Source organism: Engystomops pustulosus, chromosome 1 (assembly GCF_040894005.1).
Source record: "Engystomops pustulosus chromosome 1, aEngPut4.maternal, whole genome shotgun sequence".
NCBI classification, from domain to species: Eukaryota; Metazoa; Chordata; class Amphibia; order Anura; family Leptodactylidae; genus Engystomops; species Engystomops pustulosus.
Genome location: NC_092411.1, coordinates 96,813,862 through 96,885,950, shown reverse-complemented (window position 1 = coordinate 96,885,950; position 72,089 = coordinate 96,813,862). Strand labels below are relative to the sequence as shown.

The 72,089-nt window shown below is 40.3% G+C and overlaps 1 protein-coding gene across 3 annotated transcripts; it reads left to right on the top strand.

Annotated features, from left to right (window-relative positions):
• Positions 1–24,590: 24,590 nt before the first annotated feature.
• Positions 24,591–71,043, top strand: NDRG2 (NDRG family member 2). Of its 3 annotated transcripts, none has more exons than XM_072149289.1 (17): positions 24,591–24,825; positions 57,363–57,433; positions 57,519–57,560; positions 58,773–58,878; positions 59,320–59,440; positions 59,851–59,913; positions 60,038–60,098; positions 61,102–61,188; positions 61,762–61,818; positions 61,905–62,008; positions 62,568–62,612; positions 62,698–62,749; positions 62,829–62,876; positions 63,743–63,778; positions 66,311–66,362; positions 67,889–67,922; positions 68,509–71,043. In XM_072149289.1, exons 2-17 carry the CDS (start codon positions 57,371–57,373, stop codon positions 68,678–68,680), a joined length of 1,143 nt encoding a protein of 380 aa, XP_072005390.1. In that variant the 5' UTR covers positions 24,591–24,825; positions 57,363–57,370; the 3' UTR covers positions 68,681–71,043. The 3 variants fall into 3 exon arrangements, with proteins under 3 accessions (XP_072005390.1, XP_072005382.1, XP_072005399.1); XM_072149281.1 differs by lacking the exon at positions 24,591–24,825 and adding an exon at positions 44,884–45,039; XM_072149298.1 differs by lacking the exons at positions 24,591–24,825; positions 67,889–67,922 and adding an exon at positions 44,885–45,039.
• Positions 71,044–72,089: the final 1,046 nt, after the last annotated feature.

Sequence of the window (72,089 nt, the reverse complement as noted above, 5' to 3'; positions counted from 1 at the left end):
AACAATGATATTGAAAATGTAAATGTCATATAGCTTTTGTCCTGCTTTGGTATTTACCAAATACCCTTAGAAAGTGATTATTTAAGTAATGATGTTTTTTAGTTAACGTGACTTGTTTTCCATCCATGTTAACATATATTTAAGAATTCTACCAAAAGTATGCAAAGCTGTGCTTTTGACTACATGCTGCTATTGTTCCTGTGTGAAGATAATTTCTCATAAATGTAGTCATATGGTCCCTTAGAAACGAGATGGCTTCCTCGGATACGGCCACCTCTGCTGGAGGGATTGCACAAAGAAACAAAAAGTTTTTGTATATAAAATGTCTGGGAGTTACTGCAGGTCCCGCAGCCGTCCTGTGGTAAAGATTGCTGAATCCTGGTGGTACGGCAGGACTCAATAGCGCAAGTCTGGCCGCTGCTGCCAGAGTGTGAGGTGGTCGTATCCGAAGAAGCGGATCTCATTTCTAAGGGACACGTGGCTGCATTTATGAGAGATTATCTTCACACAGGAACATTTTTTTTTAATAACAATTGAAGAAATGTTTACATAAGGCAAATGAATTTAATTAAATGTAAATGCCCAGATGGGAATACCTCTTTAAGGTGTTAATAAATCTGGCATATAGAGTCACAACAGAAATAAAAAGTCCTTTCTGCTGAAAAAGTTAGTTTTGGTGTCAGAATAGCAATCATTACCAACACTACCTCTCAGGTATGTCTGTAATCTGGAGTTGGAATCCACAAGAAATTCTATATTTTTTTCTCCCAATAAAAACTGAACTCCAGAAAACAGGACCTTGCTTCCTCAGGTATATCATGTGTGCACTTTGCTGCGGGTGCTCCTGGGAAAACCAAACTCACCAAGAACAGGCCACTGATCTGGTAGTTCGTTCTATAGGGATGTAGGATCACAAGTAAGTAACCTCTCAAGATTAGGTCCCCTGCACATAAATGTGCTGAGTATGTGAAAATAGACCCATGTGCTAGTCAGATCCCACGGACTGAGCACAGTGCAGAGGAGAGGAGTCCTTGCATCATAGTTTTCTATGATGCAAGAAGTCCCTGTCTGCCGGCCAAAAAACATTGATGAAAAGGTAACAACTGTTTAGCCAAGAGACAGGGACCCTTTGCATTATATTTCACTATCTGTGGGATCTGACCATTTCCATGGTACTGAGCATGTTTATGTTTAACAGGCCATACAGTGAAGAACAGAAAAACATTATCAAACTTTCCATTTTTAAAAGGTTCTGTTCACATAGCCCTAAACAAGCAGTTTTGTCAAAAGAATAGGGTTGCATGCTTTCAGATGGATGTGATGGAGCTGGAACTGTTGTGTTTTACAATGTATGTGGAAAGTAGAGTGAAAATGTGAAAATAACCTGGTGTTATAACTTGACTCACAAAATTGTCAACCAGATCTATCTTATTTATATAGCCCTATATACACTAGAAATCCATGTTTGTTTAGATTTGCCACATGACATTTAGATTTCCGACAAGTGGAAATCTGTGTTGCCATGTATTGTGTAGGCAGGGTGTAGTCAGTTGTGGCGCCAGCTTAGGGCATACCTGTGAAAATGCCAGGGTCTAGAGCTGCTAGGGGGCCCGCATAAGGCGGTACATAAGGAATCCATGGGGATGAGGGAGGCTGTATCTAATGAATCCATGTGTCAGAGAGAGTCTTATATAAAATAACCCCTGAGGGGGCTGTTTGGGATGATAAACTAGGGAATATTTTAGGGAAACAACATTTTAGTTTCTGAATTTTTAATGCTGCCACATGAGTTCACTGCAATGGGACCTACTGAAATCTGGAGCCGAAACTGGGTGTAGTCCAAGTCTTAACAGCAACAATGATATTGAAAATGTAAATGTCATATAGCTTTTGTCCTGCTTTGGTATTTACCAAATACCCTTTAAAAGTGATTATTTAAGTAATGATGTTTTTTAGTTAACGTGACTTGTTTTCCATCCATGTTAACATATACGGTATTTAAGAATTCTACCAAAAGTATGAATAGCTGTGCTTTTGACTACATGCTGCTATTGTTCTTTTTTTTCACCACTGCACTTTGCCCTGATAACTTATTTTGTTGAATGCACCTTTAAGGTGTAAACATCTTTTTTGGTATTGATATCCAGTGCCTGTAATGTCAGTTGTGTCTCGTGACAGTCACATGGCACCCAGTATGAGGAAACGTAATGCTTGAAAATATATAATAGTGTCTTGTGTAAATGCGAACAATGAGGTTTTTAAACAAACAGTGGAGCAATAGCATGCCAGCAAAGATTATAGACATTAGTACATTAAAGGGCTTTATCATAATTCTAGGTACACACAACGCAGTTATTTAATCCTTGGAGCTGTAAGACTAGATTTTGAAAGCTGGTTAATAGAAGTTCATGGAGGACAGTGACAGTCCTATGTGCAGAAACAGCATATGGGCCCCATGTTATCCTATAACTTATACTATAGCACCATATACAGTATATTTTTCTACAACAAACTATTAGTAATCATCAGCCATGAAATTCATTAGCAAAGGCAATAAAATATAAGGTAGGAAGGGGCTTTAGGGTAACTTTAGGCCCATGTGGAAGTCCACAAGCTTCATTTATGGTATTCCCGCCCTTGCATTGACTCTCAAAGAAGGGATTACGGTATCACTTTTTCATCTCCTTCTATTGACAGTTAGGCAGGGTTCACATAACATATATTGAAACCAATGGGAGGTTGGTGTGTCATTGGGAGGCAGACATGCTTTATATTCCATACAGAATCCGGGCAGACAACACTCAGAATATAGAGAGTATTGTTCATCAATCTGCATCATAAGGTCCAATACGATATCATTGTGTGAGAGTACCCCAAGGGTATGTACATACAATTCACTGAATGATAAAGTACTATTGAGTGAATGTGAACTGGTTGTGCTATTGAAGTGAATTAGATTATTTTGCACACAAACAGATTTTGGCTGATAAAATCTGAATTTTGTTGTACACTTTGCATCTTGATTGTAATGAATGGCAATGAAAAGTGCAACATACACATTAAAATCTTTGATTATAAAACAAAATCTGCATCTGTATAACAGAAAAAGGTTTTTTGATACATATGTGTTCACAGAATTGGGTGTGGAATACTTAGTATCATGTGTTGGTAACCTTCCAAAAACGACAGAAATGTGTATTCTTTGCGATAGGAATTGGTTTAGTTCGTATACTTTCTGTAGGTTCCTCATATTCAAACAAACCACAATTATATAGTGGAATAAGTGTGTGCTAATGTGTGTGTCTTTTACGCCAAAATATCTCAGCTTTTTCGAGCCAAGTGGGCAACAGCATCAAGAAATAGGGAATGTTATTACCAGTAATAAATATTAATTACCATATATACTCGAGTATAAGCCTAGTTTTTCAGTACAAAAAATGTGCTAAAAACCCAAACTCGGCTTATACTCGAGTAAAAAAATATCGGTTTTACCAGGTTTTTGTGGTTAAATTAGGGGCCTCGGCTTATACTCGGTTCGGCTTATACTCGAGTATATACGGTAAATAAGGCTACACTTGCATCAAAGGCTTTGTTTGGATCCTCTGTCTGCAACTCTTTCAGATTTGACCAGTAAAATAAGCACAACAAAACTTCAATAGACACAATTAAGAATTTAATAGGGCCATTATATTAGGAGGTGCATTGCTGTCTATTGTGTAAAAAATCCAGGAGTATGTTTTGACATCCCATCACCATAAAAAATCCTACATGCTTTGCCCATTCTTTTTTTTTAGGAAATTAACCAATATGACAGCATGTCAAGTGCAAATAGTACACGTGATCCAATTTAGCAGACTCCTAAATAAATGACCTTCTAAATAAATACCGACCCCTGTCATATCGCCTTTATACAGACTCCAGGAAAGACCCATTCTTCATAAAGATGCTCTATATAGAGTACCTATTCCAGACTGCACAAGTATATACAGACCCCCCTATATAAACAGACTATAGGCTTGTATTTCCCCTTTATTCAAGTCCTTATAAAACTCCCTAAATATGTCATATGTCCTAGGAATTATAACCCACCCTTCATTCCTGCCATGTCACGTTGAAAAGCACAGTTGTGCTGATCCACTACGCTCCAGAACCATAACACTCCTTTTTCTTCCAAGTTACTCCTACTAGCGGTAATTGGTGTTTGACCAACCTACATAGGTGGAAACTTTACACTTTGTAAGCCGCATGTAATAAAGCAGGTTGTTTGAAGCAAGATATCTTTGGAGTGCCAGGATTTATTTTCATATCTGTATTTGTGTGGTTATGTAGTCACCATCATCATGTATGATTGCTTTGCTCATAGTAAATTGACAATATGTAGAATACATTGGAAATGAATACATTAAGGTGAATACAGTTCATGCAGGACAATGTATTGATTATCAGTTCAGATTCTCCTTAGAACTTTAGGACACATTTTTCCAAACTCGTTAATGTAGTCAAACAAGTACAAAAACAGGTTTCAGAGCCAGTTGGACCGGGCAAAATCCCATTTCAGAGAAGAGTATAAGAGACCACCCCTTGTTCCCTCCACCCCTTCTCAGAGTTTTGGCATTTTATACAATGGACCAGTTGATGAGATGTTCCAGCTTCTCAATCCCTCAGGATGAGGTTAGCAATGGGGAAGACATAGCAATAAAGCTGTATTGTTCTCTGGTAAAATGTTGACTATGCAAAGAGAATATCATTAGTACAATAGATTCTGTGCTGAAGAGCTTGCAGTCAACATTTTACACTTTTCTTGCATTGTAGTTCTATGATCCTGTAATATACATCTCAAAAAATCTAAATATCAAATTTAAAATACGTCATGAAGACAAAGGACAGTAGCAAATTGCAATACAATAATTTTATTTTAAATAGCATGTAGATATTAAATTAGAATTGCTAAATTATTTCGGGCCCACGTTTAATGGAAAGCTATATGGGGAGTTCACATGATAATTCTTACTTAGCAGTACAGGAGGTCCCCTACTTAAGAACAGTCGACTTACAGATGACCCCTAGTTACAAACGGACCTCTGGATGTTGGTAATTTACTGTACTTTAGCCCCAAGCTACAATAATCAGCCATAACAGTTATCACAGGTGTCTGCAATTAAGATTTATTGTTAATCCTGGTTCTTATGACAAACCAAAAGTTTTAAAATCCAATTGTCACAGAGGCCAAGAAAATTATAAAATATACAGTTCCGACTTACATACAAATTCAACCTAAGAACAAACCTAAAGAACCTATCTTGTACGTAACCCTGGGACTGCCTGTACAAGTATTTACATTAGCTCTGCCTGTTAACAATATAAGACCACAACAGCTTTACATTACATTTAATTCATCTAATCCAGAAATTTATCAGCTTCCTAGGAAGAAGTAATCCTCTGTAAACAATTCTTAGATTTCTGTCATTGAATTACCTGTTTATTATCTTTAACTAATTCTTACAAAGTCACTTTAAAATGCCATCAGTTACAGAATCGCATAAAACAGTGAACAATATCCGAAAGACTACTTCTTTAAGACTGATCTATCCAAACCGGATTTCCAGGTCCTCCTTATGCTATTCATAGTATAATGTAAACCTGTGATAGTATAAACAGATTACGATATGGGTTTCTACTATTCTGGTAATTCTGGTAAATGCCATTGTCTACAGTGGGCTGCACTCCTATTCCTCTGTGACCACCAGTTTCAGTCCTTAAATCCCTATTTACATCATTTAGTTTGTCAGTGACACACTGCACACATGGCTGCCCTTTTGCAGATTAACAAAGTCATTACATTTTGGTCAAGGTCAATGTGGCTGAACCCCTTTTCCTGATTCTATCCCTGGCACATGCCCACATCCTTCATGTTGATGGGATCCCAGCTCCCTGTCCTTTTTGTTCATTGGGATATGTCAGATTTACAGCATACAGGTCAGGACTAAACTGTACTATAGAGGGCCTTGGTCAAAAAATATGTAGCTACTGCAGTATTTACTCTTTCCTATCTCTAAAGATTAGCAGGTTAAAGGACATCTACCACCAGGATGAAGGATTGTAAACCAAGCAAACTGATACACTGGTGTGTGGCCCTTGGGTAGGATCTGCTCGTATATTAGCTTCTTATACCCTGGTTTTTACAAAATAGGGTTATTAAAGGCCTAACTTGTTGATCAGTGGGGGTTTCAGTGATGAGACCCCCACAGATTACAAAAATGAGGGGTCCGATGGGGTCCCACCTACCTCAGTCGGACCCCTAGTTGATCCGGGAGAGTAATGAAGCACAAGGCCTCGCATGACCGTTCTGCTCCAATCATCTTTATGCAGCTGATGGAGATTGGCGAGCGTCACCCTCGGCGATCTCTGTCGACTCCATTGAAATGTGTGGAGCGGAATGGTTATGTGCAGCAAGCTAACTTGAATTCATGGGAAAAACCCTTTAAAGAAGAGCAGATCCTGCCAGAGGGGGCACACACCAGCATGTAAGTTTGCTTGGTTTACAATACTTCATCCTGGTGGTAGACGTCCCTTAAGAACCATCACATTGGATCTTCAAATCATAAGCATTGATTGTTCATGTGAAGACTCAAAGAGGGTTAACCCAAGATATGATGTTTATAACTGACAAAACTTTGACTAAACTTCTTTCCGCAGTTATGCTCAGATCACACACATGATACCTGGCCAGTTGCCCCATACTGGCAGGAAGATTACATTGTGTTTGGCTAGTGTTCCAGAGAAAGACAAACATAACTTCACATGTGCATACAATAGAAATGATTTCAGAGGAGAGGTGCAGTAGACTTTGCCTCTAGTCTGTATGAATTTCATTATGCCTCAGCTATTTGGCTATTAACTATTAGTATACTTTAATAACAGGATTAGTTCAATGAATGTAGATCCCCAGGCTTGCAAAGTAGTTGTCAGTTTACTTTTGCATGGCTATTGATAATAATGGAGATATTATTTAAATAATCTGCCCTCAAGATTTACAAAGTATTGACGATTGCAATACATAGTTCATCAGATGGATCCATATTGTATTTATTCGTTCCATTCTTATGTATTTTTGACAGTGTGAACAGAAACACTTCATTCTATTAGAACTGTCCAAGCTTCACACGTATGGTCTAGCTTAGTGGTCCCCAACCTTTTTGTATCCAAGGAACGGATGCAACCAATTATTTTTCCAGGGATTGGGTCGGTACCTCCTCACCATTGTTTCTGGGGAAAAAAATTGGCCGCCATGTAAATCTAACCACATCTCATATATTGTGCTATTTCTAGCAGTTCCTGGTCTAAAATTCCCCCATTCTTGCAGCTATCCCTTTTCTGTAGGCCTCCTGATTGTGTTCATTTTTCTGTTGTCTGTCTTTATAAGAAAGGGTCTACAGAAAAGGGGACACTATAATACAACTTTTTCTATAGCCCCCCTGCCCACACACACACCGATAATTTTCCCATGTCTTTGGCCTTTTCACTATGAGAAAAAAAATATACATACTGTACATACTCGAGTATTAGGTTCCAAGGGGATCAATTTTACCACAAAAAAATGGGTAAACTTCAACTTCAGTATTAGCCTAGGGTGGGAAATGCAGCCACTACTTTTTAATAAAATGTTCAGCAGCAGCCTTCCCTCATCAATGAAAATGTCCAGCAGAAGCCTCCCCTCACTAATAAAATTTCCAGCAGCAGCCTCCCGTCATCAATGAAATATCCAGCAGCCTTCCCTTATCAAGCCTGTCCAGCAGCGTCCCTCACTATAAAATGTCCAGAAGCAGTTTCCCCACACCACTAAAATGCCCAGCAGCCTCCCCTCACTAATAAAATGTCCAGCAACAGCCTACCCTCATTAATGAAATGTCCACAGCAGAGCCCCCCTCGCTAATGAAATATCCACAGCAGAGCCCCCTGCCTTGCTAATGAAATGTCCACAGCGAAGCCCTCCTTTAACGAAATGTCCACAGCAGAGACCCCTTTAATGAAATGTTGCAACAGTACCCCCCTTTAAAAAATGTCCACAGCAGAGTCCCCTTTAATGAAATTTCACAGCAAAGCCCTCCTCTCCCTAATGAAAAGCCCTCCTCTCCGTAATGAAATATCCACAGCAGAGCCCCCCTTGCTAATCAAACGCCCCCTTTTAATGAAATGTCCACAGTGTTTTTTTAAAGTCAGCAGGTGATTGCTGCAATATTCTGAAAATACAAGCAGGACTAGTGGTGCTGGAATGGTAAGAAGCTACCAGGAATCAATAACAAAGAAAAAGTTGGTAGGAACTTATGGCAAACAAAAGTAATGTAAATTTGCTGATCCCAGAATGAAGCTATTACATTCAAGTGTTTTTCTTGTCTCTTAAACATCACAGGGAAATAAGTCTTACTCTTTACTGTGTGATAAATACATTTGGAGGTCATGTTTGTATTTCCTGCTTGCAAGAAGAATATTCCAGGTTAATGTAATGTGCACTGAATGTGTTTACCAGAGTATCACAATGTTGCAAAAGGGAATAAAGTTTACATAACATATACAGGACTGTGTGTCTTGGCTCTTACAACATAGAGTGGAAATTACAAACCATGGAATAATAATTTCTGAAATAAACACCTCAATGTACAGACATGATGCTTAACATACAATTGGAGACTTGGGAATAATTGGTAGACTTGTATTGCCCCATTTTTTATACATTACTTATCTGAGATATAAAATCAGAAATAAGTTGTGGTGGCTGTGACAGAACAGCCATTCCCTGTCTGATTAGCTAGAGATATCAGAATTATGTCTTCCAGACTAAGAGCCTAAAGGAGTCTATTATGATGTATCTCATATTTATTTTATGCTACTAGCGTTGCATTAAAATGGACTCTCTCACCAGATGTTACTTCTAACCTCCTCAGGTCGGGTATGAAATGTCCTTTCTAGAATTCCCTTTTTTATTTGTAATCTCACTTGTTTACCTTTAGAAAATCTCCTCCAAATTTATGTGAAAAGAGAAGAATCATATCTTAAAGAGGACCACCTCATACATGTGGATATCAACATACAATTCTGTGGGGGCTGCTTTACAGATTCAGGGGCATTTTCTTTCTAGACCCTACGGTCGCAGAGATATTAGTCCCAGTATCTGACCATTTTTGTCAGGAGTAGCTGGGGCTGGAGGTGTGTGTTATGCTAATCTCTCATACTGTCATAGCAGCAGCAAAGAGTGTGTGATCTCTCTATGCTTGTCTGGATGATGTGTTCATACATTGGGGCTCATTTATTAAGGGTCCGCGGACCGCATTTTCGTCTGGTTCCCCGACGATTTCTGTTGCGCCGGATTTAACAGGGGATTGTGTCGCACACGATGAGATTTTGGCGCATCAGTGCCGGCTTTTACACGACACAAATCGGGGGACGGGTCATCAGACGATCCGCCGGATTCGGACAATGCAAGGGATTTAAGATTGCAAATTGTGTCGCAAGACATGCACTCAAACACTGGGAAGACGGCGAAACTCAGCGGGGAAGCGACACATGCAGGATCTCAGGCGCACGATGTTGGATGAATCGCGCCGGACTTCATCTTCGTCGGACCGTCCGGATTGGGGATTTCGACAGGACCGGGTAAGTAAATGTGCCCCATTATGTTAAAATTCTGCTAATATTCATTTAACATTGCGTTTTACAAAAACACGTTACAAATTTCAAAGCAAGCGGGATGTAAACACAAAGATGACGCAAACACAATGTAAATGTAAACATAGAAGTGATGCAAATGCAATATAAACGCAAACACAATGTAAGCCTCATGCACGATCACAGGATATCAAATTTATATAGGTTTTAATATGTTTTCTTACATTTACAAAAATTAAAACATCCTGTACAAAAAAATGTTTCATTTCTGGCGCTAATAACTTTTTCATACTTCAGTGTACAGAGCTGTGTGTTGTTTTTCAAAATGGCAAAAAGTGCCATTTTTGACTTTGGGCACTATTTTGCATTTTTGGATGCCTCAATACCTAACATGTTTATGATTTTTACTATTTATTTACATTTATATCAGTTCTAGGGAAAGGGTGGTGATTTGATTTTTTTTTAATTACATTTTTTAAAACTTTTTAAAAATATTTTACTACTTTTCAGACCCCCTACAGCACTTTAACCCTAGGTTGTCTGATTGATCCTACCATGTACTGCTATACTACATTATGGCAGCATATGGAGATTTTGCACATCATCTGTTACTTTGTGCAAATCCCACAATGTAATAGATGGTGTGAAACAAGACAGCCTCGGGTCTTTGTGTGACACCAAACATGTGGAAGAAGGCGCTCTAATTAAGATAAAACTAAACTTGAACTTCTTGGCTGCAAGGCCAAATTATATGTTTGGCGTAAAAAAAGCAACACAGCTCATCACCCTGAACACACCATCCCCACTGTTACACATGGTAGCGGCATCATCATGATTTTCTTCAGCAGGGGCAGAAAAGATGGTTAAAATTGATGGGAAGATGGATGGAGCCAAATACAAGACCATTCTGGAAGAAAACCTGTTGGGGTCTGCAAAAGACCTGAGACTGGGATGGAATTTTATCTTCCAAAATGACAATGACCCGAAACATAAAGCAAAATCTACAATGGAAGGTTCACAAATAAACATGCCCAGGTGCTAGAATGGCCAAGTCACAGTCCAGACCTGAATCCAATCGAGAATCTGTGGAAAGAGCTGAAAACTGCTGTTCACAAACGCTCTGCATCCAACCTCACTGAGCTGCAGCTGTTTTCCCAGAAAGAATAAAAATATAAATGGATATAGATTTTGATTGATCAACAGGGTGTGAGGAGCAAGTTGGTATATTTAGCTACCTTTTCTTGCCCTCCTGACACCGTGAGTAAGACTATGATTAGTCAAAATGCATTTGTTTAAGGGGAATAATCACTCAAACACTATGGATTTTAACAAGCTTTGAATAAAAGAAGATTTTCTTTATCCTTTGTACTGCTGGAATATTTTCTCTTAAACATATCCAGATATATTTTTAAGTTTAGGCTCAATAAATTAGACCTCAAATCTGGCGTAGTACTTTGCACCTTCAATTATTGGCTTTGTTTACACCATTTTGTTCTAAATAGTTGTTATCTACAAGCTATATATTTAGTTCCAAATCTTTTTGCTACCCTTCACACAACACTCATCTCCATTCAGCTCCAGGTCAAGAACTAAGTATCGCAAGTATCCCATGTGTAAGGAAGTGTGATGCCGATGCACATTCACTTTTATGTGACTGCTTACCCTGCCGATCAGGAAGTCTCATATAAGTGAATGAAGAAGGCCACGCATGCACACTACTGGTGAGATTTATGAAGGCTTTTAATGCCAGTTTTCAAACCGCTAGACTTTGTGATTATTTCCTCATTTATGCCACCTCCAAGCCATGTGGGCATTAATGGGACACACAGTCGGCAGTCGAGGGAGTCAGTGCAGGGCACTTCCTACAGCCAGTGACCGTTCACGCCTGAATGGTTGCTGGTTGTAGCCCAGGGCCTGACGTACAATTGGATGCCTGCGCAGCCAGATATATTAGAAGCTAGTGCACTAGGTGCGAGTGTATGAAAAATCTCTCCCTATGTACTTGGGATGCTCAAAGAAATTGTTCTTAGGGGCACATTACTTACCTGTCCACGTCGCGATCCCCGATCTGGAATGTCCAACGATCTTGCATTGTGCCGTGATTCACTACGATCGTGCGCCAATATCCTGCATGTGTTGGTTCCCCGCTCAGGTCCACCAGAGTTCACCTTCTTCCTGGTGCATGTAAGTGCTTGTCTTGCGACAGAATTTTAAAGTTAAATCCCACGCTCAGTCCGAATCAGTCGGATCGCTCGATGCCCTCCCCCCATTTCTGTTACATTAAAGCCATTTTAAAGTTAAATCCCACGCTCAATCCGAATCAGTCGGATCGCTCGATGCCCCCCCCCCATTTCTGTTACATTAAAGCCAGCGCCGTTGCTCCAAAATACGATCGCATGCGACACAATTACCTGCTAAATGCCACGCAAATTGGAAAACATCAGAATATCCCACAAAAGTGCAGACCCTTAGTAAATGAGCACCATAATGGTGGAATTTATCAAGACTGGATGCATTGTCCGCCAGTCTTGAAGTTCCTATGTCAAAAGCATCAGATATACTAATAGGTTTTGGCCCAAGTGCCCGGATGAATTCTACCTCATGTCCAGCAACCTTGAAACCCTGCCTGACCTTCTTTCTGTCCCTCCATGTCCATTTTTTAAAAAAAAATATCAGTGTGGAGGTGGCAAGAGGGGGATGTAATTGCAATTCCTGAGCTAGGAATTGTGACTTTTTCATGCATTTTATGAAATAAAACTGTCACCTAACACGTTTAATTTGTGGAACAACTGATTATTGTAGAGTGCTGGAAACGAAATTGCCACTGTTCTGATTCCTTTTTAAAGGATAGAGAAATAAATCTGCAGCATGCCCCAAGAACAATCTGACTTCCTATTGTCACCTGTCACGCCACTCAGAACAATAGCTAATAATTAAAAAAAAAACATTTCTATGTCACATGCTGTCAAGTCATAAGCGGCCCAACTGTGAAAACACTTCCAAGCAAAAATAATCTCCAGACAAGGAGGTGGATCTTTCTGACATAAAGATTAAAATATTTGGATTAGCCAGTTAACAACTGGGAAAAAAGTTGAATTGCATTACAGTATCTAATCTGCAACTACAAAGCCTAATGCTTAGAGAAGAGGTTTAAGACTATTTCTACGCCTTTACCTCTTATATACATAGGAGTAAATGGTTAATATATTTTACTTTCCAGTCCTGTGTTCAGTCTGTAATAGCCTGCAGGCACGCCTATAATACATGCATGCAAATGATTCTGTGACTGGCACCGTTGTGGCACCACAGTTGTGGTGCGAGGGGCATATATGATATATGTGGGGGCACATTGTGGTCAGTTGTGGTGTGAGGGTATATATATATATATATTATATATATATATATATAGAATAAGAAAAAATGGCAGCACTCCGAGATTCAATGAAGTCAAAAACGTACTATTTTTGACGTTTCAGCTCCCAAAGCCTGGAGCCTTTTTCAAGGATGTACAGTGTGGTGTGAGTGTTATATACAATATATTTAGGGGCAGTTTGGTCAGTTGTGGTGTGAGGGGTATAGATATATGTAGGGACACAGTGTGGACAGGACTGGTTAGCATTTGAGTTCCTACTGCACTCTACTTCCTCTCCACTTCAGTTTATGGATAGTGCCCAAGGAATGCAATTTACATTAAAATAATAAGGTTTTTTTTTTGCGACAATATAAAACACAATTATATGTATTATAAACATAGAAATGACAATCTTCATGTTTCTCCATCACTGTTCCATTAGATATTGGCCCAGATATTTGGAAACTGATGCAATTTGCCTTAGTACAGTTTGCCTCATTAATGTGCACTTTGCGCCAGATAATGCAATAGTGGCACACGCTTTTAGTAAATCTGGTTTGTTTTCAGTTCCCATTCAGTACCTTTTTGTTTTTGGTGAGTAATAAATGTGTAAGCACTACTATGTCCCTTTAGTTGCTCAGTTTTCTTAAGTGTCGGACAACATGCAACTGCAACACAAATTATATTTATTGTCTACATATTTTTAAATAAAAATATGAATCATGTTTAGCTTTTATAATATATTTCTTGTTCAATTGTTTTGTGCTATGCAAATTGAACTTTGTTGTGCATGGTTTTTCTGTGCTATGTTTAAAGGGGACTCAGCATAGGATTCTGCCAATGGAGCCAGGTAAGTTAAATACACAATTATATTGTAATAAAAATGTTTAGAGAAGGCACAAAGGAAGGCATCTTTGCAATGCAGGCATCATGGGCTTTTGCAATCTGTATTTAGTGAAAATGAGATTTCAGGTTTGATGTGATAGTTTGGTGAAATGGCAATGACAAATGCGATTCAGGGCTGCACCACTAATGGTATCTGGGTATGTTCTATCTGAATCCATTACTTTATCAGAGATTATTTTCTTGACAGAGCAAATTCACCTCTTCCCTTTTGATAATTCATTTTGAAATTTGAAATGTGAAAATACTCCTGTATCTGCTAATGGGTAAGAGGCACATAGATATGATGAACAATAAAAGATTATCAGTGCACTGCTACTTTATGATGATCCCTGGATTGTTACACACAGGGCACACAAGGGCTTCTAGGCAGATAACAAAGAACAGGGGAACAAGTGACAACCCTGTCCTGTGCCATTAAAAATCTAAAATGATGCATAGAGGTAACCATTCACTTTTACTTGGGCTGTAGGTTTATAATGAAGACCTCTTATTTAAAGGGAACCTGTCATCAAGAACAGGCACAATAAACCTTACTCACCAACACTGTGCCTTTGTTGAAAAGTACAGCACATGTTTTACAGCTTAAATCTGCCTTCTGGCACCAGTAAACTTGTTCCCCAAACTTTTTCTGCCTTTGTCTATGTTGGTCTTGTCCACTGTTGAGTGGCTCCTCCCACCACCATGGGGGGGGGGTGTATTTGTGATATTTATACTTTATTGGGTGTTTCTTTGTGAATGTGTTATTTTAGGGGATTATATTTTATTTATCTAAAACATTTTTTTTACGTTATATAACACTTGCACATGAACCAGCGATGCCCTGATGAATTTCCCCAATTATGTCACACCCTTTGAATTTTCCCATACTGTTTCCCATTTACACAATTTGTTTCTTCTGCGATAGTATATACTTTTATATCTTTTCATGGAGAGGGCTCATGCACTACATATAAATACTCAGTTTTTGCTTACAACCTATTGGTAAATGACTCTAAACCTCATACCCCTTTACCTTCCCTGCTCCTAGACTAACGTTTTAGTAAATGGTTTAACCCTTTCAGGACCTGGCCCTTTTTTGTTTTTTCATTTTCATTTTTTACTCCCCATGATCAAAAATCCATAACTTTTTTATTTTTCCATGTACAGAGCTGTGTGACGGCTTATTTTCTGCGTAACAAATTGCACTTCATAGAGATGGTATTGAATATTCCATGCCGTGTACTAGGAAGCGGGAAAAAAATTCCAAATGCAGTGAAATTGGTAAAAAAACGCATTTGTGCCGCCTTCTTGTGGGCTTGGATCTTACGGATTTCACTGTGCGCCCCAAATGACATGTCTACTTTATTCTTTGGGTCGGTACGATTACGGGGATACCAAATTTGTATAGGTTTTATAATGTTTTCATACATTTAAAAAAATTAAAACCTCCTGTACAAAAATTTTTTGGGGGATTTTGCCATCTTCTGGCGCTAATAACTTTTTTATACTTTGGTGTACTGAGCTTTGGGGGGGTGTCGTTTTTTGCGGATTTTGATGACGTTTACAATGTTATCAATTTTAGGACTGTTCGACCTTGTGATCACTTTTTATAGAATTTTTTAATTTTTTTAAATGACAAAAAAAGTGCCATTTTCGACTTTGGGCGCGATTTTCCGTTACGGGATTAAACGCAGTGAAAAACCGTTATCATATTTTGATAGATCGGGCATTTTCGGACGCGGCGATACCTAATGTGTTTATGATTTTTACTGTTTATTTATATTTATATCAGTTCTAGGGAAAGGGGGGTGATTTGAGTTTTTAGGGTTTTTTATTATAATTTTTTTTTTAACTTTTTTTTATTTTTATTTTTAGTACTTTTCAGACTCCCTAGGGTACTTTAACCCTAGGGGGTCTGCACGATCCTATCATATACTGCCATATATATGTATATAGAGAATATGTATAGAGAATGTATAGAGTATGGCAGTATATGGGGATTTTACTACTCATACATTACAATGTGCTGATAGCACATTGTAATGCATGGGTTAACCCGAAGTAGCCTCGGGTCTTCACGAGACCCGAGGTTACCATGGCGACGGATCGCCGCTCCCCGATGACGTCAGCATTGCCGGCGGCGATCGAGGTGAAAACACCCGCGATCGGTGCTAGCACCGATCGCGGGTGTTACCGGTAAGCCTTTGCTGCAATATGCAGCAAAGACTTACCGGCTATGGAGAGGGCTCAGCGCGTGAGCCCTCTCCATGCACCCGCGGCCGACCCGTGACGTGCTATTACGTCACGGGTCGTGAAAGGGTTAATTTCAAGATCAACATCCTCATTAAGAGTCCATGAAAATATCTCCGCCACCCCAGTCAGTCTCCATGCTTAAACAGAACTTCCCTTATTGATTTGGAAAGCTCTGTGCAGCACTGCATAATCTGTGAGTAAATAAAGGAATTATTATTATTAATTATTTCTTGTGGCCCTCAGGAGGCATCTCCTACCTTGGCATTAAACTCTCCAAGTAGCTCCTCAACTTATTTGATAACTTTGTCCAAGTAAGACCATCACTAACATAAAAGTCTGGGCAGGTCAGGAGTTTTCCTGCTTTGGTAGAAGCTTCTTGCTCCGAATTCAGAAATGCTGTAACAAATTTATCTGATTCCCTGGCAGGTACACTGGGAGACCCTTATCAGACTCCTGGATAAAGCATGCGGTTTCCTTTACCACTGGTCACACTCTCTGTATTCTATCCTCCATTAGCTTATATTGGGAAGTTAAGTGTCTAGTGAATTTTAAACACAAATGGGGCCCTTTTATAAAATATATTCTTAAGCAGTTAACGACTTGGCCCTTTTTAATTTTTGTGTTTCCATAACTTTTTTTTCCAGATAACTCTCTTATGCCCCTCCTATCTATCCTTAAAGGACATCTACCCTCAGATTACCTGATCGTAAATGACTATTAAGTACCTCCCTGTCATTTCTTTAAAAAAATAAGTTTATAAAACAGGCCATTCCAGCTGCGTTCTGAGAGCCGGTGAGATTTGAAAAGAGAGCCGATGACATTACCGACTCTCAGAACAGGGCTGGCATTATATTACGATGGAGCCTAATGGTGCTCTGTAGAGCACCACAGGCTAATTTGCATATTCTATAAACCTATTTTTTACAAAAATGCGGCCATACAAAAATGGAAGAAAAGAAACTTTGGACACACTGGAACGGGATGTCCTTTAACTGTGCTGCCTGGCTGATCAATCTGTACAATAACCCTTGGGGATCTGTTCACATCTACCATATACTGCAATATTGCTAGCAGTTTTTCTAGTGATTCCCAGCTCCTGCCTCCAGCAATAGTAATAGTAGGTCACACGTCGGGAAGGGTTAAAATTGATACTCAGGATTTGTGTATAAGAATGTATAGAGATTTTCCAGATATGAGTACAAATTAGTGTAATGTCATTCAGAATAGACTAAGGAAGAGGGTGGGTTGGGTATTGGGGAGTTTTTCTTGGGTAATGTGGCCATTAAAGGAGTTGTCTGGGATATATAGCTGATATCCACAAGTAAGACCTTCAATACATAGGACATAGGTCATAAACCCCTATAAGAATTGCAGTATATACACAGTATATTACTATACAAATTTATTGTAGAGTATATGAGCTGTCAGACCCCCTAGAAAAAACATTTAATAAAAAAAGACAGGTGTCAAAATCACTTAGATTTCCCTAGAACACATATAAAATTAAATAAACAAATCAAACATATTAGGTATCCCTAAATTAGAAAATGCCTAATATATAATAATATATAAATGGGAACAGTAAAAATGACATTTTACATAAAAAAACTTGAATAACAAGTGATGAAAATGTCATTAATTCCCAAAAGTAATGTCTATAATAAACAGAAAAAATTCTGCTGTAACGCGCCTGGATAGGCACATATTCATGCAACTGCTAAAAACTCATAGTCTAGCCAATACATGGTGAAAGTCTAATGGAAATACTTGTGGCTATACCTATTTTTCACCAGTGCATCGCACTTACTCCAGAATTGATTACATTTTCACTGATACTGATTGTCACGGTTACACCCGCGATCCTCGGTACGGATCGCAGGTGCACCCGTGCCCTCTTCTGAGGTCCACGATCCCCTGGGTCCGTACTTACCTCTCCCGGCTCCTGATGGCTTCGACGCAGGCCTGTCAACTCTCCAGGAACTTGAAGGGCCAGCGTCCTACTCATTGGCGCTGGCTACTTCCAGGCTCCTATATAGCCAGGCGGCTCCCAGCATCACCTGCCAGATCTTCAAGTCATTCAACTGAAGTGAAAGCCTTCTGAGCGTTTCCAGACGCCTCCGTGTTCCTGTGGCGGTCCTGTGTTCCCGTGGCGGTCCTGTATCCCGGTGGCCATCCTAAGGTCCTGCCTTCCATGTGTCGCTAGCTTGGCTGCCACCGCGGGCCTAGTCGCACCCGTGGAACGACCTGGTGGATTCCTGCCGCAGCAAGACCATCCCGCAGGCTCTGGCGAAGACCAGGGGCCACTTACATTCCAGTCCCGGGTTGCGGCTAGTACCACCATCCCCCGTGGTGGTCCAAAAAAAGAGGTAAAACATGAAATTGCAAAACCTGAAGTTTAAACAGTTAATGTTTTGTTTTAGCCCTTGAGGACCAAATAATTTTTTGCATTGTTTTTATTTTTCTGTCAATGAAACTGTATGAGGGCTTGGTTTAATGGAATAATTCTGGTATACATATTTTATTGATGAATTTTTATTATGTCTTCCTGGGTGCAAATAGAAAAAGATTGCAATTTCACAAATTTGTGCACTTCAACTTTTACAGTTTAAAAACTATGATACATTTATTGATGAGGAAAATATCAGCTATTCCTAATGTGTGTATATTGTGGGACACTGAAGGGGTTAACTGTGGATGGGAGATATGTTTCCCCTGGGTTTTCCTACTATGCAAGGCCTGAGGGTGCGTTCACACGTTGCAGTTAAACCTGCATCGCAATCAGCTTTGAGGTGGTTTTAGGTGCAGTTTTGTCAATTGAACAGGTGAAAGACATGCACTGAATGGGTGAATGACATTTGTGGAACAGGTTTCCCCTTCAAAATCAAATTCTTCAGTTCATGTCTTTCACCTGTTCAATTGACAAAACTGCACCTAAAACCACCTCAAAGCTGATTGCGGTGCAGTTTTAACTGCACCGTGTGAACGCACCCTTAATGGGGAGGTTGTGTTGTCCAGTACCTTGGACACAGGTGGTGGGAGCAGCCTAATCAGGCTGCATAAGGCTGCTGAGAAGAGCTGAGAGCGGGGACTATGAGAGGAGGCTGGAGAGCACAGACAGCCCTGACTTCTGTGCTGGGAGCAGCGACATCTTTTGTGTTTTAGTGGTGAGTTAGGGGAACTCTGTTTAGCTAGCACCCAGGCGGGTAGGATTTTGTTTTATGTTTTATGCCTGTATGTGAAGGCTGTTTTATTTTGTTCCTGCTGTTGAAATAAATGCAGGCGAGACCTGTTTTGGACTGTACCTTGGTGTCACTGTCTTGAACTGCATCACGAATCTCCGCTACCACGGTCTTTACTGGGCCAAATCTCCCACAGATTATATATATATATTGTTACACTTTACAAATCTTTTTAATAATAGACCTTATTCTTATCTGTATTTATTTTGTACATGACTATATTCAAAGATCTGTAACTTTCTTATTTTTCTTTCCACAGTACTTTCCTGAGAGTTTTATTTGCAGCAAAACCTGATATTTTTGTAAGTAGTTTTTAAAGGAGTTTTCCCACGAAAAAAGTTAGGCCCTATCAACAGGATGAGTGATGAGACCCCCACAGAGAATGGAAGGTCCAATTTACCCCAGTTGGACTCCTTGTTGCTCTGTGAGATGAACGGAGCAGTTGGATGCGCATAGCCGGACGTACTCGTTCATCTCTATGGAGCTAACAGAGATGGCCGAGCGCCATACTTGGCCATCTCCGTTCTCCATAGAGATCAATCAGGATCCTGGGCATGCGCGTCCTACGTTGCTCCGCTCATATCGAGGAGTGTTGAGGGGGTCTGAATGGGGTACATCAGATCCCATGTTGTTTGGCCTCATCACTGAGACCCTCACCGATCAGCGACTTGTTTTTTGGGAAAACCCCTTTAATTTTGTAATTTGTTTTTAGGTTACGCTTTAATGCAGGCAAACCTTGGAGCCAACATTAGGCCCATCATCTGCCACATAAAAACACTTGTGAGATGCCAATATCTTATAGAAGAAGTCCATTCTCTTCATAACCTTTTAAATGTCATGGTCAGTATAGACCACAGCATCTTCTAGGTTAACAGCCAAGTTTTTTGACCCTGGGCACTTTGCCAGAGCACCCTGTTCTCCCTCCTGTCTTTAGGAGGCTGTGAGGGGAGAGGAGCAATAAGTCCTATGTCAACTATTTATCACCATGTGACCTGAGACCTCAGTGTTCAGTCTCAGCTCAGAGCTCCCTGGTTCAGGGATTCTGCACAATGTACATATATATTACTGTAGAATTAAAGGAAAGCAGCATGGGCATATAAAATCTGTGGCTGATCTGGTAGTGATTAGGCTTTTTTCACATTCACTTTCTTCAAGGATATATCTGACCTAAATATGGCAATTTTCCAATGTTGGCCTATTTTTTCACAAATAAAAAAATTAATGGACACTTAACCTGGGTGCTTCTAACGAAACAGGAGGCTAAACTGCGGGGAAGTGAAAACAATATACTGTATATAAATTAGTGTGGCATTAGAATGACATCTATGTGGGAGATGTGATCTTGTGATCATTTGTGATCATTTGTGATCATTTTAAAGGGTGGTTTCTCCTTTAAAAAATGTTGTTGAGGCATTACATTTAAAATTTTCCTTCAAAGGGTGTAGCTCTACATCTAAATTGGGCAGTATGTTGCCACAAATGGACCAACAGTCCAGATAATCACATTAGACACGCAAAGAAGCTCTACCTGCGCAGTCACTGTGGGAGCCCCCGGTTATGCAGAGTCTGGAAACAGACTGGAGACACAGACAGAAGAGAGTGCGCCTTGTGTTCCATGCCTACTTGCTCAGCCCATCAGAACAACTAGGTGACGTCCACTTCTGTGACAATGTTGAAAACAGGAAGACAAAGACAAGACAATACAGAGAGAGAAAGTCGCCAGATATTGGTCAAGACCAAGAGGACAAATGCTGCACAAAATCCCAAGGCAAATGGATAGTCAAAATACAAAGGTCAAAAGGTACCAGAATATAGCAGCTACCACAGAATACCACAGCTTACTAAGTACTAGACTATAGTTGGCAAAGAGTATTATTTCAGAAGACTTAGGCTACATTCACACTGCCGTTGCCCGCCCGTACCGTACCGGGCAACGGCAGTGCACGGGGAGAGGAGGAGGAGGTGAGCGCAGCTCATCCCCGCCCCTCTCCATAGGGATACGTGGTGTACGGTGTGGCACGTGTTCTGCACTGTACCGCTCCCGTAGGGCGCCGTGCGCCCGTTGTCGTCTATGGGGGTCGTATATCGGCTGTATATACGTCGGCCGTATATACGTCCCCCACACTGTAGTGTGAATGTAGCCTTAATATGAGAATCCAAGTCTGTCAATTGTCTGTTTCTGTCAATTAGCGGGTTAACTATTAGTGAACCTGAGCAGATGATGCAAGAGACAGAAGGGTGTGGTTCAAATCATTCAAGGTAGAAGCAAGTATATACCAATATTCACACTAGCAATGTTAGGGTGAAACACTATTACATGCCATAACATCCTCAGCTGTAGTTTATGAAGAGAGAATGACGCTGGCACAGATGTTACAGCCCCAGAAAATCTCTCAGCCATACCCTTTGTGTACCAAAAAACATTATGGCCCTGATTTGTCTGCTTTGAGGCCAGAGATTTTGTCATGAACGCCATGCTTATGATGAAGGTCACTTTACCTATCAGACCAATTGTTCAGTTTATTTGTGAGCTAAGGTGTGACAGAGTCCCTTGAAGCCCAGTCAGTTAAAAATTAGAAGTCGCTCACATATGTGATTAGGAGATATACAATTTGTTATACATATCTAGTACAAATATGGCACTCAAGTTGTTTTGTATTGTTCTGTTTTGTCTTTCATATAAAAAAACTTTAATAAAAATATATTTGATTAAAAAAAGAAGTCTTGTCAGGTACATGGCAACTAACTGCAAGCCTATATCCATCCACCAAGGGCAGAGTGTCAATAATAGCAATATCACTTTAAATTGCAGCAATGGGACATCCCAAATACATGCATGAGTATGATTCAAAGAAAACAAGTAACATTCTGTTTACTTTATGATCTTAGATTTATCAGTTTAGAAAAAGAAACTGTATAGACACGCTATCAGTATATGCTATATGTGGAGTATCCCAGCTCTCTGCAGTTAAGTACTATTTGTCCTTGAAGTAACCTCTATTGCGACATGCAGGAGAGATAAAGTACAGCCTAAAGGTTTTTCAGTTGATGGCATTAACCTTTTCCTGTCTAGGGGTATGACAGTATTAATAGGAATACTATTTTTATATCTCTTCTGTGGTTATGCCAATGTAGTAATTCTATTTTAATAACTCATCAATTCCTGCTCTATGACTTTATTATTTTTTTATTTTACCATACGAAAAGATACCTACTTTTCTGAATTATTGCAACTGCACACAGAAAAGTAAGGTTACAGTGCATGATGAAATGTAATTTGATGTGCAATGCCTACAAAATTATGGTCTAAGAAATGGCAACATATCAAGCATTTACAGTCGCAGTATCTTTTTAAAATAATTTATTTCCAATGATCAATAATTTAATGTATTAGCTCCTAATCTTCACAAATCTATCTGAGAGGAATGTAGTAATGCGGAGGACAGGGTTAAATACAATAAATAAGGCAGTGCTACATCTGCAGCATTTGCACAGTAGCTTGCACAGACACCCAGACATTCCAGGGCTCAATAACACAGAGTACCAAGGCTATGCACAGTAGCACACATCCAGACACACTGATGTGCTTGAACACACTGTTCTGTGGGGGGTGAGGATGTTGTTTGTCTCTCTGCAGTGTTTCTGCTTCTCTCCCCATCTGCCCCTCCCATTTCACCCCTCCCTCTTGGCTCCCTCCCTTTCTCTTTTATGCCCTCACCTAACTGACCCCCTCACACCCTCCTCTTCTGTCCTAGATTTAAGAGTTCTGGCTTCATTCCCTGTATTACTTGTTGTGAAAGTCAAGGGAGAGACTGTAGAGAGAGGGAGGAATCGGAAGAGACTGTAAGAAACCCACAGACTGAAACAAATAACTGCAAGAGACAGCCACTTGAAATGGCACAGGAAGCCGAAATAGTCTCTTAAGTACATTAACAACCATGAAGGCATAGTGTTATACTGGAACTGACTTTAGTGAATAAGATGATTTCCCAAAAAAATACACTTATAGAGTCAGTGTAGAATACGCCAATGTTCATACATTGAATTTTCATGCGTTTATTGGCTTTTTTGTTAAATTGGCATTTCAAAAGAACAATTGAACTGTCATTATACATTTATTCTCTTTAGGATTCCATTGTCGTTTTGGAATAAATCCAAGCTGTAGAGATTTATCAAGTTGTCACACTGTTGAGTGTGACAACTTGAGTCAATGTTTCCAGGGTGCTATATGTAGAAAAAAGAGTTTCTGGTGCATTATTGGTTTCCAATACTGATAACATAGCCACATGATCAGTTCTCTGATATTACTGCTATACACTGTACAGAGCCTTTTGCTTCTTGCTCTTTACAGTTTACAGATTAAGATTACAATAAATGATGGGTGGGGAGGGTCTTGGGTGTCAGACCCTCACTGATCGGATACTGATGACTTTTCCTTTGGTTAGGTCAAACTGTTACAGAGAGAGAAAAGACTGTGTCCATGAGGGCTTACAATCTCAAAAGTGGAAACTGATCCTGGTGCTAAGAAGAAATTGAAATATGCATTTCCCCTCTCAATATTTTTAATAAAAAATAAGAATCAAATTCTGAAATGTGGCCAGCTAAACTTGTGGCCATGTGTATGTTAAGCTGACAGCTATCACAGTCATATGACAAGCTTAAGAGCTCATAGACTGTAAGCTCTTGTGAGCAGGACCCTCACTTCTATTGTTCAAGAAGACAATATTTGTACTCTGAATGTCTTATTTTATTCGTACGTGTCCACCATGATTTGTAAAGTTCTACGGAATATGATGGCCCTATGTAAATAAAGATTATCATTCTGATTATTATTGAGGTTCTGAAAGCTGTAAAGAAACCCCATAGGCTCCTGCTTCCATTGAACAAAGTCATAAAATTATTTGACAGATCTCCAATATCAATAGAATCAAAACAAAATGTATGGTTTGTATATGTAGCTATGGTTAATGCTGGTCTCTATAAGTCTGCTGACTTTGAGCCACCAACAATTGTCTCTATCTCTGTCTCTCATTGTCCCTGACACAAATCAGGGTCCTATTGGAAATCCATGATCAGAATCCCCTATGGCAACAATAGTCCCATTTGCACACAGAACTGCCCAGTGTCCTACGTCTGCTATGTCCCATTCTTTTTAACCTCATATTTCTAGAAGATGTTCATGAGGGTAATTCTAATACTTCGTCCACGTTTCTTAGTATTTGTTTTCTGGAAAATGGACACTGGAAACATTGACATTGAGTTTGCTGTGATGATGTGAAGAACTTTATATAAACCTTAGAAGTAACAACTTATAATATCTCAAGGCATTGACAGATAAAGAGAACAAGAACACCCTGCTCACACATAGAAGAATATAAGAAGAGAAGACTGGAAAGTCAATCTAAGAACAACATTCAAGACCTGTTCTACAAGGTGAGACACTCTCAAAAATGTTCCTCTCTTCTCTTTTAGTAACCTTTTCTCTTTATGCCTCTTCCCTTTCTGCTAAACTGTCTATTTCATCATGAAAGCCAAGATCTCACTGTTGGAAAATAACAAGATGGAAACCTGCCAGAAATGAGAAAGTGAGAGATAGAGAACCTGTTTATACTGATGGGGGTGCTAACAATGAATAAGTTTTGGAATTATGGAGATCACTATAGGTTAAAAGCTGATACATAACTTAGGGTAACATACCGGAACCACTAAACGATAGTCTTAGCCAATGCACAAATGGAAATATATAGTACAATATCATGGTGGTTATTGCATTCAGTAGTTGTATATATCATTTCAGGAGAATGGGTAGGAGGACAAGGGTCCTACATGTCTGAATGCATTTTTCTAAGGTAGCTTTATAAAAGAAAAATAGTGAAGGTGCATGGTTCTGTGAGAACTCTCCAGGACACCAATTCATTTGACACACCCGCATACTCGTAGAGGCCAACTACAGGTGCAGTCTCGTTCTGACGGGCTGTAACCACTATCATCTCCTATTCCCCAGTTGATAGCCCAAGGGAAAGCACACAAGCCAAGTTAAACAAGTTGAGGAAGCATTTCAGCAATATAATCCAGCCTTACCAACCCCCCCACCCCCACACACAATAACGATCAACTATTCACATATCATGAATGTACTGACAGACAAAAGTTTACGCATGTTATTACCTTCAGAACTCCAAAAAAATACAAATGCGCAGGAAGCTGATAACTCTTAAGGTATCATCAGTTGCATCGGCCATGCAAACTTCTGTATATTTTTCTCATGTTGCAATATTTCTTAGCCATTTGCTGGAACCAAATCTTAGACGTTTGAGGGACACAAACACAAGCAGGTATCAAACCTGCTCTATGTTTTGCATTTTGGGCAATCGGCTCATGCACAGGGCTGTGGTATACCCATAAGACAGGGGTGGCAAAGCTGTGGCACACGTGCCAGAGGTGGCTTTCAAAGCCATCTCTGGGGGGCACACAGCCTGTCACCCCAGATCAAAATTCACCAGATAGGACTCTAGGTACCCTGCAGTTCCAGGTAGGTAAGAAAGTGCCACACTCAGTGCTATTTTTAAGTGCCACATCCATGGCTGACTGGGACCACAGTAGGAGTGAAAAATTTCAGGTAGCGTTGGATTATCATTGAAGCTCCTCACATGCCCTGTGATTCCTCCTGTTCATGGGATCCTGGCAGGAAGCTCCAGTGATAATCTGTATTTCCTGCGCTAGGTATTAATGTCTGCAGTGGATATGCAACTTTTTAAAAAAGTCACACAAAAGTTAAACTTCTTAAGGCTACATTCACATGACATGTGAATGTAGCTACGGTACGGCGGGCACACTTCGGTGCCCAGGAGAGGAGGAGGGGGCGAGCATAGCGATGCATGGTGCACGGCGCCGTATTACGGAGAAAGATAGGACATGTCCTATCTTTTCCCCGGATAAGGAACGGTACCGCTCCTGTATGGCACTGTACACCCATTTCTATCTATGGGGGACGTATATACGGCGTATGTATGTTGGCCGTGTGAATGTAGCCTAAATCTGTATAGATCATCTGGATTGACTTGATACATTCGAAGTTAGTTGTCTGCAGTGCAAAGTCAAGTGTGTAGGAAAAAGGAGCACATTTGGCATAAATCCTTTCACTCATGATTATGTAAAGGTACATACTGTAGGTCTGCATTTTTCCATTGACTTGATGTTTTTCTATGTACTACAATTTCTATCTACAATAGATTTTCACAACATTCCAGGTCACTGTAATGACATTCCCTAAAGTAGGTTTTATGGGTAATCAATCCTCTAACAAAAGGGAGTGAGACAACAATATAGTTGCTGGACTCAAATTAGTCAGAACCCATTACAGGAGCTTATGTTCTGCTAACAGTCATACAAGGCACAAAGAGCTCTGTGTTCACACTGGACTACACTACACCACAGTGTGTAACTTCAATAATAAACGTGTATTTAAAGCATCAATCCATATTTACATACATAAATACGTACTGTGTCTGTTTGGTACGTCCCAGCAAACTTTTATGGCCATGAGCCAAAGAAATAAGGACAGGGGGATATTTATCAGGGCAACCAAACAGAGCTCAGCTTTCATGTTCCACTGCTGTTTATAAAATGAATGCTGAACTTTGATTGGTTGGTTGATATTACTGCCCAATACAAGGGTGAAGCTATGATGTATCACTACATGTGACTGTCTGTCTATTGCTACATACATATTGTATATACTCGAGTATAAGTCAACCCTGGTATAAGCAGAGGCCCCTAATTATACCACCACAAACTGGGAAAACCTATAGACTCCAGGGTGGGAAATGCATTGGTCACAGCCTCCCAGTATGTAGCCAGAAAGTTCCCAGTAGTATACAGCCAGCCCCCTATAGTATATAGCCAACCCACCCCCTTTAGTATGTAGCCATCCCCCTGTAGTATACAGCCAGCCACCTTTATTAGCCAGCCAGCCACCTTCATTAGCCAGGCCCCTTTAGTATACAGCCAGCCCCCAGTTTTCCCAGCACTTAAAAAAAATAAACTTACATACTCACCTTCTGGTGGTCCCGATGTTTGGCGTGGCTCCTCTTCTATCTTCTCCGCAATGCTCCAGTACTCACGTCTCCTCCTCTGTCTGCAGTAACAGCTGGCCATGTGCTCTACCAGCCAACGTACACTGTGATGCGGCTGCTGATGGCATCATAGTATGCACCAGGTGGCAGAGCGCATGGCCACGTCTCTGCCGGCTGTTACAGCAGACAGAAGAGGAGCCGCGGGGACCGGATCATTGTGGAGAAGACAAAAGGCAAGCCGCGCCAAGCATTGGGGGCGCCAGAAGGTGAGCATGTAAGTTTTTTTATAAACTCATGTGCTGAAAACATGGCTTAAACACAAGTATATACGGTAAATGGATTGATGCTTTAAATACACGTTTATTATTGAAGTTACCACACTGTGTTGTAGTGTTTTCTGTGTGGATACAGACAGTTGAGAGAGTTGAGGGAAAAGCCTATGGACACTACTATTGAGAAGCTATAATCTGTCCCTATGGTTGTTTATGGCAAATAGCAAAAATCTGTGTTAACCCTGCGAGAAAAAAGCAGCGATGCATGGGTGCCACCATCTTGGCTTCGATAGTCACTCCCTGTGACGTCGTTGGGGAGCGACGATCTGTTGCTATGACAACCTTGGGTCTTTCTAAGGCACATTGTAATGCACGATCAGTAAAATCGCCATATACCGCCAAACTGTAGTACATATAAATAAACAGTACAAATCATAAAGATATTAGATATTGCTGCGCCCCAAAATGTCAGCTCTATCAAAATATAATAATGGTTATTCCTGGTGTGTAACCCCATAATGGAAAATTGTGCCCAAAGTCGAAAATGTCACTTTTTCAGCATTTTGCAACATATAAGAAATGTTATAAAAAGTGATCAAAAGGCCATGCAGTCATAAAATGGTAGCATTGGAAAAAAATAACACCACACAAAGCTCTGTACACTAAAGTATGAAAAAGTTATTGGCACCAGAAGAAGGCAAAATGAAGATTTTTTTTTGTACAGGAGGTATCAATTTTTGTAAATGTATGAAAACATTATAAAACCTATTTAAATTTGGTGTCCCTGTGATCATACCGACCCAAAGAATAAAGGAGACATGTCATTTGGGGTGCACAGTGAAAGCCCTAAAATCCAAGCCCATAAGAAAAAGGCGCAAATGCATTTTTTCACCACTTTCACCGTCATCTGGAATTTTTTTCCTGCTTCCCAGTACACGGCATGGAATATTAAATACCATTACTATGAAGTGCAATTTGTTATGCAGAAAACAAGCCATCACACAGCTCTTTACATGGAAGAATTAAAAAGTTAAGGGCCTGGTCATTAAGGGGTGAAAGGGGTTGCCTGACCACTCAGAGTCCGAGTAGTGGTTAGAAAAACTAAGGGATATTTACTCATTTTATTGGTGAGAAATAACTACCTCTATCTACAATCCTAGGCACACTGGAAGTTGAAAGCATACAGTGATCAATGTGGCCAATCACAATTCCCTGTGTTTAAGGCTGCACACAAAATCTTACATTTATATACACAGCCCCTAGTAATACATATATAGCAGTGGTGGCGAACCTATGGTACTGGTGCCAGAGGCGGCATTCAGAGCCCTTTCTGTTGGCACCCGGGCCATTGCCCCAGCACGCCAGACAGGACTCAAATGATCTTCCTGCAGTTCCAAGCAACTTAAAAGATGCAGCTTTCGGTCATATTTTCATACTTACTTTGCTACTTGGGACTGTAGGATAAGGGGGAATGAATAGACAGGGCCAAATTATCTTTGGAGGACCTCCACAATTCCCCCCACAATTCTTTGTGCACAGAGGCACACTGGAAAGCAGCTAAAATAATGCAACTTTCTAATGTTTTGCTGTACTCAGGAGGCTATTATAATTGAAAGTTGTTGAAGAACAAGGAGCAATAAGGTAATGCTTTTATTTTTGGTTGGCACCTCGCGATAAATAAGGGGGGTTTTGGGTTGCTTTTTGGGCACTTGGCTGCTAAAAGGTTCGCCATCACTGATATATAGCCTCCCCAGTGATACATATATACAGACCCCGTAAAATAATAAAACTGTACTCACCTTCTCCCGCTCCCCCAGTGCACAGCGACCTTGTGCTCTTCCGGGAGTCAGATGTCTGGCGGAGGTATTCTAGTAAGTGATGTCAAGATGCTGGCGTCCCGTGCAGTCTGCGGTCTGTGGCAGAGCAGGGAGCATAGTGTTCCCTCCACACAATTCTACCAGAACCGGACCAACACATGTAGTGGGTGATTGAGGTGGCCCGCTGACTACCCAAATGGCCAACACTTGGTGGGGCCCCTTTAAGAGAAAAAGTGGTGGGTGCCGATGACAGTAGGCAAATCCGGGGGGATGTGAAAAACCACAGCTGTTTATGAGTCAATAGAAATACAAGAATGAATACATGAAATGCATGAATAAATTGAATGGCCAAACTCTTGGTTATGCCTATAAATTTAGGTCTGGGGACCTTTTTATTCTCTTGACCATCTTAAAGACTTTTGAACACCTTAACTGAAGTCCACCTGTGCTAGATTCATTTGGATATAATTTGGAACGATAAACCCACATCTGCATAAGGTCTCAAAGTAAAAGCCAAGCCATGAGAATTAAAGAATTTTAGAAGGACACATCTGGTGAAGGGTACAAATAACATTCTATTCCACTGATCATTTCTAACAATTCAATGACTTGCATTATTCTCCAATGGAAAACATTTGTAACAACCAATGATTCTTTCTTGTACTGGTAGCCCCACCAAATTAAATAAGCAGGGGAGAAGGGTTGTAGTAAGAGAGGTGACCATGAACTTTAGGTGACGTTAGCAAAGATTCATAGATCCTGTGAGAAGATGAGAAAAACTTATGGAGAGTCAACCATCACTGTTACATTGCACCAATCTAAGGGGTGATTAAAAAAAAGCCTATTCTCAGTACAGTATACATAGAAGACACATGCCTACATGGAGCACCATAAGGACAGTAAGAAAGAAGACTCTCTGTTTTAATGAAACCAGGACTAAACTTTTTAGCCTCAATTCTAAGTATCATGGGGAGAAACTAGGCAATGCTCATCTTATCCAATAACATTCCTACAATGAAGCATGATGGTGACAGCATTATGCTGTGGGAGTGTTCTTTGAGAGATTGGCCTTAGAGTGGCTGTTCACCTTCCAACAAGGCAATGAACAAAAGTATATTCTGGAAAGTCCTTGAGTTACCTAGCTAAAATGCTGACTTGAACTCAAGTGGTCAATCAACCTGTCAGAGCTTGAGAAGTTTGGAGAAAAAATGACAAAACATAGAGTTGTACCTCTGGTGATTTTACATGGCCAAATGGAAATAAACCAGACCGCAAATCGGGTGCTCACCTAGATTCCACATGGTTTTTATGAATTTAGACCTAACAGGTAAGTCTTTGTAAGCCATCCATGACACAGTCAGCAACTGAGTCAATTGATGGTATTGTGGTGCCTGCAGCAACCCTATGGGCATAAAATCTAAAGATCACAGGTGGAAATCTGTATTGCTATTTAGTAAAAGAAGAAACATTATATATGGCACTAACATATATAGTCTTAAGGAATCTCTACACCTTTAGCTGAAAGTTTAAGTTTACATGATGCCTTAGTAACCTGAAATGTATCATTACGGATATAATATTTGATTGGCTTTGTATCTCATTCTTGTTTTAATAAAATGTTTTATAGAAAAAGTGAGTTGAAGCAGTTTGCTTTGATGTAGAGATTCCCAAAGGCTGTATGTGGATACCATCACCCCAGTAGTGCCATATACTTTTTCTTCTTTTACTGGAGAGCTTGAGAAGATCCTTACTGAAGAATGGCATACCCAAGAATAAAATAGCAAAGATTTATAACATTCTGTCACATTTAAAGGGTGCGTAGTATGTAAATGGGTAAGGGCGGCTTAAAATGAGGTCACATTTTTTTTATACCTGTTGTTCAAAAATTCTTAAAACATGACTAAACATCCTCTTGGCAGTTTTAGTATTAGCATTTTAGGAGAAGGATTTTATGGGTTTTTTTTTAAACAAAACATTTTTACTATTCCTTTCTACTGGATACACGTCCTACTTTGCAATAGGAGGTGTATCATAAACAGAAATGTGATTTCTATCCCGCAGCTATTCTGTAACATGTGTACCCGAGTACCAGTTCTGAGAAGACTATATGAAATATTTACCTACACATTTTAAGCTGCATGAACAAACACAAAGACCTTTGAGTCATGTTTTATGTGCCTTTGCCTCTTTCCTTAAAACCTTAGGCTAAGCTGTTTTCAAAAGTACATCTTATTGGTATATACAAGCTTGTTTTCAAGAGGCGCACCTCTTATTGAAATATACGAGCTTAGCAAGTTGGACCACCAGGAAATAACTCGCTGTGATTGAGAATGCTAATGGAATGTCCTGTACCAAGAAAAAGACATGGAGTCAGGTGGAGACCTCCAGTTGATGGCTCAATACAAGACATATCTTTGTCCCAGCTCACTCTGTCACTTTCACAGATTCCTTGGCAGAAAGATCTCTGTGTTCTGCCAATGCATCCACTTCATTTAAACATATAGTGCTCGTCTTTCTCTGTACTCTGCAACTGAATATAGCTGCCAAGTTCTCTGTTACTTACTGTAAAGTCAAAATGCTCAAAATTTGCTTCCAAAGGAGTCTCTTCAAAGAAGACTAATTCTTTTTTATTTTCTGTCTAAACTGAGAAAACCTCATCAGAGTGTTATAGCTACTCTTATACTCTACTTTCAATATCCAAATGAAAGCTTTTTCAGCATTTTGCCACTGACTAAAAAGTTATCAAAAGGTCATAGAGTTCTTGTAAATTTTACTGCATTTGGAAATTTATTCAGGAAGTAAATTTATCCCAAAAATGATAAGCCTCTAAATGGTTCTGTAAATGGAAAAATAAAGTTATGGCTTTTGGAATGCAGGAAGTGAAAACTAGAATATTAAAACTGAAAAGGGCCGGGTCTTGAAGGGGTTAAGCATTAAGTACTAAGCAATGCAAGGTTTAATTCTATTTTAGGCATAGAGCGGATTCATTTATGGACACGTGAGTGTTAATCTAAATACATTTTTACTGTAGAAGTTTTATGGTCTTCTTGCCAAGCATGAAACATTAAAGCTGAATATAGAACTTAAGATGGTTCACTATTGGCAATTTCAGTAATCTAATGTCTTTGGTACGTTGCCAAACAATGCCCTGACTGTCAATGAAGAAAATAAGGAGCCAACAAGTTGGCATTTTACCTTCCTGGAAACTATTTATATCCTTGTCTATTGAGATAAAACTATCAGTTAACATTCAGTTAATAGTGAGACAGAGTATAGTAAGCGTATACAAATGTTACACAGAATACCAGTGCAGTTTCATTCAAATTTTTTATTTGGCGGAGGGTAACTGTTTTTACTGTAGTTATTTTCAACAATGTGGAAAAAAAGGCTGAAGATATAAATGCCATGCAAACAAGAATCTCTCAAGCCTTCAGTAGTTAATATATAAACATGCACAAACACCAGAACTACAGACAAACAGGGTTATTAGACATTTAAAATACAGTTTTTTGGACCTTCCCGCACTTGGGTACAAGGTGTACTGATCTTTCCATAATGCAAAATAGAAAGCAGAATAATACTGTGTGATTATACGTGACAAGGGGTTAGTCTCAAAAGGCAGCATGCTCCGAGTGTAATGTTTCACATGGGGTTTTCCAGTAGTCTACAAAAGATGGCAGAGAATAAATGCATGTTACAATACAAGTCAGTTCCAAGAATTAGCCCATATGTACTTGGAGAGGTTTATCAGAAGAGAGCAGAACTATTCTAGTTGCCCTTCGAAACCAATCAGAAGCCAGCTTTCATTTTCCCACATCTGTTTATAAAACTAAAGCTGAGCTCTGATTGGTTTCCGTGGGCAACTGGAACAGTTTTACCTAAGACACTTCTGATAAATCTCCCATGAAGTGAATGGGTGCCTATAGAAAAAAAAAAACACTTGACAGTCATATGTTTTTCACAAGGAAAAAATAGAGAGAAGTGCATGTATAGGAGGCTTTAAACTAATAGCCATAAGCTACTTGTGATTTTCTTACATTTTATAAGAAAGGGTGTGCACTCATTTAATAGATTGCCCCGAGCAAGTGAATGTAATAAAATAACATAAGGCACATATATTATATATACCAGTTTTTCCCCTGTCAATTACACCACCAAGTTTCAGTAACACAGCAATGAGGTCATCTTCTTGGCTTGGCTGTAGTGGTGACATACCAGCAAATCACTGGCCTACAAGGACAGTTAGTGATTGCTTGCATGTCACTGCAACAGCCATGAAAAACACCCAGCACCAATGGGGCGGACTGGGGCTTGACTATCTTTAGTTTTGGAGCCAGGGCTGCCATAAGTAATTTTGGGGTCCCTACCAGTCCCCCGTACCCTGCCACCTAACACAGTTTGCCATCCTAAGACAAATAACATCCATAACTATAAACTATTTTGGCTAAAGTACAGAATACCCTAAATCAGTGGTGGAGAATCTATGGCACGGGTGCCAGAGGTGGCACTTGGAGCCCAGCACAAAGGTTACCATTTAGGACTCAATAACTTCTCCTGCAGTCACAGGCAGCCCAGTATGTGATGCGTTCAGCGCTATTTTAAAGTGACTAGAAGCGCAGGAGGAGGAAGGAGGTGCTGACAGAGCTGGATTATTATTTCAGACCCTTCTCCGGACCTGTGATTCATCCTGTTAAGGGACCTTAGAGGGAAACTACAATAGTAATTCAAAGGTATCCTTCTTTCTACTGTATTGGTGTCCTCAGGACGCCAATAAGTTTGAAACCTTTGTGTTGCTTAGTTACTTTAAATTGGCATTTGCCACTTTGTTAAAAATATGTGGCTTTTGCTTGTAGTTTTGGCACTCAGTCCCTAAAAGGTTCGCCATCACTGCCCTAAACTATAATGGGTCTTTTCCATATCAAATAAATTTTATGTTGTGTTGCTATCTCAATCAAAATAACAAAAAAAAAGTGGCCACAATCAAAGAATATTGGCCCACATTTATCAAAAACAATGCGCACTGCACTAAATGCAGTTTGCCTGTGAGTGTGCAAAGTGCGCCAGATTTTTGGTGGACCTTTAACATAGAGAATGTATGATGAATGTGTCACACGGTCCTACTATACACTGGAGAGCTGAATTTTGTGTCGCTTTGGTTATAGTGCAGCAGCGACACAAATGTGACATAGACACTTTATAACCGCATGTGCAAAGTCAGACAAAAAACTAGTGCAGGTGCTTTAATAAAAGTGGGCAATAATATAATAATAACTCATGACACGCTCTTCCTTGACAGCCTTATCTTACTGCCACATTATATATACCCCTCATTTATTAGTCATAGGCGTATAAGGTCAACGGCGTATAGGACACAAGCCCATATCTTCTGGTTAGGTGCAGGATCATATTTATATCCTTTGAAGAAATAAGTGAATTATTTAGGTATCATTTATGACAATTTTTGGAATAAAAAAATCAGTGGAAATGGATACTAAATACCTGCACGGGAAAAACAAGATTGTGACTAATGCATTCATTTCAATAGTCTGTATGGTACCACCAAGATAAAACCATAAAGGATGTGGACTGGAATGTTAGACTTCATAGTAATGCTGATAGATGACGCCTGCTACAATACAGCACTAATTTAATTCCCAAGGACATACGATTCCCAAAACACTGGCTCAATTCAGATCAATGATTAACCAACACAACACAAACAACTGAAAAATAAAATGTGCTCTCTACAGAAACTAAAGTTTCTATGCATATGGGCCATACACTGGTCTCATAAAAAGGTAAATTAAAGTTGTTGATGCAAGAAGTACTGGGTTTGGAGAACATTTTCCTAATTAAAAACAAAGGCATCTCCAACCGTGTATTCAAATGAACTGTGAAGAGTCATGGGAGTGGAAAAAAAAATCATGCTAGGATGTTCCCCCCTGGCTTAAAGAGGACCTTTCACCACCACAGACTTCCCAAACTGAACATACCATAAAGCAGGCTCTAGCATCCTTATTCTGGGGCACTTGGAATTTTCCTTCTAGCCCCCTCTCTTCCTGTATGGTCAAAAAGGAGGAGCTGCAGCAAGGGTGGTGGTGGTGGTGGGGGGGGTGAATATGCTAAAATCTTCTGACACCATTCAATCACCGTTGGATGGTGTCAGATAAGAGACTCCTTTGTATTGGGGTGAGCGCGCGCCGAGTAGCAGGTGCGCCGAGTAGCGGCATCATGTGTCTGCAGTGCCGGGTGCGCTTTAGATTGGAGCACAAAGTGATCTTGCGAGAGCACGCTGTGTTCCGTGTGCTGCCAGGGACAAGCATCTGCGCGCACTCGACACTGCAGACACATGATGCCAGGAGCGCACAGCCAGGAGTGCGCGCCCCAGTTTGGGAAGTCTGGGGTGGTGAAAGGTCCTCTTTATGGTTCAATAAGAGTTTATTAAGTAAAAACACAGTTGTGAAAAAAATGACAGTAGTATGAACAGTAAAAACAAAGTGCAAGTACCCAGAGACCTACATAGCGGTCTAAATATTCGGGACGCAGCCCCATAATGTAGTCATGAGTAATGGCAAGTAACGCAAGTGTAGACCCTCGAGAAAGGTCCTCTTTAAAGGGGTTTGCCCATGAAAGAAAAATTCTCAAATTTCAAAAGTGATGTTTACACAATAAAGATCATTTTTAAAACCTTATCTTACAATTTTACTCAGTCTTATTGCTGTTTTAGCTCCTATCACTCCCTAGGCTGATCAGTGTAAAATTGAGTGTGGGCGGGGACTCTCTAAGCAGACACTTTACGATCCCTCTAATTCTGTGAGCTGACAATGAGGTTAGATTATCAGGGTACATGTTTACATACACTTTCATTTAACTTCTGAACAATGAACTAGTATTTGACACTTGGAAAGAGCGATGAGACAGTTCAGAGATGACAGATGATAAGATCCATGAGATGCATATTACACATGATTTTGTTACCTGAGTACATTTAAGAATCTTGTCTTTGTGGGGATACCCCTTTAATTGTTAAATGTTCCATAGTCTTGGTATATAATCACAAGTCTGGCAGTTTGCAGCTGCTGAAGGTGGCTTATGATAAGGTTTTTTCTTATGGGACATTAGTCTAGCCCGGGTTAGGCCAGGAGCAGATTAGACCAGTGTTACTCTTCTAAACCATCGTGACTCCTCAGGTAATTTGTATGTAGCATTCAAAGTGTTTGTATGTACCTCCCAGATTGTACCAGGACATCACTGTGATTCTGCCAGTGCACAACACGTTTGTGATGGCTTGTGGGCCTAAGCCTCATCAGAAGTTACCTTTACATTTCCCACAGATGGTAGATTGCAGTCTACAATGCAGGAAATTTTACATTATCAATTTCCTATCTGTTAAAAGTGTCAATCATATTAGCCAGTCATCAACAATAGTTTAATGCAGTTAAATGGAGCAATTGCAGAACAAATAATTGTTAATGTAATCATTTGCCTCCATGCTTTGTTTATATAAAGAGCTGTGTTTCTGATAAGCAATCATTTTTATGCCCACATAAAAGGTGAGATGAACAACAAACAACCATTTGATAATGTGTTGACTGATAGCTGGGCAATGATCATGAACAAACATTCAAAGACTGCATGTCGTTTTAAAGGAAATCTACCATTTGTTTTCACGTATTGTAAACCAAACTTAACTTGAGAATGCTGTTGCTACAGAAACATATCTTGTTTAACCCCTTAATGCCGTAGCCCTTTTTTTTCGATTTTGCGTTTTCATTTTTCACTCCCCACCTTCAAAAATCTATAACTTTAAAATTACTTGAATTGAAGGTCGATAAATGTAATTTTGCCAAGGGAATCTGAGATAATAAATTGGTGGTTTCATTTAAAATTTTAAAGTTGCCCCTGCCCCATCCCCACCCCCAAGGTTTGTGGGTAAGAGGCCAAATTTGGTATCATTGGATAGATTTTTGAAAAATATTTGACACATATTTTTAGTTTTTCATTCCGATATGTATTTTGCAACCTTTGCACAGGCACAGTTGATGATCTAAGCTCCGGTCTTAGGCTACATTCACACGAACGTATGGGGGACGTATATACGGCCGACGTATATACGGCCGATATACGTCCCCCATACACTCCTATGGGCGCACGGCACCCTACGGGAGCGGTACGGTGACGCACACGTGCGGCACCGTACCGTTCCGTACCCGGGAGAAAGATAGGACCTGTCCTATCTTTCCCCGTAATACGGCGCCGTGCGCCATAGGTTGCTATGGAGAGGGGCGGGGGTGAGCTGCGCTCACCTCCTCCTCCTCTCCCCGTACACTGCCGTTGCCCGCTACGGTACGGTACGGGTGGGCAACGGCAGTGTGAATATAGCCTTAGGGGTTTGCCGCAGGGTTTCGGCACCTCGCACATGTTAGGATCACTGTTTTCCAGGCCAGTATGCGTGCAGTGTATTATTCAACATATTGTGATCATGTGCAGGTAATTTTCTCGGTTTTGGTATTGGTCAGGCAATACATATAAGGGAACTGATTTAGTTTGCCTGACACTCCCCCAGAAGAAGCGCCATAGCGAAACACCTGTTGGGGTATTCAGTGTGTGATATTACTTTTGGTATGGTATTTTATACCTTGTAATGCTTTCTACTGTGCTGTAACTGCATGGGTTATATACAATGAAAATGATAGCTCTAAGCATTTTCTACATGTCTATCATTTACATGATAAATTGCATATTTGTATAGGGGAGATTTTTGACCTACCCTAAGGCATTGTTTGCCACACAACATTTGAACATACATTTTTTAACCTGTTTTGTTTCACTATTAGCTACCCTGTAGTTTCTAAATTCATGTATTAAGATTGATATTAATTATTCTAATTTGGAGACTTTTTTGGTTCAAGTCTTTGGTGATCTTTATCTTACACCCTGTATAAGTGATCATTGAGGGGGCAGGCTGTATATCTCTGTAGATAAGTGACCAAGAGGTGTAGCAGGTTGTATACCTTTGTATTAAAGTTATCAGGTGGGAGGTAGGCCATATAAATCTGTATATAAGGGATTAAGCTGGGGGCAGGCTGTATAAATCTGTTTGTAAGTGATCAGAATGGGAGGCAGCAGCTTGTATACCTAAGTAATCAGGAGGGGGATAGGTTCTAGAAATCTGTATATACAGTAATTGATCAGAAGGGCAGGCTTTATAAATCTGTATATAATTGATCAGGAAGAGGCAGGCTGTATACGTCTATAAATAAAAATAAGGGGTCTGGTTGTATACCTTTTTATATATTTGTTTAGAAGGGGGGTCTGGCTGTATACCTCTATACACACAGGAAGTGATAAGGAGGGCTGGGCTGTATTTCTCTATAAAAGTAATCAGATGGGGAGGAATCAGGCTTCATACCTCTGTATAAAAGTGATCAGGAGGGTGGGGGTCAGGCGGTTTACCTCTGTATACACGTTATCAGGAGTGGGGTGAGGCTTTATACCTCTTTCTATATGTTTTTAGGAGTGGGGTTAGGTGGTATCCCTCCGTCTATTTGTTATCAGGAGTGGGGTTAGCTGTATACCTATGCATAAAAGTGATCAGGAGTGGGGTTAGGCTATATACCTCTGTATATAAGTGATTGGGAGTGGAGTTAGGCTGTATATCTGTGTATAAGTAATCAGGAGTGGGATTAGGCTATATATAACTCTGTATATAATTGATCAGGAGTGGGGTTAGGCTGTATACCTGTCTATACATTATCAGGAGTGGGGTTAGGCTATACACCTTTGTATATAAGTGATCAGGAGTGAAGTTAGGCTGTATACCTCTGTATATAAGTAATAAGGAGTGGGAATAGGCTATATATAACTCTGTATATAATTGATCAGGAGTGGGGTTAGGCTGTATAACTGTCTACACATTATCAGGAGTGGGGTTAGGCTGTATACCTGTGTATATAAGTGATCAGACGTAGGGTTAGGCTGTGTACCTCTGTATATAAGTGATCAGGAGTGAAGTTAGGCTGTATATCTCTGTATATAAGTGATCAGGAGTGGGTTTAGGCTGTATACCTGTCTATACATTATCAGGAGTGGGGTTAGGCTGTATACCTTTGTATATAAGTGATCAGGAGTGGGGTTTGGCAGTATACCTCTGTATATAGGTGATCAGGAGTGGGGTTAGCTGTATATCTCTGTATATAAGTGATCAGAAGTGGAGTTAGGCTGTATATCTCTGTATATAAGTGATCAGAAGTGGGGTTAGCTGTATACCTCTGTATATAAGTGATCAGGAGTGGGGTTAGGCTGTATATCTCTGTATATAAGTGATCGGGAGTGGGGTTAGCTATATATAAGTGATCAGAAGTGGGGTTAGGCAGGATACCTCTGTATATAAGTGATCAGGAGTGGGGTTAGCTGTATATCTCTGTATATAAGTGATCAGAAGTGGGGTTAGGCTGTATATCTCTGTATATAAGTGATCAGAAGTGGGGTTAGGCTGTATATCTCTGTATATAAGTGATCAGGAGTGGGGTTAGCTGTATACCTCTGTATATAAGTGATCAGGAGTGGGGTTAGCTGTATACCTCTGTATATAAGTGATCGGGAGTGGGGTTAGGTTGTATACATGTGTATATAAGTGATCGGGAGTGGGGTTAGGCTATATACCTCTGTATATAAGTAATCAGGAGTGGGGTTAGCTGTATATAAGTGATCAGGAGTGGGGTTAGCTGTATACCTCTGTATATAAGTGATCAGGAGTGGGGTTAGCTGTATATCTCTGTATATAAGTAATCAGGAGTGGGGTTAGGCTGTATACCTCTGTATATAAGTGATCGGGAGTGGGGTTAGGCTGTATACTTCTGTATATAAGTGATCGGGAGTGGGGTTAGGTTGTATACATGTGTATATAAGTGATCGGGAGTGGGGTTAGGCAGTATACCTCTGTATATAAGTAATCAGGAGTGGGGTTAGCTGTATATCTCTGTATATAAGTGATCGGGAGTGGGGTTGGCTGTATATTAGTGATCAGGAGTGGGGTTAGGCTGTATACCTCTGTATATAAGTAATCAGGAGTGGGGTTAGGCTGTATACCTCCGTATATAAGTGATCGGGAGTGGGATTAGGCTGTATACCTCTGTATATAAGTGATCAGGAGTGGGGTTAGCTGTATATCTCTGTATATAAGTGATCAGGAGTAGGGTCAGGCTGTATACCTCTTTATATAAGTGATCAGGAGTGGGGTTAGCTGTATATCTCTGTATATAAGTGATCGGGAGTGGGGTTAGCTGTATATAAGTGATCAGGAGTGGGGTTAGGCAGTATACCTCGGTATATAAGTGATCAGGAGTGGGGTTAGCTGTATACCTCTGTATATAAGCGATCAGGAGTGGGGTTAGGCTGTATACCTCTGTATATAATAAGTGATCAGGAGTGGGGTTAGCTGTATACCTCTGTATATAAGTGATCGGGAGTGGGGTTAGCTGTATATAAGTGATCAGGAGTGGGGTTAGGCAGTATACCTCGGTATATAAGTGATCAGGAGTGGGGTTAGCTGTATACCTCTGTATATAAGTGATCAGGAGTGGGGTTAGCTGTATACCTCTGTATATAAGTGATCAGGAGTGGGGTTAGGCTGTATACCTCTGTATATAATAAGTGATCAGGAGTGGGGTTAGCTGTATACCTCTGTATATAAGTGATCAGGAGTAGGGTCAGGCTGTATACCTCTTTATATAAGTGATCAGGAGTGGGGTTAGGCTGTATATCTCTGTATATAAGTGATCGGGAGTGGGGTTAGCTGTATATAAGTGATCAGGAGTGGGGTTAGGCTGTATACCTCTGTATATAAGTGATCAGGAGTGGGGTTAGCTGTATACCTCTGTATATAAGTGATCAGGAGTGGGGTTAGGCTGTATACCTCTGTATATAAGTGATCAGGAGTGGGGTTAGGCTGTATACCTCTGTATATAAGTGATCAGGAGTGGGGTTAGGCTGTATACCTCTCTATATAAGTGATCAGGAGTGGGGTTAGGCTGTATACCTCTGTATATAAGTGATCAGGAGTGGGGTTAAGCTGTATACCTCTGTATATAAGTGATCAGGAGTGGGGTTAGGCTGTATACCTCTGTATATAAGTGATCAGGAAAGGGGTTAGGCTGTATACCTCTGTATATAAGTGATCTGGAGTGGGGTCAGGCTGTATACCTCTGTATATAAGTGATCAGGAGTGGGGTTAGGCTGTATACCTCTGTATATAAGTGATCAGGAGTAGGGTCAGGCTTTATACCTCTGTATATAAGTGATCAGGAGTGGGGTTAGCTGTATACCTCCGTATATATGTGATCGGGAGTGGGGTTAGGCTGTATACCTCTGTATATAAGTGATCAGGAGTAGGGTCAGGCTGTATACCTCTGTATATAAGTGATCAGGAGTGGGGTTAGCTGTATATCTCTGTATATAAGTGATCGGGAGTGGGGTTAGCTGTATATAAGTGATCAGGAGTGGGGTTAGGCAGTATACCTCTGTATATAAGTGATCAGGAGTGGGGTTAGCTGTATACCTCTGTATATAAGTGATCAGGAGTGGGGTTAGGCTGTATACCTCTGTATATAAGTGATCAGGAGTGGGGTTAGGCTGTATACTTCTGTATATAAGTGATCAGGAGTGGGGTTAGGCTGTATACTTCTGTATATTAGTGATCAGGAGTGGGGTTAGCTGTATACCTCTGTATATAAGTGATCAGGAGTGGGGTTAGGCTGTATACCTCTGTATATAAGTGATCAGGAGTGGGGTTAGGCTATATACCTCTGTATATAAGTGATCGGGAGTGGGGTTAGGCTGTATACCTCTGTATATAAGTGATCAGGAGTAGGGTCAGGCTTTATACCTCTGTATATAAGTGATCAGGAGTAGGGTCAGGCTTTATACCTCTGTATATAAGTGATCAGGAGTGGGGTTAGCTGTATACCTCCGTATATATGTGATCGGGAGTGGGGTTAGGCTGTATACCTCTGTATATAAGTGATCAGGAGTAGGGTCAGGCTGTATACCTCTGTATATAAGTGATCAGGAGTGGGGTTAGGCTGTATACCTCTGTATATAAGTGATCAGGAGTAGGGTCAGGCTGTATACCTCTGTATATAAGTGATCAGGAGTAGGGTCAGGCTGTATACCTCTTTATATAAGTGATCAGGAGTGGGGTTAGCTGTATATCTCTGTATATAAGTGATCGGGAGTGGGGTTAGCTGTATATAAGTGATCAGGAGTGGGGTTAGGCAGTATACCTCGGTATATAAGTGATCAGGAGTGGGGTTAGCTGTATACCTCTGTATATAAGCGATCAGGAGTGGGGTTAGGCTGTATACCTCTGTATATAATAAGTGATCAGGAGTGGGGTTAGCTGTATACCTCTGTATATAAGTGATCAGGAGTAGGGTCAGGCTGTATACCTCTTTATATAAGTGATCAGGAGTGGGGTTAGGCTGTATATCTCTGTATATAAGTGATCGGGAGTGGGGTTAGATGTATATAAGTGATCAGGAGTGGGGTTAGGCAGTATACCTCGGTATATAAGTGATCAGGAGTGGGGTTAGCTGTATACCTCTGTATATAAGTGATCAGGAGTGGGGTTAGCTGTATACCTCTGTATATAAGTGATCAGGAGTGGGGTTAGGCTGTATACCTCTGTATATAATAAGTGATCAGGAGTGGGGTTAGCTGTATACCTCTGTATATAAGTGATCAGGAGTAGGGTCAGGCTGTATACCTCTTTATATAAGTGATCAGGAGTGGGGTTAGCTGTATATCTCTGTATATAAGTGATCGGGAGTGGGGTTAGCTGTATATAAGTGATCAGGAGTGGGGTTAGGCAGTATACCTCGGTATATAAGTGATCAGGAGTGGGGTTAGCTGTATACCTCTGTATATAAGCGATCAGGAGTGGGGTTAGGCTGTATACCTCTGTATATAATAAGTTATCAGGAGTGGGGTTAGCTGTATACCTCTGTATATAAGTGATCAGGAGTAGGGTCAGGCTGTATACCTCTTTATATAAGTGATCAGGAGTGGGGTTAGGCTGTATATCTCTGTATATAAGTGATCGGGAGTGGGGTTAGCTGTATATAAGTGATCAGGAGTGGGGTTAGGCAGTATACCTCGGTATATAAGTGATCAGGAGTGGGGTTAGCTGTATACCTCTGTATATAAGTGATCAGGAGTGGGGTTAGCTGTATACCTCTGTATATAAGTGATCAGGAGTGGGGTTATCTGTATACCTCTGTATATAAGTGATCAGGAGTAGGGTCAGGCTGTATACCTCTTTATATAAGTGATCAGGAGTGGGGTTAGGCTGTATATCTCTGTATATAAGTGATCGGGAGTGGGGTTAGCTGTATATAAGTGATCAGGAGTGGGGTTAGGCAGTATACCTCGGTATATAAGTGATCAGGAGTGGGGTTAGCTGTATACCTCTGTATATAAGTGATCAGGAGTGGGGTTAGCTGTATACCTCTGTATATAAGTGATCAGGAGTGGGGTTAGCTGTATACCTCTGTATATAAGTGATCAGGAGTGGGGTTAGCTGTATATAAGTGATCAGGAGTGGGGTTAGCTGTATACCTCTGTATATAAGCGATCAGGAGTGGGGTTAGGCTGTATACCTCTGTATATAATAAGTGATCAGGAGTGGGGTTAGCTGTATACCTCTGTATATAAGTGATCAGGAGTAGGGTCAGGCTGTATACCTCTTTATATAAGTGATCAGGAGTGGGGTTAGGCTGTATATCTCTGTATATAAGTGATCGGGAGTGGGGTTAGCTGTATATAAGTGATCAGGAGTGGGGTTAGGCAGTATACCTCGGTATATAAGTGATCAGGAGTGGGGTTAGCTGTATACCTCTGTATATAAGTGATCAGGAGTGGGGTTAGCTGTATACCTCTGTATATAAGTGATCAGGAGTGGGGTTAGGCTGTATACCTCTGTATATAATAAGTGATCAGGAGTGGGGTTAGCTGTATACCTCTGTATATAAGTGATCAGGAGTAGGGTCAGGCTGTATACCCCTGTATATAAGTGATCAGGAGTGGGGTTAGCTGTATATAAGTGTTAAGGAGTGGGTTAGGCTGTATACCTCTGTATATAAGTGATCAGGAGTAGGGTCAGGCTGTATAACTCTTTGTATAAGAGGCTTCCAGCACATGACACATTTGTGCACCCCCTGAGCTGCCTGTTGATGCTCCTCTTGTGTAGTAAATCCTCTATGTCTCGGTAACACGGCATCACCCTGCCTCTCGCACATCCCCAGTGTACAGGCGTCTCTCTGGCCCAGCAGTCTCTCCGCGGCCCTCCCCCCTCAGCCCCTCCCCTAGCCGTCTCTTTCCCTGGGAGTGTCTATGTGTCTTTGTCTGGGTGTCTCTCAGATCTCTCAGACAGCTGCACAGAGAGGACCCAAGAGACATTGAGAGAGGACAGACGCCCAGAGCACAGTGAGTATCCGGGGCTGAGGGGTGTGGGTGTGAGGTGCCAGCCAGTGTGCAGTGTGGGAATGCTGGCAGTGTAGCTATGCTGATAGTGGGGGATCTCATGTGACAGATGGCTGTGTGTGATGTGTGGGGCGCCGTTTCTTCACATGAGGCAGATGCGTGTTGTGTGTATGGGGTGTTATCCTGATGTGCACGTCGTGTCCTTGTGTAATGTCACAGCAATGTATGGTGGCTCTGCGCCGGCGCCTCATCTGTGATTCACAGCACACACTACAGAGAACAGCAGCGGGTACAGCTATGTGCACTGGCGGCTGCAGCACTACAACTCCCAGCACAGCTCTCACATACAGCACACACGGCAGCGCTGCAACGGAAAATAAACAGAGCTCCTTTTCCAGAATCACAAGGCCACGCCCACCCCGTTCACCGTCCATCTAGAGTAGGCACGCCCTTATTGCTGGAATCACACCCACAAACAGGCTGACGCCTTTTGTAACCCCTCCCACCAGTGCACTGTCCCCACGTGTAACAACAACAACAACATAGAGGCGGCCGTGTGTACATTTACCTGACAGGAGAAGAGCTCTTCTTCTATGTGTGTGCATTCACCTGGTGGGAGAAGAGCTCCTTTTCTATGTGTGTACATTTACCTGACAGGAGAAGAGCTCTACTGTGCCTGTACATTTACCTGTCAAGAGAAGAGCTCTTCTTCTATGTGTGTACATTTACCTGACAGGAGAAGAGCTCTACTGTGCCTGTACATTTACCTGACAGGAGAAGAGCTCTTCTTCTTTTCTGTGTGTGTACATTTACCTGACTGGATAGCAGCTCTTTTCTGTGTGTATACACTCACCTGACTGGATAGCAGCTCTTTTCTGTGTGTGTGTATACCCACCTGACTGGATAGCAGCTCTTTTCTGTGTGTATACACTCACCTGACTGGAAAGCAGCTCTTTTCTGTGTGTATACACTCACCTGACTGGATAGCAGCCCTTTTCTCTGTGTGTGTACACTCACCTGACTGGAAAGCAGCTCTTTTCTGTGTGTGTGTACACTCACCTGACTGGAAAGCAGCTCTTTTCTGTGTGTATACACTCACCTGACTGGAAAGCAGCTCTTTTCTGTGTGTGTGTACACCCACCTGACTGGAAAGCAGCTCTTTTCTGTGTGTATACACTCACCTGACTGGAAAGCAGCTCTTTTCTGTGTGTATACACTCACCTGACTGGATAGCAGCCCTTTTCTCTGTGTGTGTATACCCACCTGACTGGAAAGCAGCTCTTTTCTGTGTGTGTGTATACCCACCTGACTGGAAAGCAGCTCTTTTCTGTGTGTGTGTATACCCACCTGACTGGAAAGCAGCTCTTTCTGTGTGTATACACTCACCTGACTGGACAGCAGCTCTTTTCTGTGTGTGTGTACACCCACCTGATTGGATAGCAGCTCTTTTCTCTGTGTGTGTACACTCACCTGACTGGAAAGCAGCTCTTTTCTGTGTGTGTGTACACTCACCTGACTGGATAGCAGCTCTTTTTTGTGTGTATACACTCACCTGACTGGAAAGCAGCTCTTTTCTGTGTGTATACACTCACCTGACTGGAAAGCAGCTCTTTTCTGTGTGTATACACTCACCTGACTGGATAGCAGCCCTTTTCTCTGTGTGTGTACACTCACCTGACTGGAAAGCAGCTCTTTTCTGTGTGTGTGTATACCCACCTGACTGGAAAGCAGCTCTTTCTGTGTGTATACACTCACCTGACTGGACAGCAGCTCTTTTCTGTGTGTGTGTACACCCACCTGATTGGATAGCAGCTCTTTTCTGTGTGTATACACTCACCTGACTGGATAGCAGCTCTTTTCTCTGTGTGTGTACACTCACCTGACTGGAAAGCAGCTCTTTTCTGTGTGTGTGTACACTCACCTGACTGGATAGCAGCTCTTTTTTGTGTGTATACACTCACCTGACTGGAAAGCAGCTCTTTTCTGTGTGTATACACTCACCTGACTGGATAGCAGCTCTTTTCTGTGTGTATACACTCACCTGACTGGATAACAGCTCTTTTCTCTGTGTGTGTACACTCACCTGACTGGATAGCAGCCCTTTTCTCTGTGTGTGTACACTCACCTGACTGGAAAGCAGCTCTTTTCTGTGTGTGTGTACACTCACCTGACTGGATAGCAGCTCTTTTCTGTGTGTATACACTCACCTGACTGGATAGCAGCCCTTTTCTCTGTGTGTGTACACTCAGCTGACTGGATAGCAGCCCTTTTCTCTGTGTGTGTACACTCACCTGACTGGATAGCAGCCCTTTTCTATGTGTGTGTACACTCACCTGACTGGATAGCAGCCCTTTTCTATGTGTGTGTACACTCACCTGACTGGATAGCAGCCCTTTTCTATGTGTGTGTACACTCACCTGACTGGATAGCAGCCCTTTTCTATGTGTGTGTACACTCACCTGACTGGATAGCAGCCCTTTTCTATGTGTGTGTACACTCACCTGACTGGATAGCAGCCCTTTTCTATGTGTGTGTACACTCACCTGACTGGATAGCAGCCCTTTTCTATGTGTGTGTACACTCACCTGACTGGATAGCAGCCCTTTTCTATGTGTGTGTACACTCACCTGACTGGATAGCAGCCCTTTTCTATGTGTGTGTACACTCACCTGACTGGATAGCAGCTCTTTCCTGTGTGTGTACACTCACCTGACTGGATAGCAGCACTTTCCTGTGTGTGTACACTCACCTGACTGGATAGCAGCTCTTTCCTGTGTGTTATATGAAAGCAACTCTTCCTCTGTTAGGGTGATGCCACACGTTCAGTTTTTCAGATGCAGTTTTTGATGCCCAAACCAGGAATGGAGTAAAAGTAGGAGGAGGGGCAGCACCATTCAATTATTTGTCTCACCCATTACCATCCACACCTGCTTTTGGCTTCAAAAACTGCATCTGAAAAACTGAACGTGCGGCTGCACCCTTAGGGCGTGTTCACACATTGCGTTTTGGTCGCGTTTTCATTGCGTTTGAAACGCATATACAACAGCTGATGAGAGGTGATTTGCCTAATTACATGTTTACGTTTGTAAATACAATGTTAACGCATGCGTTAACATCACGTTTACGATGCGTTTTGTAAACGGAAATGTTAACAGTGATTAAACTAGGCAAATCACCCCTCCTCAGCTGTTGTATATGCGTTTCAAACGCAATGAAAACGCAGGTCAAAACGCAACGTGTGAACGCGCTCTTATAGAAAATACTTTCTGCCCTAAGCTGTTGCTGCCTTGGTGCAGATATTGAGTCCATTGATTACATGTGTGTGAATGTTATATAGCTCAAAATCAGTATATTTCATGTATGGAGAGATATTCTAGGGTTCAGATGTTTATCTACTTTGTGGTCTTTATGGTCAGTCCAGTGCACATGGTAAATTGAACTTATCTATTTATATAAACAGGCCCCAGTCACACGTTCCCCTCGCGGAGATTAATATGTGCCTTCATTTTTTTTTCCAAAACGGGGATCAGATCCAACTACGAAGACTCATTACACCTTTCTTTCCTGTTGGGTCATGTCCTAGTATAGATGGTAATAATAACACAGATGGCAAACAAGTCTCACTACAACCATCCCTGTGTTAGTACACCCATAAAGAGCCAGAAGGAAAATAAAAATTGCACAAAGAATCAGGATTTCTTTATTCTCAAAAAATATACCATCTGTTGGACCAACATTTGACACTGAGAGTTGCCAGTATTGAGGAGGCCTAGGGGGAGATGCATTGTTAATCTTTATTAAGTAGTCCTAAAAGTAACTTTAGTATATACACCCAAAGGTCTATGTGTGTGTGATTGATATATATATATATATATATATATATATATATATATATATATATATATACAGAAGCAATATAAATAATACTATATAGGCCCAGGCAATAGGTTCTCCACAAGAAATAAACAGCACTCTAAGGTCGGGATAAGAAAAAATACCTCTGAGGTCTTTTATTTCATAAAAATTCCAAATCATTAGGTTGTAAAAGCCTTTCACAAGCCAAAAAGAAGTACATCTGCGTATACTGGCCTTGCAGTGCTGCTTATTTCATTGTGTATATACATAAATTCTTCTATTTAGTTTTTTTTTTCCATGAGGACCGTGTATGAACCCAGTCTCAGGTGGCACCAAGCCGACATTTCATTTATGGTATATGCACACTGTTCACACTCTCTGGGGAATGGTTTATTGATTCTTCCATTTCATGGAAACATTTATCCAGATGACTTAGTGTTTTTTTTCCCTCCACTTAGCAGATGCCCATAGGAAAAAAAATAATCTGTATGAAATTAAAATATTGCAGAATCTATCCTAAAAATTAAATTAACTAAAACATGAAAAACTCCAACACATAATAGAGTTTGTTTTGGTGAAGTCCAAAAAGATGAGGATGTTCTGTAGCAGTAATATTACTTATATTTAAAAGATCATATACTGGACACAAGCGGAGCCAGTTAGAACCATGGATATGATTTGACTTTTTGGGCTCATAAACAGCAATTTAATCCTCCATGTCAACACAGTTATGATGGGGAAGATGAATGTCTTCATTGTATTGTGTCTCATTGTCACTGATCTCTGTTTTTATCCCTTTATTGTCAGTACTTTCCTAGTAGTTTATATGATGGCATTGTGTATGTGTTGGGGAGCGGTGGACAAGTGTTACTACTTTGGATCCACTTATGTTCTGGCTTGGACTAGAATTGGTTAGAAGAATCCTGTAAAATGTCCAATCTTGTTACTCTTGTTAAACTTCTTTTTGGAAGCTAAAAGTCATAATGACAGAAAATGTAACTTCTTAGACATTTGTAGACCTAATGGCTTTTCTCTGTGGTATGAGAATACTCTTCAGACGATCACATCTTTTTTAGAACAGGTTTACCACCTAAAAGCATATGTTGAGCTGTTGCACTTTTACACAGTACATGCAGTTCCTGCGTTTTGTACAAGATAGGTTGAATTTGTATGTAAGTCTGGATAGTTAAATTATATTTTATAATTGTAAGTCCAAAAACAAATTTTTTTTGTCATTGATGGAAACAGGGATTATCAATAAAACTTCATTACAAACATCTTATAGCCGATCAGTGTAGCCTGGGACCATTGTAAAGCATCCAGAGAGCTTCACCAGAGGTCACAGTGGACAGAGGGGTCCGTCTGTAACTAGGGGTTGGTTGTTCTTAAGTCAGGAACTCTCTGTACTCAACATAATCTAACTGAAGAGAAAATGGTTAACATTTCAGGACAAGAACAGATCCTTGGTATATTTGGTATTGATGGGAAAACAGTATGGAAGTTATTCATAGTTTTGGTGCTCTTAATTTTCATAATTTTGAGTGAAGTGCTTTTACCCAGAAATGATCCAAATAGAGCTACATAAGTATTAATATTAAGTATTATTAATTAATCTTCTCGTTTCTCTCAATACCTATGTTAGCAGGGGCTTGTTCCTTTCCCTACGATGGGACATGGCTACATATCTCACATGTTAGGGCTATGTTCACAATTGGTGGATTTGTTACAGCAACTTCTGCAATTGAAATAATAATAATATAATAATTCTTTATATAGCACGCACAAATTACGCAGAACTGCACAGACTTTGCCAAATCAGTCCCTGTCCCCATAGGGCTCACAATCTAATCAACCTACCAGTATGTTTTTGGAGTGTGGGAGGAAACCCACGCAAACACGGAGAGGACATACAAATCCAGTCCATGCATGTTATGAGGCCTTGTCTGCAGACCTTATTCAGATGAATGGGACAACCACATAGGTTTCAGCATCATATGTGCTCTGCGTACCCAAATAGTATTCCAATATCTGTAATGTGCACATTGAGTGGACATTTTCTGCATGGAAAAACAAGTGTTTTGTGGAATTTTCAAAACTGTAGTATGCTTTCCATGAGGGAACAGATTGTTTTCCTTCAATGTATAGGGTGAAGCCTGCGGTGAATAGATTGAAACTTATGTTTCATTTATTATATGTCATTTATTACATGTGACATAGATGTATAACGTCCACAATATCAATGCCTCTCACATGGCTCAGTTATCTGTAATATTTTTCTATGTGTAAACATCTTGTGCCCAGATGTGGATGTATAGAAGCGTTAATTGATTTGCTGTGGTAATATAATTACTGTTAATGACCAGCTTGGTGAATTGGGGCATATGAAAAGAACAGATTGCTTTTAATTAACATTCTAGAAAAAATGGAAGATGCAAGGAGATTCCTGTGTAGTTTTTATATCTGCGTGCTTGGTTTGTCGTATCTGAACCTCCCTACTGTCTGTATATTCTGTGATTTATTGTGTTCGGTATACTATGATAGATGTACGCACTTGTTTAATGAGATATATATACTAATATTTGTATGCGATTCACCAGCCCGTGTTATTTTGCCTGTCAGGGGTTTGATCTTGTGACCTTCAAGATTTGAAGGGCAGGAACTGCGTAACTCCTGGGAGCTTTGCCATAGCTCCAGCCCATGCTGCCTGGGACATACCATTATTCAAAGGGGAGTTCATATGATAGGCCATTTGCGACTAGAGCACAGCTTGATGAAACTGCTGTCTATCTTATTGATTTCATTATACTAAATGACACCGTGAAGGACAGGGAAGAAGGCCCAAGTACGGGCCGTGTTTCATATGACGTACATCACGCAACTTTGAAGTACAATATATTCTCAGTTAAGATGTATTATATTCATTTTACAAATGACTATTATCGCCTCATTTATTTGTGACCACCATCTGCTTTTTATCTTGTTGTTGCATTAGATAAAACCTCTGTCCTGCTCCCTACGTGATAACTTTTGCGTCCAGCTCTAAGATTATTATGGATTACCTTATTTTACACTTATTTTGGTTGCAGATTTTTTTTATGCCATTCATATTTCTTGAAAAATTAAACATACGATTCAGGCTGCATTCACTTCCCATTGTTTCCCTTCGTTTTAAAGATACGTTGGGAGGATTCCCAACATGCTCTTAAGATGGAGGACCCATAAATTTCCTGATGTATACTTGTGCCCGATGCAGGAGGAGGAGATGTGATCACTGTTCGGGGGGGTTTTGCCATGCCACTGTCGCTTATATGGAGAACCTCCCTGAGAGTATACAGTATACAGTTCTGCATCCACACCTCCCCCCCCCCCACACTTCAGTGGTCTCTGCTGAGTGTATACATTAGCGGGATGGAGAGTTTGCTTGTTGTGCCTTTCCATCCTGCTTTTTACACAGTATACAATACATACTGTGCAGATACAGGCAAAAGCTATACTTTTCCCATAAACAACATTTATCCTCTATCCACAGGAGGATTGGATCCATCAGCTCAACCTGTGAGCCACCAGTAGTCCCATAGGTTGCATTGGAACACAGGGCTATGTCATTCTGTACATTGAAATTGGACTTCCAGCATGGCTCAAAGAAGGAGTCTTGCTGATGGTCAGAATAGCAGGAAGATTTGTGGCCCTCTGTTCTGCCGATCACAGGGGACCCAGGAGTTAGACCACCAGAGATGATTCGTTTATTCAATGTTCTTTAGCTTATGGATAAATGTTAATTTTTGGAGACCCCCTTAACAGTATTGAAAAGCACAGTCTGATCTAGGTACTGGTATTTTTTGAAAAACTGGGATTACCGGAAAAACCAGCTCCGATTCAGTGTAAACAAGTCACATAATATGTTGTTTACTGAATGCACTAACACTGGACACATTCATTTGGGTGATTATTGCCTAATGTAAAAGACCTTTTAGGTGCATTCCTGTATCTGGTAAAGCAGAGACTTGTCATGGCCTCACAAATAAGTCTGTAGATGATTCATATGGTTGTGAAGAGTACGCCAGCCTTGTTTCTAACAGAAATCTAAATGATATAAAAAAAACCCAAATTTTATTCATCTAAGCCAGCTAATAGAAGGTGCAAGTTAGACTAGATAGTTTTAGGCCTTATACAGACGAGTGTGATCGGTGAATCCTGGGCCGTGCAGTGGACGGATTTTACAGACCCACCACAGTGCAGAGAATAGGACCAAGTTAGTGTGAATGTTCTCTTATGTTGCCCCTGATTTATCATTGAACATCATAAACTATGATGAATCTGGTCTAGATTAAGACATTAATACATTGGTCTCATTTAACACTTAATGGGAATACTTACTAAAAGGGACTCGGACAGCTTAAAGTTAGACAATCCCGCATAGTGACTCTATTGGTAAAGCAACATTGGCTTTCCATGAAACTGATCGGGAATGAAAACAAAATAAAATTGCACTAACAGGAAACTGTGACTATGAGATCAGCTATTCGGCTGGGAGATATACATAATTGATGGCACCAAGATTTGATTATGAGCCTTCCTGCGGCCAATGTGAAGAACACTGATCTGTGAGGGGGGAGTTGTTTATCAATTGCAGTTGTAAAATTCTCTCTAGGGTGCGGTCACACGGTGCGTTCCTGGTCCGTTCTTGGTGAATTTTTAAACTCCCTGAAAACACGTGTTTTTGCATGTTTACCATTAATTTGGCTGATTTGAAGTGTGAGTAGTTGTGGAAATGTTAATACAGCTGCTCACACTTCCAGAAATGAAGAAAAACAGATTCATACCAGCCAAACACATGGTAATATGCATTTAAAAATTTTTAGTGCGTTTAAAACGGCACAAAGAACACAGTGTGTACAAATTGTACTTTAAAGGAGTTTTCCCATGCAAGAAAAATCTCAATTTGCAATCCACTAGTGATGTTAACACAATAAAGATAATTTTTAACCCTTCACAATTTACTCCATTTAATTGCTGTTTTAAAACCTAAGACTTTCTAGGCTGCTCAGTGCAAAATCCAAAGGTTTGGATGGGGAATCTCGAAGCATACACATTATGAGCCATCTAGTTCTGTGAGCTGAAAATGTGGTTTATAAACACTTTCATTTAGCTTTTGAACAATGTACTAGTATCTGACACATAGAAAGAGAGATGAGACAGATCATAGATGATGTGATCCATTAAATGTCAATTGCACACAATGACAGTCCGCCCTCTTACATCTCTGCTATTCCACAACACACTAGATCTGCAGAGCCCTCCTGCTGTGTCTCCCCAGATAAACAACTTGGCTGTATGCACTGTCACCTTATTGTGCACTTGGCACTTTATGTACATTACGGTATGGACATAGAATGTGCCGCGATTTACTTTTACCTACACATGCACTTTTCCTGTCTTTTCTTCCTCTTTTTTCCTTGTTTCTTTCTATTTATTGTAGAATTTGGTCACAATATACACGTCACTGAGGCACACTACAGTCATATTATTGCCCATATGATAATGAGCACCACTAACATGATTCTGCTTCCCTTCCTATTTCTTTTGTTATTCTTCACTCTAAACTTTTCCACTTTCTAAAACCCATCGGTCCATATATTCCATCTCTCACCCCTCTATTCCCTACTCCTTTACTTACCACTCGTATATATATTCTTTCCTTACCGGCTTTTTAGAACACAGCGATACTTTAACATTCTCGGACAGGGGTGCGCACGCGCACAGAGTGGTGCGGCTCCGTCGCTGTCCCGGCCGGCGGCACTTTGGCGCACTGCGCATGACCGGGGTTCCGATAGCGCTGTCGGACCCGGCGCATGCGCACTGGTGCCGTGCTGCCGGAAGCGGGGCAGCGGTCGGACTCACGCGCCGTTCGGGGCGCGTGCGCCAATTTTACCTGCCCAGATGCATAAAAGCCGGCTTCCCAGCGTTAGTTTCGCACCCCCTGAGGAAGCGTGGGCGAAACGCGCGTTGGGGAGTCCGGGAGACAGCCACAGGCGACGCACAATGGGTAGGACACTTGTCTGTTACTACTGAGTGATATAATTATTGTGTAACCCAGCAATATACCCTGATATGCAGTCATGTGGATTGTGTCTCACTGGACTTTTTCTGTATTGGATTTCCTTTGCACTAAAAACCTATTAAGCATATTATTTTGTGAATGGCAGTACAAAATTGTGTTGTCTTGTGTTTAAATAAAGATTTATATGTAGTTGATTTTAGATGAACGTTGTAACTCCGTTTCTTTTGTGGTAATATGTATGTAACTTTTAGTTGCTGCTCCGTGAAGCCTCAACAACCGAACCCTAAAGTCAGAAGTTGCAGGGTCGTGTCTAGGGGCAACTGAAATTGTGTACACCGGGACTGATAGTGACAGGTTGGACTTATATTTGTGAAAATGCTGGATTTTTGTTAATAACAATGAATTCTTGAATGTGTTATTTTGTTAAATTGAGTACATGTAAGAAACTTGTCTTTGTGGGGGTACCCCTTTAAGATGGTGATTTTTAGCTGGTCCTACCTGGTAGAAATTGGCTTGACAGAAGTTAGTAATTTTAAAGAGTCTCTATACCCAGGATAGCCACATGTCAGTGACACCACCAATAAGATGGTCTTAGCAATTGCTTGTGTTAAAATATGTGATGCAAACTAAAGTTGATGCGGTCACATGGGGAGACTTGACTGATGGCACCTTTACTTATATCCTTACAAACCAACAATGGACCTTCCTGCTCGGACTGTAGTGTCTACAGTTAATTGGCAAAGGATGCTGGGTGTCGCACCTCCTCTTCTTAACTACTAAAGGAAAAACTAAAAACCCGAGTGAATATATGGATGTTTTAAAGAGTCTTTTCTAGTGTTTGGTTAATTCAGGACAGACATCCTACTTAATATTCTGTGCCGCTTCTCCCACAGCTCTGTTTGTACATGGTGAGCCTGGCAGGAAGCAAACCATTTGTCAGACTCAGTGTTTTCTAGTCCTTAGTAGAACTGGTCTGTGGGTGGGAAAAGCGAAAAAGGAGGTGATCAAAGCTGAGCCTTGTCCATTTTAAGTAGTATGATATTTTTTTTTTTGCTCTTTTGTTGCATTCTTTTCAAAATAGCAATGAAACACAAGCTTGATCCTGTAGAGTACAAAGCAGTATGGTGATGTTAAATGTATTGATTCTGTCGCTTACCAAGTTTTATTCCTTTACATGCTGCAAACATTGACCTTGAATATAACCAGAACAAAAGTGAAGAGCAAACAGTATTACAGCACCTAAAGCATTACACAATGAAGAGCGTAATTCACATCTGCAAACATCTACTACAACGGGTATAAATATAGCCCTCTCCTCAGCTTGAAGCCTATCTTTAGTTATTTCTATAAGACGTCACACATTGATTTCCTTTGATATAATACTACATTGAAGCACTATGGCTTTGTTATAAACATTGGTGTCATGCTGAATTGTTTTGCACGCCCAGTCTGCTGTAGACTAGACAGGGTGTATTCACACATTCAGTTTTTCAGATGCAGTTTACAATTTCCATACCATGAGTGGAGTGAAAAAAAGAGGAGGAGTATCACCATTCAATGATATGTTCTCACCCATTATGATGCACACCTACTTTTTACATTGACAACTGCATCTGAAAAACTGAATGTGTGAACGCACCCTCAGGTTTCTCAAACCTGTTGTATGCACTTCATCTGAATCAACAGAATATGGCCACTCAAATATATACTTTAAATTAGCTGTATATCATATTTACTTTTAAACAGACTGAAAACGCATGCTTAAAAACTGACCAAAAACGCCATGTGTGGCACCACCCTTAGGTCTAAGCGCACCTACATTCAGGAGTAGCTCTTCCCGAACGTGCTTGAATTGTGTTGAGTTTAACACTAACAATTAATGTTTCTATGAAATGTAACAGAATCTGGGATTATGTTGTCAGCTGCTACGGTGTCCTGTCGGAGCATGAGGGGAGTCTAGCTGAGGCCCACCGGTGCTATGTTAGTGCTGTTGCTAGGATTGTTGCGGAGCCTGGAGTGGGAGCTCCAATAAAGTCCTTGCCCTGTCTTTTGTCAAACTGCATATAAAAATCTGAATCTGTATTTTATTTGTATGACCTTGAGGCTGACATAAAATGAGTTGGCGAGCCTGAATTGATGTTCTGGTTGGCTCTTCTTGGCTGTAAAGATTTCTACTTGTACTATGGCTGCCGTTTACACTGTACTGGGGAGAGCTGGTGTGCCGTTGGGGAGTATGGCTGTTGTTGGGGAGAGCTGGTGTGCTTGTGCCTTTGGTTCCATACTCCGAGCAACCCACCCATACACCCACTGCTGTTGTGTTTTAGGTTGGAGGGATGTATCTACACCAGCACTGGATTCCTGCCGTACGTGAATTATAAAATTGCCTTCTGATTATTTTTGTGTGTTTTAGATCTGGAGATGTCGGAGTTACAAGAAGTTCAGATCACGGAGGACAATGTTAATATGCAGGACCCCTTAAAGGTAAGATTGTAGCTGTGAACATCTTGAACCTTATAACCTCCTTATCCTTGATTCTCACAGCTTTCTCTCTCTCTCCTCCATTCAGGCAGCTGAGCTAGCAGCAAAACTACTAGCAGTGCAAGAACAGGTACTTTCTTTATTAAGATGAAAACTCTCAACCCTTTATCTTTGTTGTCACGGTCATGTTTCTAGTTCAAGCATAAAACAGAAGCTTGTCTTTTTGATAGATAATTTGATAAAAAGGCTTAAGAAGCTTGAGCTTAACCATATATTTAATAAAGGTGGTAGTCTGTATATTTAATGATTTATATGGCTCTTATATAACACCTGTTATATGAATCCCACATTATTTGCGTCAAATATTAGAGTGCAGTCACACCTGCGTTTCCATAGAAGCGCATACGCGTTCTGGCCGATACCCACCCCCGTACTTAGCGCTGCGTTTGTTTACATATGACTGCACCCATAGGCTGTTCCTGGGGTACGGACAAACATGCTACTGCAAAGTGCACAGGGTCCCAATCACCTATGGGTTTCCAGTGAAATGCATGCGATCAGTAACCAACAACCTATGTCTTGCATTTAAACAGTACAAGACACCTTGGTGGGCATTTATTAAACTTTTTTTCTTTTTCTTTTTTTTTGTGGCTTTTTTGGGACTTTTGGTGTTATTTTGCAACGTTCATCATGATCATTTTTAATCTTTCATGGCAAATGATGTCAAGCATCACTTCCAGGGCTGTTTTTGGGTAGCGTAAATAAAAGGTTATTCATTACTTTTTGGCTTTCCTATAGAATTTCTTAGGAATTGGTACTTGGTCACTAGCGCTATCTGATGATTCTATGCTTGACTCTACATATTCAGGAGTATTTGGTAGAGCAGCTGCTGAATCTCTTTTATGATAACATTTCTTATGTGAATTTCCTTTTTGTCGAGGTTTGTGTATTGAGGCTGGACTATTTGTTGCATTGTCATTTTATGTAGCTGTGCAGAATTTGTTTCTCACATCTGACTCCTGTTTTCATTTTCTTTGTCCTTTGACGACTTTGCGACATTTTGCAGTGGAGACATTTCTGTGACATTTGACAAAAAGTTGCAAAAAAGGATGGGATTTAATACCCCGCAAAAAAATATGTCTGGCAAAAAAAAAAAAACAGATAGACAGGTGCAAATAAGCACCAGACAAAAGAAAACTATGATAAATCTCCTCCCCTGATGCTGGTCACGGATCTCATGCGTTTATCTTGGAACACATATGTGATTATATGTTTAATCTTTTATTAATATCTTTCCAGCATTCTGGTATATGTCTCATTTTTTGTATATCTCATGGTATAGAAACATTCAATCGAAACTCCCTATGGGATGGTGACAGTCACAATTCAGGGCTCCCCCAAACCCAAGAGGCCAGCGATTGTAACATTCCATGATGTGGGGATGGACCGTGAGTATGAGGGCTGTCTGTATTCGTCTGTTGAGTGTTGTGTACGTCTGTCTTGGCTGTTGTTTTGTGGTCTGTCTCTGTCTTTCCAGGGCTTGTGGGGCTCTTCTGTCTTTGTGTGGTGTTATTTATGTAATTCGATGTAGTGGCTCACCTATTACTTTTCAGGCATATTACGTGCACAGTATGTAGGGCAACGGATCCTAGTATTCATTGTCATGGTGGACAATGTTGTAAGCATCTGAATGAAAGCTTTAAAGTGGGCACATAGACGTGTCTCAACGTACTTAGAAGTGAGCCCCGGATAGCTATGTCATGTGTGATGAGGATTGTGAAAGTTCTTTTACCCCTTTCAATCCCTGTCCTATGTATTTATTCCATTAGATTTGCTTTGCTAAATGTTTCTTTGTGTTCCCATCTAATTTTTGTTATTTCTTCTCTCAGATAAACTGTGTTTCCGATCGCTCTTTGAAAATGAAGATATGTATGAGATTGTGAAGAATTTTGTTGTTTGCCACATTGATGCTCCAGGACAAGAGGAGGGGGCAGCTGTCTATCCTGCTGGGTGAGATTTCTGTATTAATAAAAAATATTTTAAGCCTAGACCTTGGATACTGTCAATAGGTAGCGGATGGTCAGGTTATTTCAGCTTTAGTATGCAGTTGCAATAAAGCTGGGACAGATTAGGGATTGTAAGGTACTTCTGAAACCATAACTTCAAAGAATCCCCCAGATCTGGTAAATTTGTCACATCTATGTATGCCTTGACACCAGTGCATATCTGGCAATACTTAGCTATTAGGTTATTGGAGAATGCCCTAAAATGTCAGACTATATTGTTATTGCGCAGTTTATACTGTATGTCAGGAAGCCTTTGTATATACTACTTTCCTGTCAGATGTATGAAATCTATTTACACAGTTTTCTTATCTCTATGTGCTTCTTTTTACTGTCTTATTGTGGATTCCTATTCAGGTACCAATATCCTTCACTTGATCAACTGGCTGAAACTATCCCATCTGTGCTGCAGTACCTGAAGTAAGTAAATGTAAAGATAGACATCCAAAGTTTCAATTGCATTACATCTGCACTAGTTGTATGTAACTTTTTTTTTTCTCTCTGTTTTTTTTTCTTTCTTGTTTGTATGTTTTTTTTATTACAGTTTTCCCAGTATTATTGGGATTGGTGTTGGTGCAGGTGCATACGTCTTGGCCCGATACACGGTAAATTACTTTGATTTGTGTCTTATAAAAAGTGTGAGTAATGGCCGGGTTCCTCTGTGTCATAGATTCAGTTAGGCTTTAGGCTGATCCTAAGGGTATCATCCAAAATCCTTATCTTCTCTCGCCATTTAATCCTGGACTTTATTGTGCTGAGGACACAAGGCCATTACTTTCTGAAGTAGTGTCAGTGGACGTAATAGATGGCCTAGACCAGGTCTCCAAACTCATTTTCACTCATTTTATTACTGTATCTGCTCATTCTTCTAAGAAGGTACATATATACAGAATTATAATCTGCCGTACAAAGCTGAACATTTTCTTGAATATACTCATGGCCAGCATGTGTCCCTTTTGTCAGCGCATTGCATTCAATAAGTCTACTTCAGATTGGATGTGTAAATTACTTTATTGCAGTGCACTGAAATAAAGAAATTTTATAGATCCAATTTGAAGTAGACTTATTTAAGGCCGCACATTGGCAAACCTGGTTTTTTAATTTCTCTATGTACAATATCTGTTTAGAGCCAGTTACTCTGCAGTATTTTATTTGGAAGCCAAAGCCAGCAGTGGAGCAATTTAGGGAAAAGCTGAAACATTTGCTCTACATATGGACTCAATTCTGAAGAGTTTCAAGTTGTTGCTAGCATGGCAGTGGGTCACTATTAAAGGAACTTACGATTAGTATGACTGCCTGGACAAAAAGGAACATATGTAGGGCTGTATTTTGATAAAAATGTTATTTTTAAGTATAAATCAGACCTTGTATCAGGGGCGTAACTTTAGGGGCTGCAGAGGTTGCGATCGCACCTGGGCCCAAGAGGTTTAGGGGGCCCATAAGATGTCACTTTCCCATATGAGAAGACTATTACTATAAACCATACATTATAGTCGGGGGCCTGGCACAGACTTTGCACTGGGGACCATCAGCTTCTAGTTACGCCACTGTCTTGTATTATATTGTATTATTGAAACTCCTTTGCCTTTGTTCTTTTTTTCCTCACAGCTCACTCATCCTAACACAGTGGAAGGTCTGGTTCTCGTTAATATTGATCCAAATGCCAAAGGCTGGATGGACTGGGCAGCACATAAGGTAAAATGATGTTTTCTTTACCTTCTCGATTAAGTAGGTATAAAATGCTAGTATTGTACAGCAGAATCTGCATTGTTTGCCTGTTAGATGGTTCTATAAAGGGTTTGTGGCTTTAATGACTTTCAAAATAGACCAGATCCATTAGCTATTGGCATGCACCAAATTTATGGTGGCAATTACAGATCTAAAGTAACCAAGAGAGAGTGAAAAACCAAAAAATTTTAAAATGTTTGTTTTAAGCTGCACTGAATGTATCACATAGAATTTAGATTATCTTGCTGATCTTGCCTCAGATTTCTGAGTATTTCTCCCCCCATTGTACATTTTTCTAATAATTCTTTTATTTATATAGCACACACAGATTACGCAGCGCTGCACAGAGCTTGCCAAATTGGTCATTTTTAATTTCTAAAATTCTCATTGATAAACACTTAACGTAATTTTGAAGTAGATTTTCCTATTGCAAGTCTCTGCAGAATATCTGCTGCATCTGTAGTAATATCCAGGGACCATTAAGGGGCCAAATATACATGAACTGTTACTTTACATGGCTTTCTTTTCTGCATTTTGCAGCTGACAGGCCTCACTTCATCCATCTCAGAAATGATTCTGTCTCACCTCTTCAGCACTGTGAGTAAATATCCTGCATACCATGTAATATTGGGCATGCTGTCAATAAAATGCTTATATGTGTGTGTGTACCTATGTTTGTGCAGGAGGAGCTTTCTGGAAACTCGGATATTGTGCGTCAGTACAAGACAGCTATTTTAAACTCTCCTATTCTCGGCAACAACCACCTGTACTGGAACAGCTACAACAGGTAAGCTGCCCATAGACATATTTGGGTTACATCAGAGTATTGTAGTTTTAACTGCTTTCATAGTAATTATATGAAGATATGATTTGCAACTTTCAATGACTTGTAGATGTGACCATGAGGTTATCATAACCTTGGTTAGTTACTGGTAGAAATGACTTGAGGTTATCGTGAACCTTGGTCTAGTTTCCTACCATCCCCCTAATGCAATTAAACAGTATTCCTTGGCAAACATACACTGTGTCCCAATCACAAGGTGCTTACCATCAGCTAATATGTTTCTTTAACTTTAGCTAGTACTTTGTCATGGAAATCATAGACTGGTTATTTATAGCATTATATTTCATAGATATTACCTCGGTATCATGGGGAAAATATCTTCCAAATTCTCATTGAATGATTTCTGTTTCTTTTAAGATGCAAACTGAATCCTTCACAATTGCCCTCTTTATACATAGTAATTGTAACTGTATAAGTATATTTAATGGAAATGACCACTGTCAACAAGTTCTGTTGTGTTGATAAACTTTGAACATCCATGCTATGTTCTGTTTACCTGCAGTCGCCGGGATCTGAATCTGGAACGTGGAGGTGATGTCACTTTAAAGTAAGCAATATGAAATTCTAAAGATACGTATCTCATCATACTAGCCTTGTTTGTATTATACTGACTTACTGCTTATTATGTACAGATGCCCTGTGATGCTAGTGGTTGGGGATCAAGCTCCTCATGAGGATGCAGTGGTAAGGATAATTCTATCTATGCTATATGTTGGATCTATTTTGTGAATCTTCTATTGTGACCCATTCTGTGGCTTTTCAGGTCGAATGCAACTCTAAGTTGGATCCAACACAGACTTCATTCTTAAAGGTGAGTTAGTAGATGAGTTACATACTGCGACCTCTGTGATTTAGACTGGTATGTTACAAGGCTGATGCATAAGGTGCTCCGGTAGATTTTACTCTGCTGTTTGGTAATGGATCCTCAAGTTGTGATCCAGAACCATTTTCCTATCTGTTCTGGACACTGGGTCAAGGGTCTATTCCTTCATGCTACCAAAAATGTTGAATAAATGCTAAAAGCCACATCTTTAGTGTTCGTGAAATGTTGGCACTTGCCTCTTTTGCCCTTCTAACACTTTCCACCGCTTTTCAGTTGGGGCTTCCAAGGACCAACAAACTTATTACACTCAAAACGGTTATAGATTTGCCTTCTGGTGCTTGGACAGTGAGAGATTTACTGCATTTTTTAATGAGATACCGTATATACCTGTTACTATGCTGGGCACTTTTTACTCCAACTGCAATATGACATACTATTCTTAGCAAATGACCCCCCCCCATATGTTTGCTGCAGAAACAACCCCACTTTGATAAATGTCTTTTTTTCATGATATATGTGGATGCTTCAGTATGTGTACAGTTTTTATATCTTTATGGTATTGGCTGTTTGCGCATTAAATATTAGGATCGCAGATACATGTCAGTTTTGTATGGGTTCCAAATGAAATAACTCCTGCAGCTTTTACACTTGGTCAGCTTTCACAGCTTATGAGGCTATATTTAGGTACTGTAGGTCTGGGGAGGCCGGTTTGGCAGATCGGTGTACTTAGGCTGCCAACAAAAAAAAACACAGAAGGGGAGTTTTTGGGATAGCTAGTAGGTTGGATATTCCTATGTTTAGACAGGGATGAAATGTTCTTTCTTTTAACTATTTGGGATTTTTTTATTTTCCAGATGGCAGATTCTGGCGGACAACCACAAATAACACAGGTAAATTTCAAAAAAGTCAAAACCGAAGATATGCAAAAACTTCTTTACACTAGTTTAAACACTTTTATAGGGTGGCTCATAAATTCTATATTTCTAATATTGTAATTGGAATTGAACATTTATTCCAAATGAACATTTGAAACCTGCAGCCAAGATGCATGTAATTCTTTTATATGCTTCCTAAAGGGAACCTGTCATCAGAAATCTTCCTAATAAACCACTTCCAGTATGTTGTCAAGCAGTTGAACAGCTTCCAGATCATGTTTCTTTCATGGCCCAGCTTGGTGGCATCATCCAGAAAATCAACTTTGAAGTTAGATGTATAAAGTCAGGGAGGCAGAGAGTTTAACATTTAAGTCCAGTTCTTCCTGCCTCTGAACACCTCCTCCCATGTGATTTGACATCATGCGGTGGACCTCAGGAGATCTGATCAATGTTGTCTCTTGATACAGGACCATCAATTACAGTGGAGGGGGCACTTTAAGGCAGGAAAATCTTAACTTCAGTGTTAAACTCTCCGCCTCCTTGACTTCACAAAATTAATTTTACATCTCGCTTCAAAGCTGTTTTTCTGGATGATGCCACCAAACTAGGCCATGAAAGAAACATGATGTAGAAGCTGCTCAGGTGCTTAACAACATACTGCTAGTGGTTTATTAGGCCCATTTCTGATAATAGGTTCCCTTTAAGGACATTGGTTGTGGTGTACCGGGGTCATACTACCCAGGATACACCTCTGTCAGCCAGAGTGGAGAGCTTTTAGAAAGTGGCACCACCACGATCAGTGCAATCATATTTTTTATGAAAAGGCAGGTATTTTACACACTACCATCCATATAGGTGATCACTGCACAGTGGATGAAGCGAGATGCAGATGTCTGCGTTTCCTTTCTAGTAAACTGCAAGCTCTCATCCCATTCACTTTTATGGCAGTCCAGCCTGCATTATCTCAGACTCCCTCACAAAAAACAATGGAAAATCTTCTTCTATACACGCAAAATGCTGAGATGCTGCAAATTGTGTCTCTTATACACCTTGATAAACTACTATTCAACTGTTAAATACCTGGGCAGCCCAGATAGTTTTAGGAGTCACATGACTAACGCCTTATTTAGTTCTATCCAATTCTACTATATATGTACTACAATAACAAATCAGGCCTCACCCTTTTTTTTTTCTAGAGAAAGGATATTTCACCAATTAAGGGCGAATTCACTCAACCGTTGGGGGACGTATATAAGGCCGCTGTATATACTTCCCCCTTAGGCTGGCAATGGGTGCACGGAGCGGTACGGTGCAGCCCCGTACCTTTCTGGACCTGGGAAAAGATAGGACATGTCCTATCTTTTCCCGTATTACGGCGCTGTGCGGCATGTATCTAAATGGAGAGGTACGGGGGCTAGCAGCGCTCAACCCATCCTCCTCTTCTGCGTGCCGACGTGTGCCCTCCGTGCTACGTTGGTGTGAATGCAGCCTAAAGATGTGTGGGAAAAATTTTAAATACAGGCGGTCCCCTACTTAAGGACACCCGACTTACAGACAACCCATAGTTACAGACGGACCCCCCTGCCCACTGTTACCTCTGGTGAAGCTCTCTGGATGCGTTACTATAGTCCCAGACTGCAATGATCAGCTGTAAGATGTCTGTAATGAAGCTTTATTGATAATTCTTGGTCCAATTACACCAAAAATTTTGAAACTCCAATTGTCACTGGGGCAAAAGAAAAAAAATTGTCTAGAACTTCCATTATAAAATATACAGTTTCGACTTACATACAAATTCAACTTAAGAACAAACCTCCAGACCCTATCTTGTATGTAACCCGGGGACTGCCTGTACACGATTTCTGTCTGTTTCTTCATGGGGGAGTTCAGTAACACATTTATGCATTTAAAATTTAGAGCCACTCGCCATGCTGTGATGATTTTATTAGTACGGTTTTGGAAAACTTTTATATTTCTTTTTATTCAATGGAAATGAGGATGTAGAAACAGCAATTTGGACAGCATGAATTAATTTTATATTTTTATTGATGGTAACCGTATCTTGGCTGCTTCATCACCAGTTACTGGGGCATCTAGGAAGTTGAACTGACTTGAATGGGATAACACAGATATAGTGGCAGTACCTGTGCAATCTTCATGGGTTTAGTGGGTTCTTGTCTTTATGGAGTTCCTGTTTCCTTTATGGAGTCCCTGTATAGTGTAATCTCCATACAGAGCTGAATCATTAATAGAAATATGCTCTAGGTATGGAAAGAGCCTTATTATGATGTAGATGGAGTTGAGAAGGATTACTATGGGAGAAAGAAGCAGAAAACAGGCAAAGAGTAGTTGCTTTAGTCAATGAAGTATATAACAAACTTAAATTTCTTCAGAGGTTTAGTTATGTTTTCAGGTATTGCTTATTGAATTGTCACTAGTGATATACATACACAGAATATCCATAAATATCATACAAAATATATTTTAGGTCCTATCATCTCTTATTTCATAATGATGGTCTGACTTATTCTTTCCTTGCTATCATAGCCTGGAAAACTCGCTGAGGCTTTCAAGTACTTTGTACAAGGAATGGGCTACAGTAAGTATTGACATTTCTATTCGCTACACTGTCTCCATATGTTTTGTCATCTAAAGAAGGCCGTGCCTTGCAGCTGTCCTCTTAAAATGGTGGCTTTAGAAACAATTTTACGCTCCTCAGACTTAACAGCTAAGCTGTGTTGCAGGACAGATGTTGGTCTATTCCGGCTCCAGTCGAATCTCAATTACCCATACATATAAACACAACATTATGTCTGGCTGCAGTCTTCTGGCTGTGTTTAGACCATAAACCAATGAGCAGCACACATGACTGTTTTTAATGGAGAAATCTTCAGTTTTCAGAGATTAATACATCTTCTACGAAGACCAACAAATGTAACTTTGTAACTTTTCCACAGATTAACATGCTTACCAGTTCCATTTACCCTGACATTTACCCATGCCACACAATTTTATATATATTCAATATAGTTTATTGAAAAGAAAGGCCAAATGTAAGCAAAAGTCAACTACATGTACCGATCATTTTCAGGGCACACATATCAAGGATCACGCAGGATCCATGTACAATGTAACTTCACAGAAATTGTGCATGGTGAAGAGGTAGCAATCTCATATAAAGATACAAGCAGTGAGCTATAGCTTGGTAGCTCTTGAGTCATGCCCTACAATAGTGGAAAATGGTCAGACTTTATAACAGAATGGAGAAAACAGGACTCACAAACACAAGGCATTATAACATGAGATACCTCTAAGGTACTATGTTGTCAAAGAGTTTAATCATGTTACATAACCATAAAGATTAAGAGAAGACAGTACAGAGAGAGAGAGAGATGGGGAGGGGTACAGGAAGGGAAACACATGAGGGAGGGAAGCGAGACCACCTATTGGATGGAATTTTTATACACTAAAATCTATAAAACCGTATCTGCAGATGCACAGGGGGGGGGATTTATCATAATTCTCTGCGAGCAGAACTGTTCTATTTGCCCGTGGCAGCCAATTAGAGCTCAGCATTTGTTTTGCCACAGATGTTTATAAAATGAAAACTGAGCTCTGATTGGTTTCCATGGCCAACAAGAACAGATTTACCTCAGATAAATCTTCCCCACAGAATCTAACGTTATGACTTTTTTTGTCATTGCCTTTTTTAGTGGAATGACTAAAGGAGTTTGCCTCCTTTTTGGAATATAGATAAAACTGGCAATCCACAATGTTTACTTCTGCTGTAATATACAGTGTACACAGTGGCTTAGTCTTTGAACTGGATAAAATGAATGAGCCCCTTAGGTCAAGTGTTCCTTCAGGATAGATGCATTTCCTACGTTCGTCAGCTTATATGCCCCTCCATAGGACCATCGACACATTCCATACTTGTACATTTAGGGCTCTTAAATTTTACTCAACTGACTGAGAAGAATATTGATTTTCTCCATCTCATAACGGAGCGTAAGGACCCCATTGACGGCTGTCCTGCTTATTGGGCTCAGATTGCAGTCCCAGTCCTGACTGTTGCTTTCAGTAGTTCCAGTAGTTTTCATTTGTCTTGCTATTTCTTCTCCCCAGTCCCCCACATTCTGGATAAGAAGCGCAGTATGGGGTGAAGTATCTTTGAAGAACCTATTAATCCCCATTCTGTTTCACTGCTCTTGGTCCTTGCACCCTTGCTGCTTTTTTGTCACCCAGCTTTTGTCCAGGTGTCTGGGCATGGACACTCACCTCACCCTTTGTGTGCTTATAATGTACTTTTATATTTTGTGTCAGCTTAAACCTTGATACCTAGCTACAGTACCTTTTTGTGTCAGACGAGCTCAACTCCTTGTCGCTTATCTGAACTATGGAGGAGTTCTTATTTAGCGCCTGATGACCCTATAACCTTTCACCTGTTACCTGTAAGCATGGCTAGCCTACTTTAGACTGCTGACCTGTAGCTTCCAAGATCCCTCAGCTACACCACATGTTAGTTTTGTCACTGTGATGTCACTTATTTCTAAACATTCTTTGTTCTATCGTTTTAATAGAAGGGGCTCACAGAGGCCACTTTATTGAGTACCTTGGTTTTTTTCCCTGGATAGTAGAATTGAAACCACAGCTTTGTGGAGACTTGGATGGATGATCCTAAAGTGAAGATTCTGGTTATTTATGTCTATTCCTTCTCTCATTCTGTTTTCTCTTTTATTTTGCAGTGGCGTCCTCCTGCATGACTCGTCTGTCTCGCTCCCGCACCGCCTCTCTATCCAGCGAGGGGAATCGCTCACGCTCTCGTACCCTGTCACAGAGCAGCGAGTCGGGGGCAGGGCAACAAGGAACGTTCACGGAGGTGACCTGCTGAGAAGCCGGGATGCTGGGGACATGTGATCACCCCACTCTGTCTGTTTGAGGGGAAGGCTTTAGCGGAGCTAATTAGGAAACTAAACACAAACCCAGACTTCACACGAGAGATAACAAGATGTCTGTTCCTGTCTTTCTTTCTCTCCCATCTCAAGTTTTTTATTACCCTCTTTTCTGATCACTTTGCCTTTCTTATTTTATACTTACAAGAAATGTGCAGGGTTTGCTTATCTTGGAGTAGCTTACAGCTGAATAGACTAACCTGAGATCACAAGGGATATCTAGTTATCTAATGTTGCTTTTTCTTCAGTATCTTGCGTAATAGTTTTTTTCCCCCCATTCCTCTTTCTTATTTTAATCTGTTCAAAGCAAGGCAGAGTATGGAACAGTTCTTTACAGTTCCACCTCAATGTATTTTTAACACTTGTATTATCCTAACAAGCCCTCCCTGGCACATAATAAGTTATAATGTGGGATAAATTCACCTCCTAACATTATGCCCAAAAGAAATTGAGTTTGGGGTGGGGCACTTGAAGGGGAAAGTTCTCAAAGGTCCAACCACTGGAATACTTATAACTTGTAGGTCTCTGTAAAGATTGCCGCACAATGAAATATTTTATGCTACCAAGCTTAAAGCTGCTTCCTTTACCTTGCAGTAGTAGTGTTTTAATGCCTTTTTATACTTTGCCATAACTATCCCCGTTGCCACTTGCTCAGGGTTGCTTCCGTGAGTCTTAGGGGGAGATTTTACAAGACTAGTATTTGCTTTTTATTTGTATAAACATGTAGATAAAGCACAGGATAGATAAGTTGTCTTTTTTTTCTTTTAATAAAGGTGTAGATTGGTTGGGGACTTGTATAGTTATAAGATGAAATGTGTCACATATTACACTATCTATAACAATGCCTAGATGTAATATCAGTGAACTCCCCCTGTGTGTATTAGATTATACCATTAATGCCGGACATCTATACTGTTATTTAGCCAGTGATCAGTTCCTCTCCTCTGCAATATGAATTTTAAATAGTGGGTTTTTGGATATTAATTTTCAAAGAATATACTAAAATATGCCTTCATCAAGACCATGAACAGCTAAGAATCACTAGTGCCAACTGCAGACCATGACTTCAAGAAAACAATCAGTATTGTACTATGATCATTGTGCCAACCATCCACTGCTTCACTACTTCGCCTTGAGTGTTTTCACATCACATAATATGTATACACAGACTGTTGCCAGAACCATTATGTATATGCTTTCATTGAAGGGCAAGTGACTTTATGCACTATTAAATCATAAAAACTTGATGCGTGTCTATGGATTTAAGACTTGCCAAGCGGTGAGAATGGAAAAGCTTTGCTTCTTTTACTGTTAGTAAATGAAAGATGCTTTTTTTTTTTAACTATACTTAGTGCTCCTTTTTTGTGCCCAACATACTAATGCAGGCATTATAAATGCTGAATTATCTATATTAAAAGTGAGTCTTGTACTCTATACAGTCTAATGTTAAAGGGATTGTTAGCAGCAAAGCGGAAGTATGCCCATCATTAAAATCCTATATAGCAGGTCTTGACCATATGGAGTAGATAATGTTAGTGGATGAACAGACAATCTACTATGTATTGGGCTGCCTGACAGCTCTCTTCACACATACTTTTCAGAAACTAAAATCAGGCTTGTTGTATATTAACATTCCCAATGATTTCTTGCCCTACCATTAGTTCTGTGGTAGTTGTGGTTATTGTCTCTCCCTATGGTATATAATGTGCATGCTGACAGATTCAGACAGTTTATAGCCAGCTTAACCTGGAGGGTTATGTCAGTCCAGTTGAGGACAAGTAGCAAATTAAACTTGACTCTACTTTGATTTAAAGGATTTAAAACCATCTTTTATACCTTGGACACTTTATAAGCCTTTCTCAGCAATCTTTCATTCTCTGTTGGCATGCCTGTCAATGCACCTGTTTTGTCTCTGGAAGATGTCAGTAAGGTAAAGGTGCGATACTGGGTATTGAAAAACAGAAAGTAATCACACAAACCGGTACGGCTATGCTTCTGGTGTAAGAAGAAACACATTTACATAAAGATCCAAAAAAGCTTAAGTGTCCTACATAATGCTGTTTGTGTCTGTCATATGGAGGAAAAGAAAAAGTGCTTTACCTTACAAATAAATATAGGGTTGGCATTCTGTGATGCTGACCCTACTGAAAGGTTTAATTTTTGAAGTTCGTGCATAGAGAAAGAGGCTTCATCACATTTAGAGTTTGGGTGTTCTGATGGGCTGATGTATAGAAGGGGGCATTCTGTATAGGATTCCTTTTGTTGTACTCTTATAATTTCTTTTTAGTTTTTTTTTTCCTCACACTGTAAAATAAAATATTAAAGAAATTCTATGTGTGATCATTTTAATTATTTTTTTTTGTTTCCATAAATTAAAAAAAAAAATTATAAACACACACACACTGGAAATCAAAATTAGAGGATACACAATTTCCGAAATTTCGAAAGGTCAAGTATATATCCTAATATGTGTAAAATAACAGTATTCTAAGCTTATTTCATAAATTGCGTTTATTCAAAAGCATAGAATAAAAATGTTAATGAGATAATTGTAAAAGAACACTGATCAAAATTAGAGAACACTTTTAGATGCCTGCAAGTTATTGTTGTTAATCTGGAACCTGGTGCAATTTTTTTTTTAATTATCTCGCAATCCCTATTTAACTAGCAGCCTAACTTTCCAGTTTTCACTGACTTTGGTGAAAATGTTGTTCTGTTCCATAGCTACTTAAACCCTCCGGGCAATAGGTTGTCCAGATGAAGGCCAATGGGATGACCCTATCAGCCTTAGCAAGAGAAATTGGTTGTTCAGAGTCTGTAATTTCTAGAATATTGCATCTTTACAACTTAACAAAATCATTCAAGTCTACCAAGAAGGTTGGTTGTCCTTAAAAGACAAATGAAAGAGAGGACTTGATAATGCAGAGAATCTCCATGGGTAATCATTCAACACTGCAGTTGGAATTGTTCAGCATTGAACAGTGTAAGGATCTGTAGCGTCATATAGTTTCTCCAATATATAAGAGCATTTGGACTAAAGGCCAAACCTCTCATTAGCAGAAACAATCAAAAGGCTAGATTCAAAGGTGGTGGAGGAAGTGTCCTGGTTTGGTGAATATTTTCTGCAGTGCAAGTTGGACCTCTCCCAGAGATACATGGAAAAGACAATGCAAGTGTGTATCAAAACATTCTTCAACAACATGTGGTTCCTTCCTTGCATTCACTCAATCAGCCGGCAATTTTTACATAGGACAATGTCCCTGTCAAACACCAAGATCTATTGGATCTAAACCCAATAGAATATGCCTGGTGACAAAGTTATGGCCAAGAAACCCACAACAGTCACAGAACGGTGGAAGAGAGTAGAAGCAGAG

Coding starts and splice junctions, on each gene's coding strand:
- NDRG2 (XM_072149289.1), top strand. CDS start 57,371: ATGTCGGAGTTACAAGAAGTTCAGATCACGGAGGACAATGTTAATATG. Junction 61,189..61,761: donor TGGACTGGGCAGCACATAAG/GTAAAATGATGT, acceptor TGCATTTTGCAG/CTGACAGGCCTCACTTCATC. Junction 66,363..67,888: donor TGTACAAGGAATGGGCTACA/GTAAGTATTGAC, acceptor TCTTCTCCCCAG/TCCCCCACATTCTGGATAAG.